Source organism: Phaseolus vulgaris, chromosome 9, assembly GCF_000499845.2.
Source record: "Phaseolus vulgaris cultivar G19833 chromosome 9, P. vulgaris v2.0, whole genome shotgun sequence".
NCBI classification, from domain to species: domain Eukaryota; kingdom Viridiplantae; phylum Streptophyta; class Magnoliopsida; order Fabales; family Fabaceae; genus Phaseolus; species Phaseolus vulgaris.
In genome coordinates, this window is record NC_023751.2 from 26,304,155 (window position 1) to 26,376,243 (window position 72,089).

At 35.3% G+C, this 72,089-nt stretch overlaps 5 protein-coding genes across 6 annotated transcripts; 3 read left to right on the plus strand and 2 right to left on the minus strand.

Annotated features, from left to right (window-relative positions):
* Positions 1 to 10,756: 10,756 nt before the first annotated feature.
* LOC137822338 (uncharacterized) lies at positions 10,757 to 11,245 on the minus strand. Its single transcript, XM_068627221.1, has one exon. The coding sequence runs from the start codon at positions 11,243 to 11,245 to the stop codon at positions 10,757 to 10,759; it is 489 nt and encodes a 162-aa protein (XP_068483322.1).
* A 1,819-nt stretch (positions 11,246 to 13,064) lies between these two features.
* Positions 13,065 to 14,678, minus strand: LOC137822340 (uncharacterized). Its single transcript, XM_068627222.1, has one exon. The coding sequence runs from the start codon at positions 14,676 to 14,678 to the stop codon at positions 13,065 to 13,067; it is 1,614 nt and encodes a 537-aa protein (XP_068483323.1).
* A 24,573-nt stretch (positions 14,679 to 39,251) lies between these two features.
* LOC137820527 (uncharacterized) lies at positions 39,252 to 47,287 on the plus strand. 2 transcript variants are annotated; one of them, XM_068624659.1, is made up of 13 exons: positions 39,252 to 39,855; positions 40,496 to 40,628; positions 41,064 to 41,200; positions 41,544 to 41,745; positions 42,064 to 42,302; positions 42,406 to 42,517; positions 42,660 to 42,801; positions 42,999 to 43,141; positions 43,286 to 43,455; positions 44,176 to 44,472; positions 44,577 to 44,632; positions 44,979 to 45,193; positions 46,033 to 47,287. In XM_068624659.1, exons 1-13 carry the CDS (start codon positions 39,646 to 39,648, stop codon positions 47,208 to 47,210), a joined length of 3,234 nt encoding a protein of 1,077 aa, XP_068480760.1. In that variant the 5' UTR covers positions 39,252 to 39,645; the 3' UTR covers positions 47,211 to 47,287. The 2 variants fall into 2 exon arrangements, with proteins under 2 accessions (XP_068480760.1, XP_068480761.1); XM_068624660.1 differs by having other exon boundaries at positions 39,542 to 39,855; positions 40,496 to 40,624.
* A 6,146-nt stretch (positions 47,288 to 53,433) lies between these two features.
* Positions 53,434 to 56,251, plus strand: LOC137821986 (glutaredoxin). The gene is made up of 4 exons (XM_068626825.1): positions 53,434 to 53,885; positions 54,417 to 54,505; positions 55,798 to 55,896; positions 55,997 to 56,251. The coding sequence occupies exons 1-4, from the start codon at positions 53,785 to 53,787 to the stop codon at positions 56,080 to 56,082; spliced, it is 375 nt and encodes a 124-aa protein (XP_068482926.1). The 5' UTR covers positions 53,434 to 53,784; the 3' UTR covers positions 56,083 to 56,251.
* A 7,296-nt stretch (positions 56,252 to 63,547) lies between these two features.
* Positions 63,548 to 65,187, plus strand: LOC137822341 (transcription factor MYB98-like). The gene is made up of 4 exons (XM_068627223.1): positions 63,548 to 64,062; positions 64,290 to 64,416; positions 64,492 to 64,994; positions 65,091 to 65,187. The coding sequence occupies exons 1-4, from the start codon at positions 63,548 to 63,550 to the stop codon at positions 65,185 to 65,187; spliced, it is 1,242 nt and encodes a 413-aa protein (XP_068483324.1).
* The last annotated feature ends 6,902 nt before the right edge of the window (positions 65,188 to 72,089 follow it).

The following is a 72,089-nucleotide window of genomic DNA, read 5'->3' on the forward strand; positions in this document are numbered from 1 at the left end:
ATACTTTGTTTATGTGTGAAGAGTCTTTCTCTAATATTTTTAGAATCAAAGCAATCCTCAGGGTTTTCGAGCTAGCTTCAGGTCTCAAGGTTAACTTCCATAAATCAAAATTGGCAGGTATCAAGGTAGAGAGGAATTCCCTAGAGATATATGCAAAAACGCTTAACTGTGGTGTTATGCAGATACCGTTTAAATACTTGGGGATGCAAGTTGGTGGCAATCCAAGGAGGAGGCAGTTTTGGGAACCAGTTGTGGACAAGGTTAAAGCCAGACTTAGTGCTTGGAAAGGGAAGTGCCTTTCATTAGCTGGTAGAGTATGCTTGATTAAGTCGGTTCTAACATCTATACCCTTGTTCTATCTTTCTCTCTTTAAAGCTCCGCATGCAGTTTGCCACAAAATCTCTAGCATTCAGAGGAGATTCTTGTGGACAGGGGGTGCTGACCAAAAGCATATCTCTTGGGTTAGCTGGGAAAATGTGTGTAAGCCAAAGGAGGAAGGGGGTTTGGGGATCAAGGATATTAGAAGGTTCAACTGTGCCTTGCTAGCAAAGTGGAAATGGAGGATGTTGAGTGAGGAAAAGGGGAAATGGAAGGACATTTTGCTATCAAAGTACGGTCCTGGTATAGGAAGTAATAGTAAGACTCTTTCTTGGTGGTGGAAAGATCTATCAAAGGTGTGTGAGGAGGGAGAAGAGGAGGGATGGTTTCATAAACGTGTAGCTTGGAAGGTTGGGGCCGGGGATAAAGTTAGGTTCTGGGAAGACGCTTGGGTGGAGAACAAAAAGCTCAAAATCTTGTTTCCCAGGCTTGTCTCCGTCTCTCTGGACCAAGATAAGACGGTGGCTGAGGTAGGTAGTTGGGAGGATTCGGATTGGTATTGGCGGTTAAGGTGGAGAAGAGCTAGGTTCAGTTGGGAAAGTGCTATGGAGGGAGAACTGCTTAACCTCATAACAGGGAAGACCTTGAGCAAAGAAGCTAAGGATACGTTAGTTTGGAATGGGGATCAGAGTGGTGCTTTCTCTGTGAAATCTGCTCACCTAAATTTATGTCATCAGCATGAAGGCTCTTCAAAGGAAGTCTTTTCTCTTCTATGGGAAGCAAAAGCGATGCCCAAAACCCTGGTAACTGCATGGAGGATCTTACTTGGACGCCTTCCAACTTTTGACAACCTCATTCGAAGAGGTTTGGTAGTCACCTCTTCGTCCTGCGTGTTTTGTAATGTTTTTGAAGAATCAGCACAACACATTTTCTTGGATTGTGTCCTTGCTCAGAGAGTTTGGTCTTCATGTTTTAGATGGATAGGAATTTTGTCTGTCCAGCACAAGGACATTCTAGTCCACTTCGAGAGCTTTCAGTTACCACATTACACAGCTAATCAGAACCAGATTTGGATGGGATTTTGGGTTGCTATTGTATGGTGTATATAGGATCAAAGGAACTTGATTGTTTTTGAGCAAGGGGTAGCTGATGCTGATGAAATTGTCCACTTAGCCCAGTTGGCAATATGGCTAAGGTTAAAACATGGGGTCTTTCCTTTTGACTACGCCTTTTTGGATTGGATTCTCAATCCGGGTCTATGCTTACAAAACTGCCGCTAGTGATGGTGATGAGGGTTAAGTTTTCCCCTCTGGTATATTGAAGGAATCCAGGTAAAATGGGTGCTGCATAACGTAGTGAGCTGGATCTGTGGTTAGATTGAAGGGCTGGTGCAGGAAACAGTTAGGTAGGGTGATCTTTTTTCCTATTAATTGCTGAATTGAAGCAGGTTTGTGGACGAAAAGATTGACTATATGAAGCCAGGAAGTAGCGGAGGTGATGCATAGAAGGATTTGTTGCGGTTGCAAGAGTTTGTTCGATGGCTGGATGATGTTTTTTATCTGTTAGCGTTAGAAGAGCAAATGCAGAATTCTGATGATTGGTTGTAAGGTCAATCTTTAGATTTTGGAGTGCTCTGTGCTGGTTTTGCTAAGGGCCTTTTGTCGAGCACGTGGTGTGCAAGCTGGGTTAGGCCGAACAGGGGTACATGGGAGGGTAGCTGGTGCCCATAACAGTGTCCCATTAACAGCAAAGTGGGTTTGGTTTTGTGAAGGACAAGAAGCGTAGCTACTGACATGTGTGATTAATCCCCATCAGGGAGTGTGTCATGGTGCGACAGAGCAGTAAATGGGTGTGCAGTTCATGACGGAGCTAGGTTGATTACAAAGTGAAGCGAGAGCAGCATGTGGAGGCCCTGAGCATTAGTATTGGAATGTCCTGACAGCAAAGGTATGAAGGAAGGGATAGAACGAATTCTCTTGAGGAGAAACATGTGCTATAGCTTTAACTATAAGGAATTTAAAAGCAATATAAGTCTTGGAAGATGGGGTCTGAGAAGGGGACAAACCTACAAGCACCAGAATTTGTTTTTTGTTTGTTCTTTAACAACGTTCATTATTAGGCTGTTTATGGGTGCAGCCTTGTACCTTAAGCAATTGGTTGCTGCTAGGTTCTTCTGGATCATGTATTTCAGATGTGTTTTGTTCATTTTGGGTTCCTCTTTGAGGAGTCCGGGTTTGTATAAGGGTTGGGATACCCCTCAAGTATCCCTTTTAATTTTAGTTTATTCTTTGCTGATAAAAAAAAAATTAAAGAAAGGCAAAGGATATGAGAATGAATATCTCTTCAATTGTGTATTGAATCAGAAGAAATAGTCTGAATATATACAAGATGTACACCCATTATAGGTCTAGTCAAAGAAACCAATCAATAAATACTAGAATCATACCAGAAAAAAGACAAAATAAAGGTTATTCACCTCTATAAAGAGAAACAACTAAGAATTAGAAAAGACACAATTAATATTAAATTTTTCTATAACGCTTGTATCCATATCCTTTAATATCCCTCTCAAGATGGGAAGCAAATATTGATGAGACCCAACTTGGAACAAATATTCTTGAAAGATTGAGGACTTAAAGCTTTGGTATAAATGTCAGCCAGTTGTGTGGAAATGGGAAATAAATGGATGAGACCCTTCTTTAATTTTTCCCTAAGAACGTGAAAATCTATTTCTATTTGTTTTGTACGCTCGTGAAACTGGATTTGTTGCAATGTATCTTGTTGAGTCATTGTCACAATATAAAATAGATGGTTGCTCAAAAGAAACTTTGAGATCTTGAAGAAGATAAGTTAGCCATTGAATTTCACATGTAACAGTGGTCATTGCCCGGTATTCAGCTTCACAAGAATTCTTTGATATCGTGCTTTGCTTCTTTGATTTGCAGGATATGAGAGAATTCCCAAGATACACACTAAAACCAGTCACTGATTATCTTGAATCATTGCAGGTGCCCCAATCACTATCACAAAAGGCTTTTAGATGAGTAGAAGTGTTGGAAGAGAAAAATAAACCAAGACTTGGAGCTGCTCCTTTAATATATATAGGCTTAGCATATTATAAAATAGAAAAGATATGAACAAAAGAGAACAAAGATGAACAAAAGAGTAAAAGGAATGCAAATGATATGAGAATGAATATCTCTTTAATTGTGTATTGAATCAGAACAAATAGTTTGAATATATACAAGATGTACACTTAGGTCTAGCCAAAAAAAAAAAATCAATCAATAAAAATATCATAACAAACACAAAGACAAAATAAAGGTTATTAACCTCTCTATAAAGAGAAACAACTAAGAATTAGAAAAGACACAATTAATATTAACATTTTTCTATAACGTTGGTATCCATATCCTTTAATAACTACAATTTTCAGGTCGCGTAGGACAAAAAATTTCATTTTTGGTTATTAAGAAAATATATAAAAGAAAACAAAATATAAAATATTTAAACATTATATTATATGAATTAGTTTTGTAACCAATTTAAGATGTATTGCAAGATACATTTTTAAAACATCGCTTTTTTACCCCATTTAGATAAGACATCATAAAAATGTTATTTCTTACTACTAATGATGATAAGAAGGTATGAGTATTCAAACATTTAGAAGTTTGAACCTTGGTTCTCTATGTGTATAGAACTAGTGCTTCCGTGGATGTGTATTGGTAGATTCATAATCAAAATCTTCCATAAAAAGTTTCAAGAGTCTATTAATCAAGATTTAATATTTATTTAAGTAAGGAAGACATGGTTAAAGATATTACTTTATCTCAAAATAAGTAAACCCAATAAGAAAGGAGATTACTTAGATGTGAAATTGAAGTACTTAAACAAATTTGGTAAAAAAATTTCAAAATCTTAAGAATCTTTTCCTTCCTTTGGTTTCTTTTCACTTCGTCCAGAATATCTGCTTCCTCCGCCGTTACATCTCCTTTTCATGTACATACTTATGGCAATCACTTTGCGAATATAATTAAAAAATAGTACAGCAAGAAATTTAAAATAATTAATAATAATATTTTTATCCCTGACTAGATACGTCATATCAACTACATAATATAATGTTAAATTATTACATAAGTATCTGTAAATAAACTTTATCATACAAATTACTTAAAAGACAGTTTTAAAGTTGAATTAAATTTAAAACTTTCTTCTTCATATAGTATCAATCCATTCAAACGATATTTATCGTTTTAATTATTATCAGTTAATTAATTCTAACCATCTATAAATATAGTTTCACAGTTAAAGTAATTAGTCATCAAATGTGATTACGTGTCTTAAAGATTTTACATTAATTAGATAAAATTAAATTAAAAATAAAATAAAATTATAATATATAAATTTCGTCACATAAATTAGTTTTTTAAGATTAAATTAGATTTTAAAGCTTATTTCTTAATATATATATATATATATATATATATATAATTTGAAAGAGGGCAATGCTTATTTTGGTTCAAGTGTTTCATTTGTGCTCTTATAAAAAAGTATGGAATATATCTGAGGGAGGAAGTCCTAAAGATGGCAGATACATGAATATGTTATTATATTATACACTTGAGATGATGGAGAAGGGTACTTTAATAAAATAATCACACTGCCGAATCATTCTTCAGAAATGTGATAAAAACACAGACTAGGTATACTTTTTAAGAATAAAAACAGATGCTCCACGAATTTGTGTCTCTTGCTATAGAAATCATGTATGTTCTTTCATGTCCTCTAAAGGTGGCATTGATAGAGAATAATAATCATCTTTTGTTTTCTTTTGTTGTAATGTATCATATTTTGACCTCCTTTTTATGGATCAATACTTAATTAATTAATCTTGTGGCTGCACTTTCGTACTTCAAATATAAACTCCATAAAAGGGTATTGTATTAGGTGAAACAAGAGAATGGATATGTTTTAATGGGAAATGATTATGGTGCACTTTATGTTTAGAATGCATCACTGGACAGATGACACAAATAGAAGGAAAAAGAGAAAAATGTAAAAGAAAGCAGACCATTTTTTATAACATTTTTATAAATAAAATATATATTTTATTTTTTTATTTTATGTAATTTTATTTATCATATATTCTTTCATTACAAATTTGTATCATAACCTTAAAATATTATTAAAAATATCCGTAGGGACCTCTATGGGACCTCAAGTAACAACAATTATCTGTCATCTCATTTTATTATTAATTATTAATTATTATTATTTAATTTTATTTAAATATTTGTGTTAGTTAAATTTATTTAATTTATTTTTTTTAATTTAAAGGAGAAAGAATATGTATTGTTCATATCTATATCTTCTCATTCTCTTTCTCACAAAACCCTAAATCCAAATAAGTGATATCCTCTTATATGAACCATATATCCACATAAACAAATAGGTGAGGTCCTTAAAAAGTCACGCGATTTAAAATAAAAATAAAAATATTTGTGTGTTTATGGATACTTGATAAAAGAAATAAAAGATAACGAATAATTGTTTTTGTTCTTACAACTGGGACCAAGAACACTCGAAATAGGTTAACAAGATTAATTCTTCATGCAACTCCTTCAATCTTGGGCTGGACACTATCTTGGGCTGGACACTTGGTTTCTCTTCATGACAGGTACTCTCGGCTTCTCCTCACGGCAGATGTTCTCGACTTCTCCTCACGGAAGATGCTCTCGGCTTCTCCTCACGGCAGGTGCTCTCGGCTTCTCCTCACGACAGGTGGGGGGTACCTGCAAGTCGCTCCGATGCCAAAGTCAGAAATGGTTTAATATTCATTAGATAAAATCACTCTTACCTCTTTCTTACTCTGAACTCCTATTTATAAGGTTTCTTTAATGGGCTTTCCCCTTTACTCTTGGGCTTTCTTTCTACACCTTTTTTACTATTTGTGCACCCCTCTTGTAAATTTTTATCTAATTGGGCTCTTATTTTTATATAATATTTATATTTTTGTTTTATTCTTTTATGTCTTTTTCGCTTTCGGTCTAAACCTCTCGGTTTTAACCTAACATCTCTTAGTTGTTTACTATGTAGTTCTCGGCTTGAACCTCTCGGTTTTAGCCTACCAGTACACTGGCCCCCCAAGACAGAAATACTTTAAGCTTACAAAATATTTGTGTCTTAATAAAATATAATAATTTTGACATTTGATTTGATTTGATATTAAGTGCCTCGGTTTTTGTGCTTTAGTTTGCTGAGTTTAATTGATTTGACGTGAATTTGTTGTTTTAACCGTTAGATTATAAATTTTTGAACGGTTTCATATTGCTTGCAACGTTTCGAATTCTAGGGTGTATTTTTGGGTTATAAATAGGTTCTTCTTTCAAACCTTTACGAATGTGTGCTTCGTTGCCTATTGAGAAAAGGAGCTCATCTTCAATCTGTAATCAGTTCTTGCAAAGGTAATATGTCTCTTTCAAGTTTTTCTGCTTCTGATGATTTTTCGAGCGCGGGTGGTGAATTAACTGGGCGAGTGGTGCGAGAAGAAGATCATCGAGACTCGAAGTCTTCATCTGCTACTCCTTCTTGTATGAATGATTCAAATGGAGCACCGACTGTTGATGCTCCTCAAGAATTCGGAATTGTATTGCCTCAGAAAAATCTTCGTCCAGGTTACCAATGGGTTAATCCTAAAGTCCGAGAGTATTTTTTGAAGTACCGTTCTGCTATCGAACTTCGTAGTTTTCTTTCCCATTCTCAAATTTATTATTCTGACATTGAAAATGATATTATTTCTTTTCGGCGTGTTGGAGATGCCGATAATGTTTGTCATGGCCGAGAGGGTGATAGTTATGAATTTTTTTATTTTTATGCTTGCTTTTTTAGAGATCTTCATATTCGGTTGCCTTTGAACAACTTTCAAATAGGCGTTCTTAACTTTCTTAATGTTGCGCCTACTCAACTTCATCCGAATGGTTGGGCAGCGATGCAAGCATTTAGCATTTTGTGTAAATTATTATCGCTTTCTCCCAGTCCTGCTTCCTTCTTGTACTATTACAGCTCTCGGCCTGGGAAACGGCCAGGGTGGTTATCCCTTATCAGTAAATCCAATGTTTGTTTCCTTAAACCTTTTACATCATCATACAAAGATTTTAAGGGGAGTTTTTTTAAAATTCTAATAGAGCCTGTAGGAAGAGAGTATTTTTTTGATGGAGATTCTCCAAGGTTTCCTCTGTACTGGACAAAGGATCCTGCGAAGGTTAACTCAATGTCGTTTCACTCAATGGGTGCGGCCGATCGTCATGTTATCGAAGCTTTTAGTCGGCTCTCGTACTAGGTTCCCACTCGCGCCTTGCTACAACTGTACACTTCACCAAATCCTCGAGAAGATTTTATCGGTACGTGGTTGTTCCACATTTTCCTGCTTTATAGGATAAGTTTTTTAACTTTGCTAAATTTTTTATTGATTTTCAGCTTTGATGGCAAGCACTAATCCGAAAGCTCGATCTTACTTTTCGAAATTGCTGAACAAGGTGGGTGATGTAACTCCCCGTGGTGAGAATGTGGTGAATCCTGTGGTGGAAGAAGTCGTGGAACCTGTTGTGAATGTTGAAGTGGTTGAACCGATAAGTAATGTTGATGTTGTCGGTCCTTCGAAGAAATCGAAAAAACGTGATAGAAATAGCAAGAGGTCGCAATCGTCTTCTCGGCGCCATCACCATGGTGAAAATGTTTCTTCCGAACCTCTCTCGGAAACGATATTTAGTGCTACAACTAAATATGCAAAGTTTGTTCAAACGTCTTTCGGTGAATCGTCTTACAACATGCTGAAGACTATGGATGCTGCTTCATTGGCAGATTCTGTTATTGAGTTGTCAAGTAGAAATCTTTTGATTGGAAAGATGATGAAGGAGAAGAATGGAAACTGTGTGGCTTTATCTAAGTTTGACAAATTGAAGAATGATTTTGCTGAGTATAAAGAAAAAATGAGCTCTTTATCTTTGCAGTTAGAAGAGATAAAAAAGCAGAAAAAGGAACGAGAAGTTGAAATAAAAGGTCTTGGAAAGGAAATTTCCGATTTGAAGAATGAGAACTTGAAATCTAGTGAAGAGAATGTTGAATTGTGTAAAGAAAATCAAGTCTTGAACGAAAAGGTATCGGCGTTATCTTCTGCAAATGATTCTGACAAAAACACCATCAAACTTATGGATGAGGAGATAAATCAGCTGAGGACTAATGTTTTTGAAGCCGAAAGCTTTATCTTTGAACAACATAAGCTTGGTTTTGAGAAGGCTCTTCAACAAGCAAAATATTTTTACAAGATTCCTATTGATAAAGGGAATTTTGATGTTAGGAAGGATTTTTATAATGGTGAATTAGTTCCTGCTAATGAGATTCCGGATAATGATGCTGAAGATATCAATATCGAAAATTAGGGGGATATAGACGTTAATGTTTTGTTTATAGTTTCTCGGTTTACATGACGAGAATGATTTGGTTTTGAAATGTTGATCTTTTATATGGAAGTTTGCGTCCTTTTTGTAATCTCCTCTTGGAATCTTATCAGAAATTAAAGATTATTGTTCCCCTTTTTTAGTTTGAGTCATTGTTTGTTATTTATTAGATATTACGTTATGACTCTTACTTTCGGCATTTTACTGAATGTTATCAGAACCTCTCGGTTTTGTCCTCTTGGTTGTATGATAAACCTTTCAGTCTTACGCTATTGGGACTGTGCTTTCGGTTATTCTAGTTAAATGCTTTAAATGCGAAATTACAAATGCAATAAGATTACTAGTCGGTTTTTATTACCTTCAAGCAATAAGTCTATCTTTCGGTTTTTATTGCCTTGAAAAAATTGCTACCTTTGGGTTTGTATCACCTTAAAGTAACAAGAGGTTGGTTTTTATTACTTGAAAACCATAAAACTACTTTTCGGTTTTTATTACGTGAAAACCAAAAAACTACTTTTCGGCTTTTATTTTATAGTGTAAAATGGAGATTTTTCCCACTCTGTGCAATTGTTAGGAGATTAACCAAAAACGCGGACCAGCTTGGGGCTTGACTTTTAATTTATTTTGGATAGTTCTAACTCTTTCCTTTAGTTGCCGAGGTTTGAATTAGATGATGTGATCCTCTCGGTTTTATATCCGTTGCTTGAAGATGTCTTGTGAGCTAGTTGAGAGATTGAGGTAAGAATCGAAAAGAATTACGTAAATAGTTTTTTCGGGAGGGATTTCACCTGAAGTGAAAGCATCCAGGACCGAAAAGAATTATGTCAAACAATTTTTTCGGGAGGGATTTCACTTGAAGTGAAAACATCCAAGACCGAAAAGAATGATGTAAATTTTTTCGGGAGGGATTTCACCTGAAGTGAAAAGCATCCAAGACCGAAAAGTAGTAAGTATTGTTTCGGGAGGGATTTCACCTGTAGTGAAAACATCCAAGACTGAAAAGAAAAGAATGAAAGTCTAATAAGATGATGTTACTTGATAATTCTTCTTGATTGGATGATAAGTATGCATACAAAAGTTTTTTGCTTACATCTTCTGTCTCAACTAAAATAGAACTTTAAATGACTCGCATTCCATGTATTTGGTATCACTTTTTCTTCTAGAGTTTCTAATCTATAAGCTCCATTGTGTAAGTTTTCCATTATCCTGAATGGTCCTTCCCAATTGGATGCCAACTTTCCATGTCGTGGATCTTTCCGAGCATCGATGCGCATTCTCCAGACCAAATCCACTTCCTTAAAATCTCTTAACTTTACTTTTGCATTAAACCTCTTCATTGCTCTTCTTTTTATTGCTGCTTCCTTTATTTTTGCTCGTTCTCTGAGTTCTTCAATAAGATCAAGGTCAGTTCTTAAGCATTCATTGTTGATATTCCAATCTTCCATTTGCCTTCGTAATGTTGGTTCAGTAACTTCTACTGGTAACATTGCATCTGTTCCATACGTGAGATTGAATGGTGTTTCTCTTGTTGATGTTTGTGGTGTGCACCTGTATGCCCATAATATTTCTGGCAACTTCTCAGCCCATAGACCTTTAGCACTTCCTAACCTCTTCTTTAACTGTCCGAGAATAACCTTGTTTGCGGCTTCTGCTGGTCCATTTGTTTGCGAATGTTCAACCGACGTGCTTGTTGACTTGATTCCCAAATCTGCATAAAATTCCATAAGTTTTTTGTTAATGAATTGTCGGCCATTGTCAGTTATAATGGTGTGTGGGATTCCGAATCGACATATTATATTTTTCCATACAAACGATTGGACCTGTTGAGCTGTTATCTTAGTTAATGCTTCTGCTTCTATCCACTTTGTAAAGTAGTCGACAGCCACTATCATGAACTTGGTTTTTCCTCGTCCAAGTGGGAATGGTCCAAGTATATCAATTCTCCATTTTGAAAATGGCCATGGGGAAACAATTTCTCACAACTCCTGTGCTGGTATGTGATTTAAACTTCCAAATTCTTGACATTTTTTGCATGCTTTAACATAAAATTCACAATCTTCTCGGATTGTTGGCCAATAGTAACCAGCTCTACAAACCTTTGTTGCCATTGTTCGAGCTCCGCAATGTAGCCCACAAATTCCTTCATGGAGTTCTTTAATTACATATTCAGCTTGTTCTTTTGAAAGACATTTTAACAAAGGCATAGAGTATCCCCTTTTGTATAGTTCATCACCAATTAACACAAAACTAACTACTTTCTTTACCATTTTTGCATCCGGTTCAACTCCTTGTTCTTGGCCCTTTATTACTTCTATGTACGTCTTTATCCATTCATCTTTTGAGGTTGCAATATTGAAGCATTCTTCCAAACTCACTGTTGGCTGACTAAGAGTTTGTTGTATGATGGAATTATGTTGCCCCTGTCGTTGTTGGCTTGCTAGCTTGGATAATGAGTCTGCTTTCATGTTTAGTTCTCTTGGAATATATTTCATTTCGGCCTTATTAAAACATTGCATAATATTTAACACTTTATGACAATATTTCATCAATAATGGATCTTTTACCTAATACTGTCCCTGCACCTGTCCCACCGAAAGTTGAGAGTCACTTTTGCAAATGACATTTTCGACTCCCTGTCTCTGGCTAATAGTAACCCTGCAACAAGAGCTTCATATTCAGCTTGGTTGTTGGATGTTCTGAACTCAAACCTTAACGCCATCTCCACTTGGAAGTTATCTGGTCCTTCAAGTACTATTCCTGCTCCGCTTCCTCTTTTGCTTGATGCGCCATCTACATACAATGTCCATTGCTCCTGCTGTGTTGTTGTCGGCATTTGAATAATGAAATCCGCAAGGGATTGGGCTTTGATCGGTCCTCTTGGTTCATACTTGATTCCATATTCTGATAGCTCCATCGACCACGTCACCATTCTACCTGCAAGTTCTGGTTTTCTCAAAATATTAGATATTGGATAATCTGTTCTCACAATTATCTGATGATTCTGAAAATATGGTCGAAGACGTCTCGCAGCATACACCAGGGTTAAGGCAACTTTTTCAATCTTGGGATATCTGGTTTCGGCGCTCTATAGGGATCTACTCACAAAATATATCGGTTTTTGTTCTGGGGTTTCCTGTATCAAGGCCGCTCATATGGCTTCAGTCGAGGTTGCTAGGTAGACTATAATAGGTTGGGTTAACACTGGTTTAACCAAGATTGGTGGTTCGGCCACTATAGTTTTGATTTGAGAAAAGGCTTGCTCACATCGCTCATTCCACTCAAAGGTTTCGGATTTTTTTAGCAAGTTTACTATTGGTTTGGTTTTTTCGGCCAGAATTGGTAGAAATCTTGATAATGAGTTCAGTTTTCCCACTAGTCTTTGTACCTCCTTCAAATTCTTTGGACTTCCCATCTTCATTATTGCTTCGCATTTATCAGGATTTGCTTCAATACCTCTGTTTGTCAACATGAAGCCCAGAAATTTCCACCTCTCACCCCAAAAACGCATTTTTCTGGATTAAGCCGAATTTTGTATTTTCTTATTTGTGCAAACACCTCCTCAAGGTCTTCCAAGTGTTTCTCTATCTCCCCTGATTTCACAACCATATCATCAACATATACTTCCATGTTCTTTCCGATTTGATCTTTGAACACCTTGTCCATCAACCTTTGATATGTTGCTCCAGCATTCTTCAAACCAAAAGGCATGACTTTATAACAATAATTCGCGGTATCTGTGGTGAAAGCTGTTTTTGGAACATCTGGTTCATACATTTGTATTTGATTATACCCCGAATAGGCATCAAGAAAACTCATCATCTCTTGTCCAGACGCCCCATCCACTAATCGGTCTATGTTGGGTAATGGATATGTATCTTTCGGGCAAGCTTTGTTTAAGTCTGTATAGTCTGTACACATTCTCCATTTTCCATTCGGTTTTTTGACAAGTACTACATTGGATAACCATGTTGTGTATTGAGCCTCTTTTATGAAACCAGCTTGCATTAACTTCTCAGTTTCTTCAATTGCTGCTTTTCGTCTTTCTTCTCCCAACTTTCTTCTTTTTTGAGATACCGGTCTTGCTTCTCGACATACAGACAATTTATGACAGACTACTTTCGGATCAATCCCAGGTATATCGGATGGTTTCCAAGCAAATAAATCTTTGTTGCTATGTAACACTGTGATGAATTTACTCAACAATTCTTTGGGCAAATTTCCACTTACATAAGTGCATTGCTTCTCGTCTTGACCCAATACCACAGTTGTGGTCTCTTCTTTTGGTTATATCCTTTCGTCATTTATTCTCGGGTCCAAATCGGCCATTGCCACCATTCTTTCAGTATCATGGTTTGCTTTCAAATTCATCTTTAAACCTGCTGCATAACACTCCCGAGCATCTTTCTGATTGACATAGACCGTTGCTACCTTCCCCTTTTCTGTTGGGAACTTCATAGCCAAATGTGGTGTTGAAACTATTGCCCCCAGTTTATTCAAAGAGGATCGTCCTAATAACACATTATACGATGTAGAAGCATCCACCACCAAATATCTGATTTTGATCTTTTTAGTTTTATTACCTCTTCCAAATGTGGTCATCAAATCAATGTATCCCTTAGTATTGACTCTTTCCCCCGAGAAGCCAATGGTCTGTTCTCGGAAAGGTACAATATCTTCTTCTCTTAGATGCAATCTTTTGAAAGTATCCCAAAAGAGAATGTCAACTGAACTCCCCTGATCAACTAAGGTTTTCATAACGGCGTATTCGGCTATTTCTACCGTTATTACCATAGGGCCGTCGTGATCAGGATCAATCTCTTGAAAATCTTCATCTGTAAAAAGCATTGGTGGCAAGGTTCTTCTTTTGAAAATATGATTAATGGTTCTGATACTTCTCCAATGTTGTTTTCTTGCTGATGAGGATTCCTTTCCTGAAAAACCTCCTGAAATTATGTTTATAAATCCTCTGACCGGCCTACCCAGACTTCGTTCCCTACTCCGCCTTACTGATTGGGTGTTTTGATAAACCCTATCACTTCTTCTTTCTGGCCTTCCATCTCTTCTATCATCTCTTTTTTCAACTCTCTTTTCATCTCTTCTTTCAAATCTTTCCACTCTTCTCTGTCCCATCTCTCCCCCTCTCGATCCTCTCTCAGGACTTAGACTTATTCTCGCATTTCCTCCTTGGACGAAGCGTTTCAACTGCCCTGCTTGAATCAATTCTTCTATTCTATCTTTCAACCCAATGCATTCTCCTGTATGATGGCCATGATTTTTATGATACTCGCAATGCTTGGTATGATCCGCTCTTTCTGGTGTTCGTGTTTTTCTTGGTGGTGGTATTATTTCTGCTGCCATAGCTTCTTGTAAAACTCTTGCTCTGTTTGCATTCAAAGGTGTGTATTGTTGGAATTTTCGGCTTCTGAATTCTTCTCGGGCTCTTCTGACCATAGGTCCGCTTTCTCTTTCTATCACCTTCTTCTCACTTCCATCAATCCTTGCCTGGTTTCGGAACTCTCTAAGTTCTTCCATTTGCATAAATTTTGACGCTCGCTGCCTTAATTCATCCAGATTAGTTGCAGGTTTTTTGCAAAGGCTGTCGGCAAATGGTCCCGGCTTTAAGGCTGTTATCATATGATGCATGGTAACCTCTGGGCTGAGATTTCGAATACCCAAGGCGACCTTTCCAAAGCGCTCCATGAACATTCTTAATGATTCCCCCTTCTCTTGTCTTATGTTCACTAAAGCAATTGATGTTAAATGATGAGGGCGACTAGTCGCAAATTGAGCACCGAACTTTTCCACCAATGTATCGAAACAATCAACACTCAAAGGTGGTAGGCGCGTGAACCAACTTAATGCTGCACCTTTCAGCGTCGTAGGGAACACCCTGCACATTACAGCATCATTCCATGTATACAAGCTGATCTGAGTGGTATATATTGCAATGTGTTCATCAGGGTCTGTACTTTCATCGTATTTGTCAATCGTCAAATTCTTTCAATTGTCGGGTAATGGGGTATCAACTATAACATCATAAAACGGATGCTTTCTAGAGGATGCTCCTGTAAAAACCCCAGAGTTTTCAAGCAATCTCCTCTTGGTTTGGGAACTTTCGTTATGATGAAGTCTTTCATTCATTTGTGCTCTAGGTTGGACGGTTTCAAAAGATGAGTTCAAAATTGTTTCCTCTTGTAACTTTCTTCTCATATGTGCATTTTCGGCTTTCAACATACTTATTTCTTCTTCATTATTCTTTTTTAACATCTCGAATTCTTTTTGTAGTTGGACCAACATTGCCATTGGCATGATAACATTGTCTTCCCGATCTCCACCTTGCTCTCCTCCTTGACTCATCTTGTCTTTAACCCTTTTCAACTAACCCTCGGCCCCACGGTGGGCGCCAAAATGTTCTTACAACTGGGACCAAGAACACTCGAAATAGGTTAACAAGATTAATTCTTCATGCAACTCCTTCAATCTTGGGCCGGACACTGTCTTGGGCTGGACACTTGGTTTCTCTTCATGACAGGTACTCTTGGCTTCTCCTCACGGCAGATGTTCTCGGCTTCTCCTCACGGCAGATGCTCTCGGCTTCTCCTCACGGCAGGTGCTCTCGGCTTCTCCTCACGACAGGTGGGGGGTACCTGCAAGTCGCTCCGATGCCAAAGTCAGAAATGGTTTAATATTCATTAGATAAAATCACTCTTACCTCTTTCTTACTCTGAACTCCTATTTATAAGGTTTCTTTAATGGGCTTTCCCCTTTACTCTTGGGCTTTCTTTCTACACCTTTTTTACTATTTGTGCACCCCTCTTGTAAATTTTTATCTAATTGGGCTCTTATTTTTATATAATATTTATATTTTTGTTTTGTATGTCTTTTTCGCTTTCAGTCTAAACCTCTCGGTTTTAACCCAACATCTCTTAGTTGTTTACTATGCAGTTCTCGGTTTTAGCCTACCAATACAGTTTTAATAAATAAGTCATTCAAAATATATTAATTAATCAATATAAGCAATGAAATATGAAACAATTGCGCTGAGACAATATATTCTAAATATTTGAAATTCATTTATAAACTAACACTAAATATAAAAAGTTAAGGCCATAGTTGCGAATTTTTTGTTTTTGTTTTATTTTTAAAAACAAAACGTGTTAGAAAAAACATAGCTAAATGCTTTTAACTTAATTTAAAAACGTTTTTCGTGTTTTTTAATTTAAAAAAATTATTTGTAAATTGATTTATAATTTTCCGAAACATATTTTTTATATTTGATAAATCATTATCATCATGGTAGTTTATCCTTCAAATATAAACTTAAATTGAATTTAAGATGTAATAGATAACTTTTTTAAATAATTCATTTTGAAACTAAAAGTTTAGAGAGAAAAAATATATTTTTAAAGCTAAAATAACTTCTTTAAAAAAATTAAAAACTGATCATAAATGTTAGAAAAGTTTGAAACTTATTATTAAGGCTGTGTTTATATTCAGGCGGAGAAAAACATAAAAATACTATTTACAATTATAAACGCAGAAATTCACCTAATAAAAAAAAGCACACAAATTTAAAAAACATTTCCATAAAAAAGTGGTATATATATATATATATATATATATATATATAATTTTAATTTACTTTTTTATCTTTTTATTTTAAATTTAAATTATTATTTTTATTTAAAATTTAATTATAATTTAAATTAAAAAATATAAACATTATAAAAAAATTATTATTATAAAAAACATAATTAATCATATTATATATAATAAATTATAAATATAAATAATAGTAAAAATAAATATTTTTTTAATAATTAAAAAATAATTTTATATAATAATTATATTAATTAAAAAAGTAAAGATAAAAATAATAATGTTATTTAATATAAAAAAAATTATCAAATATTTATAATTATAAATATCTAAATAATATTTTAATTAAAAATAATTATAATTTATAAATAAATATATCAAATTAATTTTTAACCATTTTTAAATGTAAGGATAAATTTGTAAACTTACATTTTTATCAATTAAAAAATATATAATTTCAATCACACCCATTACATCATTCACAAACTTTTATAAAAAAAATTTACACTTTTCATTCTATTTACCTTAATCCAAACATCATAACTTTCTTTACACTTTCATTCCAAATCATCTCAAATTCACTTCCTCCTTTCCACTCCCTAATCCAAACAAAGCATAAAAGTGATTTTGTCTTCCAGCAACTCATAATTTATAACTGCACCAACTCTAAATTTTAAAAGCACACTTTTATATTATAAAGGTGACTTCCGAATTACATGTTCAGGAGATCTTTTGAAACAAGCTTTCCAAAAATTTTGAGATATGATTCTTGAAACAGAATTTTTAGAACAAAATTTCTAGAACATATGAAATGTATTATAAAATGTATTTTAAAATGAAAAACATGGTTTTTTGAAACAAATATTCTGAAATATATGAGATGTTTTTCAAAATGAGCTTTCTAGCTAGAACAAACTTTGCAGAATATATATAAGAACATATATAATATTTTCCAGAACGAATTATACATAATAATTCTTTCTATTTTTCTTCTTTTTCTCAAAGACTGCACAATAAAAGAGAACAGATATGTAATTAAAGAGGCATTTAGTGGGACTGCAATTAGTAATTTTGGGGTGCAGAAAGCCTTAAAAATCATCCCAAATAAGCCCTAAAATACTCAGATCTAACTGGCCCAAATAAAAGCTTGTAAACTAGAAACTTCAATCTCACAGGTCCATAAGAATGAAAAATTAGGGAAACTTCTTTATATGAATTAAAAAGATATTTGAGTAATTTAATTTTGACATGTCTTCTATGTCACAATTCCTTTTTTTTGGCTTGTGTGACATTTGTCACTAATTTATGTGACTACTTTTTCTTCCTTTTTTTTTCACGAACAATAATTATGGCATTAGCAATAGTAATTTTTTTTTCCATTTTCCAACAGCAAAATGATATATCATTCTAAATTTATTTAACTTTCCTGGTTCAGTCATATATGGAATATGTCTTACCTCTTTAGAAAGCTTGTTATAACGTCTTACATAATCACTTCTTATTATAAAAAAATGTTAATAAGCACGTAATTAAATTTAAATAAAAATTGTATAAAAATAATTTGAAATAATTATTTCTAACTGTTAAAACAAGCAACTAATTACTACAACATCATATACGGAAGCACAATTATTTCCAAGTGATGAGATCGACAATATAATTTAAAATTTACTTACATTATAAATTTTCATCACCAATTTTATGCAATTTAATGAAATAATTACATTCAAGTTACGATCAATCTTAATTATAAATTAAAGTTGCATATAAGAAATTTTTACAAACACATAACTTTTAATTTAATTTATCACACTACAAGAAAATAAATATTATTAAATATTGCTAAAATAACACTAATTAGTTAATAATATTGAATTTGTATCATAAATGCAATAAACTCTAAACTCAACCATGAATGTTAATACATTATTGATTTTTGAGTATTCACTATAAGTAGCATCACTAAGTTTTAAATTAATTTTTAATTTATAATATCATCACCAGATAATCTCTTATGTGTTAAAATCTAATACATTATTATTAACTATTTTATAGGTTGTTTTAAGTGTTTCATATATACTTTAAATTATTTTACGTTTTATGTTTATGTTTAGTATAATTAATCATGATAATAAATTATACCATGCAGCAACATATCATGTTGATATTGGGACTTGCTTACTAAAGAAGGAAGTTAGACTAAAGATCAAGAACGAGTCTTAGTGGGAGACGGTGATGAAAGCATCTTCTAAACTGTGAAACAGAAGAAGGAAAAATTTCTTAAAACTTCTAAGTTTCAAGAGAAACTCAAATTTGTCGATCTTTTCCAAGGTATATTAGAGTTTCTTTATTTTGTACACACATTCAAAGTTTTATTTACAGAGTGAATGCACTCTTCATATGCTTTATTTTTAATTTTTAACTCATTTTCATTCAATAGTAATAAATTTGTTTCATTGTTCATATTTACTTTAATTTTTGTATTCTTAGCTTATTTGACCTATGTTCATTGTTTAGATCATAATCTGTTATGTGTTGATTTTGGCTTAATCCCAAGTCCCACATCGGTGGGTTCATTGTTTGGGAAGGAGGTTTGAGAGTTATAAATTAAACTCTTCTCCTTCACTGTTATATATCCCAATTTGTAATATCTTCTCTCATAGTAATAAAAGTGAGCTGTTTTTGCTGTGCTCGGAGATTAGGCTAAACAGGCCGAACTCCGTTAACAATTTTCGGGTGTGTTCTTTCCTCTTTATCTCTTTTATTATTCCGCTTTATTTATTCAATATTATTTGTCGGGTAGCTCTGTTAGGGTTTTGTTTTAGTGGGAAAATTACCCGTTTTTCCCAACAAGTGGTATCAAGAGCCGAAGGTTCGCCTTGGGTTGTTTGAAATTATTTGTAATATTGAATATTATATTTTGAGTTTGTAATGGCAAATCAAGAAGAAGAAGCCAAGGACGTATCCAGAGTGTCGGGCTCCTCTTCATCATGGTCGAGGTTCCCGGTGTCCACCTTGAAATTGGCGGTGGAAATATTTGATGGCACTGGACATTTTGGCATGTGGCAAGGAGAGGTCTTGGACTCTCTTTTTCAACAGGGTCTTGATATTGCTATTGAAGGAGAGAAACCAAAAGAGGTAGAGGAGAAAGATTGGAGCATCATCAACCGGTTGGCATGCGGAACTATTCGATCCTGCTTGTCCAGAGAGCAGAAGTACGCTGTAAAAAACGAGACTTCTGCACACAAACTGTGGAAGGCATTGGAGGACAAGTTTCTGAAGAAGAGTGGTCAGAACAAGCTCCTGATGAAGAAAAGGTTGTTCCGATTTGACTACCAACAAGGTACTACTATGAATGCACACATCACTATGTTTAATCAATTAGTAGCAGACCTGTTGAATTTAGATGTGAAGTTTGAGGATGAGGATTTGGCTTTGATGTTGTTATCATCTCTTCCTGATGAATTTGAACATTTGGAGACTACGCTCCTTCACGGGAAGGAGAATGTGTCGTTAGATGTTGTTTGTTCTGCTTTATATAGTCATGAATTGAGAAAGCAGGATAAGATGAGAACCAAATCAACGACATCAGAAGAAGCATTGGTGGCAAGAGGTCGTCAGCAAAGCCAAACAAAGGAGAGAAGAGTGATGTCTAAGTCTAAAGGTCGAGTCGTTGCCAAAGATGAGTGTGCTTTCTGTCATGAGAAAGGACACTGGAAGAAAGACTGTCCAAAACTGCAGAAGAAAGGGAAGACTCCACAAGATGCAAATGTTGCAGAATGCAAAAGTGACGTGGAATCAGATATCTCTTTAATTGTCTCGCTTTCAGCATCATCGTATCCAGATGAGTGGATATTGGATTCAGGTTGTACCTATCATATGTGTCCCATTCGGGATTGGTTCTTTGAATTTCAAGAACTTGATGGCGGGGTTGTTTACATGGGTAATGATAATCCATGTAAGACAGATGGGATAGGTTCAATCAAGCTGCGGAATCATGATGGATCCACTAGAATTTTGCGGGATGTACGGTACGTGCCAAAGTTGAAGAAGAATCTCATCTCATTGGGGGCTTTAGAATCTAAAGGCCTAGTTGTGACGATGCGAGATGGAATTCTTAAAGCAACTTCAGGAGCACTGGTGATGTTGAAAGGCGTGATGAAGAACAATTTGTATTACTATCAAGGTAGTACAGTGGTGGGGACAGTAGCGGCAACAACTTCTAGCTCTAAGAAGGATGCTGAGGCAACGAAGTTGTGGCATATGAGGTTGGGACATGCTGGAGAGAAATCCTTGCAAATTCTTACCAAGCAAGGATTGTTGAAAGGTACGAAGGCTTGCAAACTTGAATTTTGTGAGCATTGTGTTCTGGGAAAGCAACGAAGAGTGAAGTTTGGCACTGCAATTCACAATACTAAGGGTATTCTGGATTATGTGCATTCAGATGTGTGGGGACCTGCCAAGACTCCGTCAATCGGAGGTAGGCATTATTTTGTCACTTTTGTGGATGATTTTTCCAGGAGAGTTTGGGTGTTTACTATGAAGAACAAAAATGATGTGCTTGAAATTTTCCTTAAGTGGAAAGCTGAAGTTGAAAACCAGACAGGAAGGAAGATTAAGGTTCTCCGAACAGACAATGGAGGAGAATACAAGAGTGATCCGTTCCTGAAGGTATGTCAAGATTGTGGCATAGTTCGGCACTTCACTGTTAGAAAAACACCACAGCAGAATGGGGTGTCGGAGCGTATGAACAAGATACTTGTGGAGAAAGTTCGTTGTATGTTGTCTAATGCTGAGTTAGGCAGAGAGTTTTGGGCTGAGGCTGTGACATACGCTCAACATCTCGTCAATCGTTTGCCATCATCTGCTATAGATGGCAAAACCCCGTTAGAGGTATGGTCTGGAAAACCTGCAACTGATTATGATTATTTGCATGTTTTTGGTTCTATTGCATATTATCATGTGATTGAATCAAAGTTGGATCCACGGGCAAAGAAGGCTCTTTTCATGGGCTTTAGTCCTGGAGTGAAGGGATACCGTTTGTGGTGTCTAGAGGCAAACAAGACGATTATCAGCAGGGATGTTACCTTTGATGAATCTGCCATGTTAAAGAAGGTAAATCCAGAAGGAGCTGATAGTACTCCGCAACAGGTGGAGTGTGCCCGGAAGCAGGTGGAGTTTGAGCCGACAGTGGTGATCCCAATACGAAATACCACAAGTGACTCTCCTATGGCAGAAGAAGAGTCAGATGAGGAAGAGGTTCCTACCCAAGAATCTCAACAACAATCAGCGCCAATTGCAGTTAGAAGACAGAGACGAGATATTCAGAAGCCTGCTCGTTTCATGGATATGGTTGCCTATGCACTTCCAGTTGTTGATGACATTCCATCCACTTACCCAAAAGCCATTATGAGTTCAGAGAGTGGTAATTGGGCGGGTGCGATGGAAGAGGAGATGCAGTCTTTGAAGAAGAACAAGACGTGGAAGTTGGCACAATTACCAAAAGGTAAGAAGGCAATTGGGTGCAAATGGGTATTTGCAAAGAAAGAAGAATTTTCTAATAAAGAAGATGTTCGCTACAAGGCAAGGTGGTTACAAGGGCCACGTTTGAATATTGTTTAGACTTGGTTAATATTTTGCACATTTGAAGTTGGCGCCCGGAGGCGCAAATTTGAAGCACTGTAAAGTTTGTTTTTGTTATGTTGTGAGAAGATTTGTTTTAGGTGGGACTTGAAATTAAGCCAAGGTGGAGATTTGTTGATTTTGGCTTAATCCCAAGTCCCACATCGGTGGGTTCATTGTTTGGGAAGGAGGTTTGAGGGTTATAAATTAAACTCTTCTCCTTCACTGTTATATATCCCAATTTGTAATATCTTCTCTCATAGTAATAAAAGTGAGCTGTTTTTGCTGTGCTCGGAGATTAGGCTAAACAGGCCGAACTCCGTTAACAATTTTCGGGTGTGTTCTTTCCTCTTTATCTCTTTTATTATTCCGCTTTATTTATTCAATATTATTTGTCGGGTAGCTCTGTTAGGGTTTTGTTTTAGTGGGAAAATTACCCGTTTTTCCCAACATTATGTGAATATTATTTTTTGGCTCATTCTAGTTTCATTGGATTCTAAGTTTATAGGGATTCAAAATATATGGTTTGTTGGCTTTGAAGTTCTTTTTCTATTTTTTTATGATTATTAAAGTTAAGGCATATTTATTGAACTTTTGTAAAAGAATCCATGTGAATTCAAGTTTTCTTATTTTAGTTTAAACTTTTGTAATTGAGCTTATGCACTTAATTAAAGGCAACGTTTAGGCTCATATTTCTATCATACTTCGGAGCATATATATTTCTTAATTGTTCTCTAAACAATTCTTAAGAATTCATTTTACTAAATTTAAGAGTTTTAGGAATGGTCTCTTCATTTTTCTTTTCTCTATGTTTCTGCTTTTGAATTTTTCTCTTCTCCTCTTTTTTCTCTAAAATTTGTTTGTTATTCTTCTTTCATGGAGAACTAAATCTCGAGGATCAATTAAGGGAATCAAGATCAAACAAGTTAAATTGAGTTTTGTACTAATCGTTTAAAGCTCTGAGTTTGTTCTTCTCTTCTCTAATTTTGGTTTTACTCATTGTGATTGCAAATTGCGTCTTTATTTTTAGAATTAATTTAGGAATCTATTGAATCTTGATTTGATAACTAAATATAGATTAGATTAAATGATATCTTGATTTGGTTCGCATAATTGGTTTAATTAATTAATTGAATCGGTTAATTATTAAAACTTGAATGTGAATCTTTAGAGAACTATGATAAAAGGATTGTTTGGTTCTTGAATTTGTGGATTAAGTTTCTTTCATCTTCTTGATTTCGATTTTCACATATGTTACATTTTGAATTTGCATTTTACTATATTATATCTCTAAATCCCCAATTAATTTTTAGAGGAGTAATACTAAAGATTGAATATAATAAAAATGTGTTCTCTGCAAATTGACCTAGTTATGCTTTACATTACAAAAAGTTAGAGAAGTTAAGTATTTTTTATTTCAAGTATGATATTGTAAATCAAACTCCCAAAAGTTGTCACCCTTACATGTCAATACAAGTCTTTCACCATAATGGATGGCCAGACTATGGATGACATGTTTGGAAGAATATAGGTTATTCTAAATGAGATAGAAGCTCTCGAACAGAGTTTCTTTAAGGCTCATATAAACTTAAGTTTGTTGGATAACATGCTAAAGGTCTTAAGCCCAAGACAAAGACCATTGCAGAGGCTTGTTACCTAAATAAACTCACGTGGGATGAGCTTCTAGGATTTTTGAGAGTGCATGAGGTGCATCTCTAAGTTTGTGAGCAAAAGAAATCATCAACATCGTATGACCAAGGTTTTCATCGAAGTTTACCTCAAAGTAGACCCAACTCAAACTAAAGGAAAATAAAGTTTAGAAAGCTCTAAGAGAAGAAGGCAATACTTTCAAAGATGAGTCTGAGAACTCAACAAATAAGGTAATATCCAAGTTGTTAAGCAAATGCTTAAACAAAAGGATCGAGTAGAAGATCTACCTACCAAAAGAAGGAACATCATCATATGATTGTTTGATATTAATGTAGATGATTAAGGAACGTGATGATAAGTTGTCCGAAGTTGAAGAAAAGTACGAAGAATACACAAGATTACTCAGACTTAAGATCTAACTCTAAGTCAGACGCATAAAAGGCAAATCTATGTCTAATGGTGGACATAGAAAATAAAGTACACTTTAACCTATACCACTAGAAAATCATTACATAGAAACAAATTTTAGAGACAAAAAAATAATTAGTTGTTATATTGACTAAATTAGATACTCTTTTAGAGACTAACAAATTATTTGTATCTAAATTAGTTTTTATTATTCATAAATAATTTTTAAATTGGTATTTAATTAGCTACCAATTATTTAGATTCTAAAGTTGGTAGCTAAAACCTTGGTAGCTAATTGGATTTCAATTTAGAAACTATATATCAATAATATAAACTAATTTAGATACCAATAATTTATTAGTCTCTAAAATAGTATGTAATTTAGTTAATATATGATGACTTTTTACAACAAGTGCACCGCGTTGTCAGAAGTAATAATGTGCCCCTAAGGATGAATATCAAACCCACAAGGAACAATTGAATATTCAAGTAAAATATTAGCTAAATATAAAATAGAACAATAAAATGTGTTGAAAGTGGTTTTCTTAACAATGATTAATCAGAAAACAGGTAAAGAACTGGTTACTTCAATTTGGAAAAGTAGGGATTAAGTTTCATCTCTCTCACTTTTATGTATTTTGATTAGCATGGTAACATTATGTTATTTGAGTGATATTGATGTCCGTATAAAATTCATTTATATCGATTCCTCGTATATAAAATTATTAAGATGTTTCCTAAATATCGATTCCTCGAATATTTATAAAAACAACTTAGAATCAAGCTCAGACTTTGATAGCAATTAACATTTCAAGTCTATTCCTAGCACTCAAATATGTTAAGTATTATTGTTTTGGTCAAAACCATAAAAATACTTTCCAGTCAGATTTATGATTCTAGATCAATAACTAGAAACAAAACAACAATACCAATAATCAATCAAGAACAAAATATTATATTCAAATATTACCTCAATACATAAGTTTGAACAAATTACTTCCAATCCCAAATGGTAGAATTAGCCACTCATGATAATGACTATTACACGCAAGGATGACATGAAAATAAGATTCAGGATGTTTCTCCTTGACAACTGCCTCATCTAATGTTTCCTACACCTCTTGTTCTCCCAATTGGGTTATGTTCCTGCTAGGGAGATGGGACCTAGAGAACTATTGAAGTCTTCTCTTCCTTTCTTCGGTCGGTCAGGTGACTGGATGGTGAGTTGGGATTCTCTTCGTCCTCCTGCTTCTCCTTCGGCACTCGGCCTCGGCTGAACACCGGATGGTGGGGGTACCTGCGAAGGCACTCCGACGCTCAAGTCAGTAAAGCGGGTGGTCAGCTCTCAGGTAGGTGAACAGTAATAAATGACATACCTTGCTCCTTGGAATACGTGCTATTTATATTATTCTAGTGGGCCTGCCTTGTTGGGCCCATTTATCGAGGTGGATACCGCTTAAGGTTATATTACCTAATTCTTGATGATGGGTTAACTTCACTGATCTTGGTTTGAGCGTTAACTGTAGTCGGGCTCGGCCGTCGGCCAAGTTTCCATGGTATGGGTCGGCCATCGGCCAAATCCCAATGGTCTCGGCCAGGTCTTCTAAGGTCTCGGTGAAGTCTTTTAAGGTATCGACCAAGTGGGTTCGGCCTCGGTCAGCCAGGTGGACCTCGGCCTCGCCTATGCCAGTACACTTGCCCCCCAGGCTCGAGGGCAGACATTTTGGGTATGTCCGATGAGTTTTTGATGATGGGTGTCAGCCGGCCTCCTCTGAGCGTGCGGTCGTTTCATTTCTCGAGGTGTGACGTGACTAGGTGGCGTGACATGATGTGCATTGATGAGGGATTTTTTGGGCGGGATCATTTGTGGATCGTTGGATCTAAGAGATCTAACGGTTGAGATTGGTTCGTCGCTTCGAATTCCGAGGCCCATGGGCCCTATAAATAGGGGTTCTCTACAGTGCCAAAACCTTGTGTTTTCTTTGTTTACGCAAGTTGATAGCCAAGTGACTTCTCGCCCTTAGCTCCAAGATTCGGGTGACCTTTTAGCCATCCTCCCTCGCCCAGTTTAGCTTATCAGCCGAGGTTAGTTATGTCTTGCGAGCCTCGTCTTTCCCCCCTCCCTTGGGTGACCCGTCTTCTCCCGTCGGTCACTCTTCTTCGAGGGAGTCTTCTGATTCATCATCCTCTTCTTCTTCTTCCTCTTCCTCATTCACCACCGACCCCGCTTCGGTTGGGGTGGTCGAGGCGCCGCCCTAGGTGGAGGTTGTGAGGGAGGATGCCCCGGCCAACGCTGTTGACCAATCGGGCTCGCCTTTGATGGCCGTCCCCCTAGAGGATCTTAGTTGGGTGGATCCTAGGGTGATGGATATTTCTTCTGCCTATGGGACCGAGGAGTCTGTGGCAAATTTTTTGCTCAGGCAACCGATTCTAAAGGCGGAGGAGTATTCCTCCCACTTTAGCATCCTACCTTGTAGGGCGGCCGAGAGAGTGTGTATGGGACGGCCTGGTTCCGGTCCCCCCTTCTTTTACATGTACACTTGTTTTTTTGTTGACCTTTTTGTTTCTCTTCCTTTTGATGAGTTTACGATGGGCGTCCTTCAGACACTCAACGTTGCTCCCACCCAGGTTCACCCAAATACCTGGGCATCCCTTCAAGCCTTTCGCTTGCTGTGTGACATTGTGCGTCTTCACCCCTCCGCCTCGTGTTTTCTTTCTTATTATAACTCCCACCCTGCCAAAAAGGCTGCTTGGCATTCGTTAGCCGGCCGGCCTGGTAGTGTGCTTTTTTATCTCTTCGCTCTCTCTTATAAACGCTTCAAGGAGAGGTTTGTGAAAGTCGTGATCCGGCCTGAGGCAACCTCCTTTTTTTTTATTTGACCGGTCGGTCTAGGTTCCGCCTTTATTGGACTCGGCGACCTTGTGATTTTAAGGAGTGGCCGAGGCCGACGGAGGGTGAGGACGAGCTGGGTGTCCTTGCCGTTTTTGACGCCCTCCCGAGGAGGCTTCCGTGCCGGGAGTTGATTGGTGCGTATGCCGAGTCTACGCGTTGGGCGGCCGTGAGGGGTACGTTTCTTGGTTTGTCTTAGTCGGTCAGTCGGTCGGTTTATCCGCTTTAACTTGTTTTTAATTTGTTTGCTTTGTTTTGCAGATATCATGGTTAACGAACGACCGAGCGTCGTTAGTGTACTCGACAAGCACCGACAGAAGGCGGCCGATCGCAAGGGTCGTCGAAGCTTGGAAGTGATACCGCCGCCGAGTGATGAAGGGGTGGCTGGCCCTTCTCATAAGTCCAAGGGGTCGGCTGGCCCAACCCACAAGTCCAAAAAACGTCCGAGGGACGTTAGCAACATTGCCGCCACCACCCGGTCGCCCGGGTCCATGCCAACGCCTCCTCCTCGTCGAGGGTTGGCCGAGGTGGCGCCACCCTCTCCCAGCTCTCGCCCGGGTCCATCCGAAGCCCACTCCCTTCGACCTTTTGGGGAGTAGTTATCAGTTCTCAAGGAGGGTTCGTCTGGCGCTTCCGGATGAATCCCGGGAGTCCTTCCGAGAAGTTTCTCCCTCGGACCTCCTGAGGAGCGGCTTTGAGCTGATGTGCCGCTCGGTCGTTCTTGTTCAGTGATCCTGCCTGTTGACCAGAACGCTGGAAACTGCCTCGTCAAAGGATCGACGCGTGCACCGCTTCACACCTCCGTTCCTCTTCGAGATCCACCTTAAGAACCTGCAAAGAAACAGAGCGGCGCCGCTGCGGCCGATCGCACTCCAACGCCCAAGTCAGTGACCGAATCACCAAATATTAAGAGAACAAGAACCGTGCAAATCCTCTCTCACAGTAAGCTCTAGAACTCGCAAGCGTAAAGAGTATAAGCTGAACGTGCGTACCTCAGAAAGTTCGTTGAGAACTCTTATATACCTGGTTACTTTCTCTCTCCTGGCAGTTACAGACTTGGACACGTGGCTCGCATCTAGTCGTACACGTGCCATCATCTGGAGCCTCCTTGACTTGGGCGCTGCTTCTACTCTCGTTTTACTAAGTTACCTATGCATGGTACTGCCCAGTACATAGTTAACTTGGGAGTGCGATCTCTACTGGAACTGGCGAGTTAGGGTGCCTTCATACACCTTCCCTGTGGTCTCGCCGGCTGCCTTCATAATCTGCACCACCTTCATCTCTGGCGATGTGCTCGCTCTGGCGATCTCCAATCACTAGGTCGCCTGAGTCTACATCTGGCAACTTCATCTTCAACCCGGTGATCGCCGATTCTGGTATGCTGGAGATCGGAACACGCCAACTTAATAACTGGCGACTTCACGAGCCCCCCGACTTCCTTCCCTTCTGCCAACCTGGCGCCTTGTCAACACGCTTATACTGTAGCTGGATGCCACGTCATCACTTCCGACTACCAGGGCGGTACATTCAGCATGGTCTCCAAGGACGAGACCGACATGTGGATGTCGTGTCCCACTTGGAGCACCAACTCTCGGAAGCCACCCAAGATCTGAAGGAGTCTTTAGCCGCCAACACTGACTTAACGACCAAGATTGCCAAGGAGGCGACCGAAAAGGAGTTGGCGCAGAACGAGGCCGTGGAGTTGAGGCGCCAGCTGGAGGCTGAGAAGGCGAGGGCGGCTACCGAGATAGATGCACTGAAGAAGTTGGTTGAGGAGAGGGCTGAAAAGCTTTCGACCTCGGTCGCTGAGGTGGCCGCCCTTCAAGCTGCTAAAGATCGAGCTGAGGCCGAGCTTGATGAGAACTATGAGGAGGCCGAGGAGCTGCTGAAGCAGTGTTTTGAGAAAGCCATGCGCCAAGCGCACGCCCTTTATGGCGGGCCGCCAGCCGCTGGTAGCTTTGACCTTGATTGCGAGGTTTACCAGGGTCGACTAATGCCGAGCGCTGAAGCGGCTGCCTTGGCTGCTCGAGAAGGTGGACCGGCCGGGACATAGGAGGGGGAGGCCGAGGCTCGGGGTGAGGAGGCGGGGGCCGAGGAGGGGGAGTGTGTGGAGATTGAAGATTAGGTTGTGGCCTTTTCTTGACTTTTAACTTCCTCCGAGGCCGGTGTGTGGTCTCTTAATTTTGTTTATTGATGTATCACCCATTTTCTGCTTATTAATATATCGTTCAATCTTCATTGCATAAAATTTGACAAGTTAACTAGTCGGCCTTTAATTGAATCAGGCGCTCGGCCATACTTATTGTGATGTTAATCGAACAAGTAAAGCATAGGCGATTGGGCGTTAATTGTTTTCGTTAATTCGAGTGTTGTTGAAGTTAGGCGGTCGGCCACTGATAACGTATAAAATCAAACGAGTAATATTGGGAACTCGGTTATTTGCTAAATCGAACAAGTTTGGTTGGCGTTCGGCTTTTGCTTGTGATATTTAATCGAATAAGTATGAGCGGGCGTTCGGCCATTTCTTGCGATGTTTAATTGAATAAGTATGAGCGGGCGTTCGGCCATTTCTTGCGATTGTAAAACCGAGCAAGATAAATTGGGCGGTCAGCCATTAATTGCGAATGTTAAATTCGAGCAAGTAAAATATGGGCGATCGGCCATTTAATTGTGAGCAAGCTAAATCAGGCGGTCGGCCGTCAATTGTGAACGTTAAACTCGGATAAGTAAAATATGGGCGATTGGCCATTAACTGCGAACGTTAAATTCGAGCAAGTAAAATATGGGCGATCGGCTATTTATTGCGAGAGTAGAATCGAGCAAGTGTGAGTGGCGGTCGACCATGACTTGCGATGTTATTTGAGCGAGTGTGGTTGGCGGTCGGCCGGCCCTTGCGATGTTAATCGAGTGAGTGTGGTTGGCGGTCGGCCATTACTTGCGATGTTAATCGAGCAAGTGTGGTTCGCGGTCGGCCATTACTTGCGATGTTAATCGAGCAAGTGTGGTTCGCGGTCGGCCGACACTTGCGATGTTAATCAAGCAAGTGTGGTTGGCGGTCGGCCATTACTTGCGATGTTAATCGAGCAAGTGTAGGTGGCGGTCGGCCATTGCTTGTTCGGTCTCGGTCGGGTGTACGTTGCCGAGAGGTTGTGGCAGAATATTTCGAACACTTTGATGAAAACGCCTCGTTAAAACCTCCCTGGTTGGGTGAGGAAAGAGTGCGTGATTTTATTGACTTTAGCTGTAATAGAACTTGAGGTGCGTGGCATTCCACGTCCTCGGTATAATTTTTCCTGAAAGCCATTCTAAATTATAAGCTCCTCCCTGCGCGACTTCTCGGACTCGGAAAGGCTGCTCCCAGTTGGATGAGAACTTCCCTTCGTTTTTTCTCGCGTCGCTGCGCATTCTCTAGATGAGGTCGCCCTTCTGAAAACTTCTCGGCCGATCCTTTGTGTTGTATCGCCTGGACGCCCGAACTTTGTAGGCGGCCTCCCGAATCCTGCTTTGGTCACGAAACTCACTTACCAGGTCGAGGTTAAGCGCTAGGCTTTCCTCGTTTAGGGTGAGATCGAACATCTGTCGTCGTATGGTGGGCTCGGCCACTTCAACCGGGATCATGGCCTTGGTCCCGTATGTCAAGCTGTAGGGTGTCTCTTGTGTGGTAGTTTGGGGGGTGCACCTGTACGCCCAAAGTACCTCGATCAGCTCCTCGGTCCATCGGCCCTTTGTTTTGCCCAGCCGCTTCTTCAGTTCGTTGAGTATGACCTTGTTGGCGGCCTCGGCATACCCATTGGTTTGCGGATGTTCCACTGAGGCTGTGACGGACTTGATGCGCAGGTCGTCATAGAAGGACTGTAGGCATCGGTCAATGAACTGTCGGCCATTGTCAGTTATTATCATGTGCAGGACGCCGAACCGGCAGACAATGCTCTTCCATACGAAGTTTTGCACATTCTTTACTGAGATGGAGGCGAGGGGTTCGGCCTCGATCCATTTCGTGAAGTAGTCGACTCCCACCAGGAGGAACTTGGTCTACCTTTTTCCTGGGGAAAATGGACCAATAATGTCCATCCCCCATATGGCGAACGGCCATGGGGAGATGATGTTGTGCAGTTCTTCCGGCCTTGTGTGGTGGAAGGGGCCGAACTCTTGACACTTGGCGCATTTCTTCACGTATTCGGCACAGTCGCCCTGTATGGTCGGCCAGTAGTAGCCGACCCTCAAGACCTTGGCGGCCATCGACCTCGCCCCGACGTGATTTCCGCAAATCCCCTCATGGATCTCGGCCAGAATGTACTCGGCCTGTTTGTTGGTGATGCATTTTAGCAGGGGGGTCGAGTAACCTCTCCGGTACAAATCTTCGTTGATCATGGTGTACCGGGCACATTGTTGCTTCATCACCTTCTCTTGGTCGGCCTTGCATGCGTCGTCCGTTAGGTATTGGATGACAGGTGTCATCCAGTTGTCGGCCTCGGCCTCTTCCTCTTCTATTGCCAGACACTCGGCCTCGGCCTCCATCACACTGGGGTGTCTCAGCCCTATTTGTATGACTGACCTCTGATGGCTCTTCTTCTTGGTGACCGACAACTTGGATAGGATGTCGGCCCTTTTATTGTCCTCCCTCGGTATGTGTTCTAAGGGTCCTTTGCTGAAACGGGCGATGCTGTTTTTGGTCGCGTGGTACTACCGCTGCAACAAAGGTTCTTCAACCTCGAACTCTTCATTGACCTGGCCGACCATCACCTGGGAGTCACTTTTGCATGTAACCTCGCGCGCTCCCATGTTGTAGGCTAAGTTCAGCCCGGCGAGCAGGGCCTCATACTCAGCCTGGTTGTTGGTCGCCTGGAATCCGAACTGGAGGGCTTGTTCCAAGAAGAGGTCGCCTGGCCCCTCCAGGACGACTCCCGCTCCACAGGCTGTTTTATTTGAGGAGCCATCCACATAGAGAGTCCACCCGCCCGAAAGGGTGGGTAGTGGTGTCAGCTCGGCCGAGAAGTCGGCCAGGCATTGAGACTTGATGGCGCCTCTTGGTTCGTAGCGTATATCGAACTCGGAGAGCTCGACTGACCATTCTATCATCCTCCCTGCAAGGTCCGGCTTAGACAAAATCTTAAAAATAGGGTAGTCGGTTCTTACAGTTATGGAGTGATTTTGGAAGTAGGGACGCATTCATCTTGCTGTGAGGACTAGGGCGAGGGCCACCTTTTCTATCATCTGGTATCTGGTCTCGGCCGAGTGGAGGGTTCTGCTGACGAAGTACACTGGTCGTTCCTCGCCCTCGGTCTCTTGTACCAGGGCAGCGCTGACTGCCTCCTTCGAGACTGCCAGATATACAAGGATCGGGTGGTCGGGTCTCGGCTTCTGGATGACGACCGGGGATATGAGGAACTCCTTAAACTGCTTGAAGATTTCCTCGCATTGGTCATCCCAGGCGAATTTTTTGCCCTTCCGGAGCAGCTGGACCATCGACCTCGTCCTCTCGGCCAGGCGGGGGACGAACTGGGAGAGGGCGGTCAGCCGCCCTAGGAGCTATTGTACCTCCTTCACGTTGTTCGGACTTCTCATGTTGAGTATGGTCTGACACTTGTCGGGGTTGGCCTCTATCCCCCAGTGGATGAACATGAAGCCTAGGAACTTCCCTCCTTCGACCCCGAAGGTACATTTTTCGGGGTTGAGCTTCATGTTGACTCCCCTTAAGGCCCTGAAGACCTCGTCTAGGTCTTTCAGGTGTTGATCGAATGAGTCGGACTTCACGACTATGTCGTCCAAGTACACTTCTACCGCCCGGCCGATTAGGCCTTTGAAGATTTTGTCCATGAGGCGCTGGTAGGTCGCCCCTGCGTTCTTGAGGTCGAACGGCATGACCTCGTAGTAGTAATTAGCGTCGGCCGTCATAAAGGCTGTTTTCTCCTTGTCCCTGGGGTGCATGCTTATCTGGTTGTAACCAGAATAAGCGTCCAAGAAACTCATAATTTTGTGGCCGGCCGCCCCATCCACCAATCGGTCAATATTTGGGAGAGGGTAGGTATCCTTCGGACATGCGCTGTTGATGTTTCTGTAGTCGACGCACATCCTCCAGTTACCGCTCGGCTTGGTGACCATGACGACGTTTGCCAGCCATGTCGTGTATCGGGCCTCCCGTATGAACCCGACCGACATGAGTTTGTCGCTCAAGTCTCTTTTCTTTTGGGAGATCGGGCGGGCCTCTTTGAAAATTGACAGTCGGTGGGTAATGACATCCGGGCTCACCCCCGGCATGTCGGCCGGCGTCCACGCGAACATGTCGATATTCTTTTTTAGTGCGACATGCATGATCTCGGCCTCGGTCGCTGCCAAGGCTGTTCCTACAGTCGTGCTATGTTCTTCGTCGATGAGGGGGACTCTCCTCAGTTCTTCTCTTGCCTCCAGCCTATCATCGGTCGCCCGGGGATCGAGGTCCACCAATGCCACGGTTGGCTCGATCTTCCTCTGTCGGTCCTTCCTGGCGGAGCGATCCTTGCGGGAGGATTTTCTCGCCTTGAGAGGAGAGATGTCGGTCCTTAAAGGCTCCACCCGGAGGCTTTCGCGTAGCACTCCCGTGCTTCTTTCTGGTCTACATGGACTGTGAGAATGTTCCCTGATCTTGAAGGGAATTTCATTGCGAGGTGAGGGGTTGATACTATGACCATCAGCCGGTTGATGGAGGGCCGGCCGAGGAGGATGTTGGCGTCGATGACCAGGTATCGGATTTTGATGGTCCTGGTGCTTTTCCCCTCTCCGAAGATGGTGTACAAGTCGATATAGCCCTTGGTACCCACCTCTCGCCCGAGAATCCTACCACGTGGTCGTCGTATGGCATCATCTCGGCCTCGGCCATTCTCATGGCCTTGAAAGTTTTCCAGTAGAGGATATCTACCGAACTTCCTTGGTCCACGAGGGTCTTCCGTATGGTGAATCGGTCTATGCCGACCGCTATCACCATCGGGTCGTCCTCGTCCGTGAAAGTGATGGGTGGCATCCTCGGCCGGAATGCCACCGCGTTCACCTGATGTACCGCCCGGAGGTGTTTCTTCCGGGCGTTGTTCGTACTTCCTTCTCCGGCGAAGCCGTCGGTTATAGTGTTGATAACCTCTTGGTTACCTCTCCTATCGATCTCCCTAGGGGGTCGTCCCTTCGGGGGGAGAGGGGGGGGGGGGGGGGGTCGTCCCTTGCGGGTTGTCGATCGCCTCTATTGTCTTGGTCATTTCGACCGCGATGAGGCGACCTCGTCAGCCTGGGTGGATCCGCCCAGCGGGGTGGGTCTCGACCATTTCTCACGAAACGGCGGAGATGCCCAGCCTGGATAAGTTCCTCGATCTTATCTTTTAGGGCCTCGCACTCCTCGGTTGAGTTGCTGGTGTTCTGGTGGTACCGACACTGCTTCCTTCGGTCGGCATTATTTGGGCTGGCTACCTTCCTTGGAGGAGGGATCAATTCGGCACTGAGGGCCTCATCCAGAATCCTCCCCCTCTCGGTCGTCAGAGGTGTGTATCTTGAGAATTGAATTGGTTGATCTCGGTTCTCCCATCGTCGGTCAGTTTTTTGTATCGGTCGCGCCTGGCGGTTCTTTTCTTCCTTCCTCTCTCCACCGGCCTCAGCACGGGCCTGGTTGCGGAACTCTCTTAGCTCTTCCAACTGCATGTATTTGGAAGCTCTCTTCCTCAGCTCGTCCAAGTTGTCGGCCGGCTGCATGCACAGGTTGTCGGCGAAGGGTCCCGGGCGAAGGGCCGTCAGCATGTGGTGCATGGCAACGTCCAGGCTCAGATTCCGGATGCTCATTGCCACCTTGCTGAACCTATCCACAAAGGTTCTCAGTGACTCTCCCTTCTCCTAGCGGATGCCTACCAGAGCGATGGAAGTCAGATGGTGCGGCCGGCTGGTCGCGAATTGAGTTTCAAACTTTGCGACGAACGTGGCAAAGCTATCGATGGAGTTGGGTGAGAGCTTGGTGAACCAACTAAGGGTTGCACCCTTCAAGGATGTGGGGAACACTCGGCAGAAGATGGCGTCGTCCGAGGTGTAGAGACTCATATGGGTGGTGTAGGCGTCCATATGCTCGTCCGGGTCGGTCGACCCCTCATATCGGTCTCGGTTGAAACCCTTCCACTTCTCAAGCAGTGGGACTTCGATGATGGTGTTGGTAAAGGGGTGTCGGCGGTTCGGGTCGTCCGGGTGGACCTGATTAGGCACGACTCGTCGCCCATCTCGGTGTCTCAAGGAAGGGGTCGGCCTCTCGTCCCCTCGGCCACATCTGGGTCGGGGGGAGAGGTGTATGACTTGCCGACAACATTCGTCAGTATGACGGAGGGTCCTCCCTCCCCCAGCTTCTTCTTCATCTCTTCGTTCTCCCTACGGAGAACTTGCAGCTCTTGCTCGTTTTTCTGAGCAACCTCCTCGGTCTTCCTTCTCATCTCGGCCATCTCTCTTTGGAGAGATAGCAGCAGCATCGTCTGGTCGGCTTCGGTCATTCTCTCCATGCTTCTGGTTGAGACCATCTACTTTTTTCCTTCAGCTAGTTTCCCTCGGCCCCACGGTGGGCGCCAATTGTTCCTGCTAGGGAGATGGGACCTAGAGATTGAAGTCTTCTCTTCCTTCCTTCGGTCGGTCAGGTGACTGGATGGTGAGTTGGGATTCTCTTCATCCTCCTGCTTCTCCTTCGGCACTCGGCCTCGGCTGAACACCGGATGGTGGGGGTACCTGCGAAGGCACTCCGACGCTCAAGTCAGTAAAGCGGGTGGTCAGCTCTCAGGTAGGTGAACAGTAATAAATGACATACCTTGCTCCTTGGAATACGTGCTATTTATATTATTCTAGTGGGCCTGCCTTGTTGGGCCCGTTTATCGAGGTGGATACCGCTTAAGGTTATATTACCTAATTCTTGATGATGGGTTAACTTCACTGATCTTGGTTTGAGCGTTAACTGTAGTCGGGGTCGGCCGTCGGCCAAGTTTCCATGGTATGGGTCGGCCATCGGCCAAATCCCAGTGGTCTCGGCCAGGTCTTCTAAGGTCTCGGCGAAGTCTTTTAAGGTCTCGGCCAAGTGGGTTCGACCTCGGTCAGCCAGGTGGACCTCGGCCTCGCCCATGCCAGTACATGTTACAAGTCACTCAATGGTGTTTTCTTCTCAATCTGGCACACTAGGGTTGTGCCTCAAGCCCTTTATTTAACCTAATTTTTAGGGGTTTAAGTGACTTCTTGTTTGGGACTAATGAGCTCGCTTGGGAGAGTAAAACATAAAAAGGCCCAATGCTACTGACACTATCTTGCTCAAGCGAGATTTTACTCGCTTGAGTGAGATCCACTAGTGGCATCTTGGCTTTTTGTGAATTGGGACAACTTTGGTGAGTGTTGATGCATTCCAACTTTCTCTTTTTAGCTTTGTATATTTTCCTTTTGCCCAATTATCTACATTATTCCTTAGAATCCTGAAACTAATACAAATTTGTGAATAAATCATTTTTATTCAAATTAAAATCATAAAATATGTTAAAAGGTATAAATTCATAAATTAGAGAATATTTTATACTTATATTAGCAATAATACTCATAAGTTCCTATATTTTAATATGAAATATTACTTAAATTTGTCACTTATCAACTCTATCCAATTTAAAATCTTTTTGTTCTCAAGTAAAAGTAAATGAATATATTTAAATTTAAATACCAAAACACCTTAATTCACTAAAAAAAAATTAAATTAGAAACTTATGATGCTTCCAAATTCAAATATAGAAATATATACATACAATCAACTTCAGGATAAATCAGTATTGAAAAAATATGTTTAAACTTTATTATTTTAAACTCCTTAAAAAATGTGGTAATTATTATATTGAAGTTCAACATACCCCTTATTTAGTTTTTTATTTAGTTTTGATAGTGTAATTAAACAATTAAGTATAAAACTTATTTTTTAAAATATTTATTTCTCAAGATAATAATTTTATTTTAAAATTGTATTTTCTTCAATTTTATATATAAAAAAAGTAAAATTAATGGACTGTTACATTAAATTGTGCTATTTGGATAATTATGTGGCACGATATATTATTAAATTGTGCTATTTAGATAATTATTAGATACAATATATTATTAAATTGTGCTAGATAATTATTTGATACAATATATTATTTGAGTAAATAATTAACACCATATGTTATTGGAGAAAAAAATTGTTCAAATGTTCTATTTTGGTCAAAATTTCTTAAGTTAAATTAATCTAAAACAAAATTTTGAAATATTGGTTGTCTTTAGAAAAGAAATATAGATAGATTAAAAGATAATGAAGTTTATAAATTGCTTTTAATCTTGTCTACTAAACACTCGAGAGTTTTTCATACACTAAAACAAATATAACTTTACTGGTAAAACTAAATTTAAATAATGTACAGAAAAAATATAGGTTCATTTCTTAAAGAAATTAAAGAATAAAAACTAATTATTAACTTATAATGTTTATTCGATTAAATAATTAATTTAATGAATTAGATGTGGTGGAGTATAAATATTGGTCAACTTCAAAACCTTATCCTATTACATGGTCGTGAATTTAGCTATAATGGTCTCAATTATCAATCTTGACAAATGATATACAAGATGATACTACTTATTATTTTTAGGCCCATTTAAGTTATTTTAATTTATAATACAAGAGTATTTTTAATATATTTTTAATTTAACTAGTGATATAAAAATAATTTTGAGTACTGAATTCATACACAGACAGCTTACTTTTAAAAGTAATTGGAAAAACATTTTACACCCATATAATATTTAAATATTATTTTTTGGTATCCTAAAAAAATACTTTAGTTAAGTAAAATATTAAAAATTAAAAATATGATTTATTTTTAATTTAAAAAAAATATTCAAATCAATTTTCCACACCTGCTATATATTAATTCACATGTATTTTATGAAGAGTTGTTGCTTATTTTTCTTTAATTTAGCAGATGAATTATGAGACTAATTTTTGTGAAACGAGTTGAACCAACTAGAAATATGATCTGATCTAAACAAACAGTGGAACGAAGTGTTTTATTATGTAAGCTGCAGCTTTCTGCTGTGTGTAATTCTTTATTTTCGTTTTCTTTCTTTGACCCCATTTTCTTGTTTTGTAGCTCTCAATATTTGATAGCTCTCATGAGAGTGTACAACTTTATGATAATATTTAAAATGTAACGAGAGATAATGTTTATAAGGTTGAGATATCTCACACATTTTAATATCTCACCCTAACCATATTATCACTATGTGAATGAGAGATAGAGATCTGGTCTCCACTCACATTTTGTCTTCATTTATTGTATCACATCATGGGCCATCACAAAATTGGACCAACATTTTGTTTCACTAAATGAAAATGGTACAAGGTTTATTTGATTTGCATTTATGGAGCTGGTTCTTGAGACCGTTTTGTACTGAAGTTTCTTCCTCTTTGTAATGTTACCAGCATTTATTCTTCTCCAACATGACAAGTGTGATAAGGTTGGTGTTATGGCATACAGTATAGGAGAGAGTTTTAAATTAGAAAAAAAATGGTTTAAGTTCTTACAGTTTCACCAATTTAAAAGACAAATTCTCATCCACCTCTGTACCTTCTTGCATCAAAGTTGGTTTCAATCTTTTAAAAAATTTTAAATAACCCTAAATCACAATCTCACTTTTTAAATAATTTCTTGCACCCCCAACACTTTCTATCTCAAAGAGATAATGTTGGAGTGTCTGAGATATAGTTAACGAGAAAATTCGTTATATTTAATATTTTTTTTAAGATAATTTTTTTTTAATTTTTTTATCCCACTTTTGCATCTTGTTATTATTTTTTGAGTTGTCTGACTTCCAAATAAATGAATAAAAAATAAGTTGAAGAAAATATAGTTATGAATAAAATTACTATAAAATTGATCTTAGTTACCAACATTCTCTCTTAGTCATCACAAGCAAACACTATTACCATTATTACCACTACCACTTGAAAATGAAGTAGAATACATTATACTCTTCATCATTCTAAGATAGGTATTATTAGAATTAAAAAATATGGAGGTATAAAGGAAGTTAGGGTGAAGAGATAATTTGTCATTTAAAATAAGGATAATGATATATTGACAATCCTACTTTTTAATACAACCACATTACAACTCTCAATACTATTATTTTAATATTTTTTTCATATCATTTAATTACAAATTTACCTTTTATTATATATATTTATATCTAAATCACATAAAAATTTATCAAAAATAGTTATATATCATTTCTCTTTAAAACAAGTTCTGTTTAATAAAAACAACAACATGATGGAACATTGAGTAACAGTACTCTTTTCACTTTTCTCTGTCTATCAATAGTGATACAATAATTCATAATTACTTTGACTGTTAAAACGTGCGTCTCTATCACAACAAAGACAAAGACCACGAAATTCATCGAGTATTGTACGGCACAAGCTCATGTTCGCTTATCCTTAATGCAATTATCATCATCAATGATTCAATGGCCATGGTTCAAGCCACTTAGTGCACAACAGCTTCCTCTTATCTCTCTTTTCTCTATCTCTGTGCACCCTCTTGCATGCAAAGGTCTTCTTCACTCTCTTCAAACATTTTCACCACACTGACATGAAAATGTCACTCTTTCACACTTAAGTGGCATCTACTCCCACTGTGTCCCAAGATGGGTCTTCTTAGACTCCCATTTCTTTCTGTACTCTGTTGCCTTTTACCATTGCTGTGTTCCATTACCAAATGTGGTGGTTCTGATGTTTATGTGAAGTTCTTGAAGTTCCCCCGTGCATTCTCTCACTCTAATTCAGCAACATTTGCTTTCCAAGTTCTTAACACTTCTAGTGGGGGCACTTGCTCAAACTGCACCCTCAGATGCAAGGTTTGTGTGTGTTAATTTGGCAAGTCGTTTACTTCTAAGGGCACCTTAATTTCCCCAGAAACTCAATCATTTTGTTGTAGTGAAATGTTAATTATATTACTTAGTGTAGTTCTTTATTATCAAAGAACGTGGGCATGTTTTTATACAAGACAGAGAACGAAAAAGAAGTTAAATCACCAAATTTATCAATTTCCTGATTCAAGAGCTTTCTTTTTTGTGGGATGACAGGGGAAACATAGTACAGCTTGCGTGTGCATTAAATTTCTTAAATCCTTTTCGGGAGCAATTATTGCATGATCTTCAACTGACACACGTCTATGGTCTTGACCAATCTTCACTTGAAGCACAGTTTTATTAACTGTTCGTTCCTAACAAATCTAAAAACGGCCATTTGTGACGTGATTATTGGACGGGACCATAAACATGTGAGGCACCATATGATACAATCATTTCAAGGTTAAGGGGGTAGATTCACATGCAGATTATCAAGTTGTAGTTAACTACTCTGTTTGTATGTTGCAACTAGAACTAAAATGCTGGTTCATGGTGTTAATTTTGTTTTATATTCTTTTTCCGTTTTGCATTTTTGTGAGGGGGATGTTATAAACTATTCTGATTGTTCTAAAATACCATGTTGCAGCTGGATGATGAGATCACAAGAGTATGTAAAAATGGAAAAGCTACATACAGAAGCTTGAGGGATGGAAATCATACTTTTGAAGTCTGCACCAGACATGAAGGACTTGGCTGTGCCACCTATAACTGGACTGTTGGTTAAGAAACGATACTTTTCCTTATGCTTGTTATTAGTTAACTATCCCTTATGGGATTTGGACCCTTTTAATTCCTGATGATGTGTGGTTAATGAATCATGTCACCTGTCTTGGGAGTGAAAGAACCTAAGTCCAGAGAACTTTGACCAAATAATGTAGCATAAAATAGGAGAACAAAAATGTTTCAAGCTTAATAGTTTATACCACAAATATGACTAGCAAAATCTCTTTTCCCATTTTGAGTTGGATAGCTCATGCATCTCATTATCTTAACTTCCTTTTGCTTGCATCTTTGTAACATGGAAAAAAAGTTTACAAAATCGTGGAAAGGAGGGAAAGTAGAAATATTCTTGAACTTTTTGCCTGACAGATTAACATAAATTTGTTCTTCATTGAAATACCATTTTAATATATCACTGTGTTATTTTATTTCAGATACAACTCCCCCAACGGCACATGTTTCTGCCTCAACATCTTTTACAAGTTCCTTAAATGTATCCGTAAACATATCTTTCACAGAACCCTGTATAGGTGGAGGAGGTTTTGGATGCAAGTCCGTAAATGGATGCAATGTAAGTAGGTTGCTTATATTTCTGAAGTTAAGATATTGTTTTTACTGTGCATCTTATGCCTCCCCCTCCTTGCTTCATCACTTCTCTGTAGCTTGTTTCCATTGAATGCCATATTTTTCCAAGAAATTGATGTAAAAAAAATATGGCATTTTTCTACCAGTTTAATCAATGAGAATTTCTCCCAAGCTTTCTCTGTTGTGGTTATGGAAAATGCAAAAATCCATATTAGTTAGCCAGGAGGAACAATAAAAATAAGGGGGTGAGGGTTCTTGAAAAAAAATAATGATATGTTCATACAATACTGCCTCAGTCTTTAACATACTGCTTTATTATTTCTCTACAGCTTCTTGTCTATGGTGCTGGCCAGGTCATACCATCTTCCTTTAGAATTTTACAGCCAAATCTCACTTATTCTCTTCTCGTTAGTCTCTCACCTACAGTTCAACATGGCCGGGCAATCCTTGTAATGGATAAGAACTTCTGCACTGACCTTGCTGGCAACAGCTTTATGAGAATGCCAAATTCTAGTGTTATAATACATTTTGGTAAGTGATATTTTATTATGTCATACCCTAGTATATATCTTCAGCAATGCATGATGTATCATTTGTTTGTTTACTTCATGGATAAAAGTTCATGTGCATTTGGTGCTTGTGGCCTCAGGAATACTGTACTGTCTTTTTATTATACAGGTGCTTGATTTTAATCCAATAGAATTGAACATTATCAGTATTGTAGATTGTTGTACTGCTGTTAGAGGCTAGGATATGCATTCGAAATATAAAAAAACTTGACTAAAGAACAAATTTCATCAGTTTTTAATGTTCAAAACTTGACTTACTCTATGGGAACCGTGAACACAGACAGGAGAAAAGTTTATGTCAACATCAGGACTCGTGTACCAGAAGAACTACTTCAACTTAACAGTGAAACGAGAACAGTACAGGCAACTAATGAGTTTGACAGGCTAAAGATATATTTGTACTTTTCAGCTCCAGTTCTGAATTCATCCACAGAGATTTTGAATTCTATCAACATTAGTCAGGGTTCACTTCTTCCACATAATTCAAAAAGCCTTGGAGATCGTAGATTTGGATTCCTGGTCAGTTGATTTGTTCATATGATAATGTTTAAGTGTGTATGTTATGCTTATTCTAAGTGCTTCTCCTCTGCTTACACTTTCTTTTGGCCAACTCTTATTTCAGGTTGCTAATATATCCTCTACTGCTATAATATCAATTGACTTCAATTCAGAGTCTATAATAACCAGACAAGGGACTCAAGTTTCTCCAATTGCACCAATTACTTTCCTTTATGGTACATGCTACCCACCAACCACTAGGAAAACACAATCTAGATTTATATAATAATATCAACATGTATTGTTTTCACACACCTTTGTCTTGAGAATCTTGAGATTCCAATGCTCTTTGCTAACATAGCCATGTATGGAATTCAGATACCACGAGGCCTGCTGTGATGTTGAGTACATACAGCATGAGGACAAGAGAACACAATCTCCAAATATTAATTAAATTTGTGAAGCCTGTTTTTGGCTTCAACTCCTCTTGCATATCAATTTCAGGGGGTTTACTAAAAAGGCAAGTATTTTGTAGATGTTCATTTTCTTAGATGTTGTATAGTATGAAACCATAATAGTGATTCAATGATGTTTGCAAATATCTCTCTCTCTGCATGAATTAATTTAAAATGATCAGTTCATTGACATTGAATTATGAGAAAGCCAAATGTCCATTGACAGACATCTTTTCTCTTGAAACTTTTGCTTTCTGTCTAGTTTCCACGAAATAAGAAGGGACACATACATGGTTGAGTTACTTGCAGAAGATGGTCTAGTCTTTGTTAGTGTGCCTGAGAATGTAACACGAGATGTTGCTGGAAACAAAAATCTAGCTTCCAATTTTCTACAAGTGAGGCGCTGTAAGATTTTTTTATTTTTGCTTATTCATTTTTTTTTTGGTGATAGTGTTGTTATTAGAGCTGATAATATTATATTTTGTCCATCTTGTTTGCATCTATTTCATCCATGGTTGTTAACTTATTCATGATTTTGCAATCATGCAGACTCTATGCCTCTCATTTCCTCCGTGGTTTCTGCATTTGCAACTGCTTCTTTTGTGCTGACATCAATTGCCGCGGGTTTTCTTACTATCTCAACTGCAAGCCTTCAATCTATTGGTACATTTACAAGATCATCGTCTTTCTTGGTCTTCGATCCAGCAAGGAATCTTCTTGTGAGAACTCAACTTGAATCCTGCTGACTAGTTACAAGTTTATATCTTGTTATTTAAATTTGGAATCAGTAACATACTTCATAGCAGAGGAAATCTCGAACATCAACCTTGATAAAGTATCAAATGGAGGGAGATAGACTTTATAAACAAGGAAAAATAAAAACAAAACAATGGTTGGAGTAACTAATTCCACTCACTTTCTTCCTTGTCAAGTTGTCACAAACAAAATATAGATTGTAAATTTTGCATTCAAGGGTAGAGTAGAGACCATTGCTTCTTGTTAGAATTTGAGAAGTTTCTTCATATCTGATGGGTTTTTTTGTTATCATTTATTGTCTTTTTACATTAAAGTAATTTGTTTCACATAACATATGAGAAAATGAATAGTTTAGTACTATGTAGAGTAAATGTGAGCACTTTCTGTAAGGCTACAATGGCAACTCTTAGGGTTCATTCTGTATAAAGTGAATTTTTTATGATTGTGAAGCATCCTCTTCTGATAATATATCATATCTTTATTTTTTCCAAATTCATTATCCTCCACTGTTAACACTTTAACACTTCTTCTCAACTAACATGAAATTATTTTTCTTTTAACATCTTGAACTTTTAGTTTTCTTTCAACTTTGAAAAGTTTCTGTAAATTACAGAAAGTTCTTATATTTTTATAGTGATTATGGAGAGAATACCACATTGATAGGCTAAATTTTAATCATGCAGAGAATTTTGAGCCATATTCAGGTGTTTGCACTATCTAGATGGTTAGCAGTTAAGTTGCCGGTCGAGTTTTATGAATTTGCCAAACATTTACAATGGACCATACCTTATTTTACAGTTCCATGGGAAAGTGAAACCATGAACCTATTCATGGTAGGTTCTAATCCCTTTGGAGCCTCTAAGGTCATCACCAAGGCCCCAGCAACAATCCCAAACAAGTTGTTAGTTAAGAGTTTGAATTTGGCTGCTTCAGTGTATGGATCACCACTTACTTCTTCAGAGTACCAGCAATATTTTGAGGTTAGAATAAGTTGACATGTCTATCAATGGCGCAGAGAAAGTTAATTTCTTATCTATGTTGATGAAAAAGCCGTCAATTCTTAATTCATAATGCACACTTGCAGAGCGAAAATATGAAACCAGAAGCTGAATATATTTTGGATTCACAACCATCCTCTGGGTAAGTTATATGATTCAATACATTATAATATCTCAGGAAATTAGTTTTTTCATTTACAGAAAAGGTAATAATTAGCATACAAGGAATACTAGCAAAACACTGATCTCACATATTACAAGTCAAATTTTATGAAATAAAAAGTGAACATTTTGTCTCGTTATGAACTTGATACAGTTTTTTTCTGCACTATAACTATAAGAAGAGGCATTCCATGAGATAAATCAAAAGGCACACTCTGTTTTCAGATTATAATTCATTTATTTGTCAAGTATTCAAAGTTCAAACGCTTCAACTGTATATTCTTACTTATAATCGCTTATAAGATTAATTTCTTTTTTTCTAATAGATGGACAGAATTTTACAGAGGCATGTTTTGGTTAGCTGTGATTTGTGGTGGTTTAATGGTTCTACATATTTTTCTCCTCATTGTCCTGAAATTTGGGAAGAGAAATTCTGAGAAGCATAGAATACATGGAGCACTAAAATTCCCAAGATTTGAGATATTTCTTATCTTTCTTGCACTACCTAATATTTGCAAGTCCTCTGCTGTCCTAATTCAAGGTAACCATAATGATAATGTTATTATTTGTCACCTAACCATTTTTTGTGACCAGTAAGTAAAGCAAAAAACAAAGCAATGACAGATAAATGATATTAGACATATGAAGTGCATACTAGTTGTTTCAAACTATCAGTGAGGTCAATCACATTATAGAGTGCTTTATGATGTATGGATTGGTATTTCTTCTAATTAGTGGTGTCCCTGGGGGCTACTGTGCCTTGTTTTTTTCTTCTACAGATAGATATAGTCATAAGTATCTGGTCCTTATCTAAACCACACCTGATAGAGCTTATTCAGGAAAAACTCTGCTTTCTTATTATAACAACCACCATGTAAGCAGCAGTGATCAGGTTGTCCCTATTATACACGTCATTCTAAACCCTAAAACAACATTGCAGAAAGGGGAATTTTTTAAGAAAAATGAAAGGTGTGATGCAAAATTGAGAAAAAAAATACAGAATTCTTGACAAAAAAAAAGTATGTCTATTGTCTTCTTTGTTTTGAAAAAATCTAAACTGATAACTGAAGAGTTTATAGTTCCTGTTTTCCTTTGGTTGCATGCTACCTATACTAGATAACTTCCATCTTAGAAGTTGAACACATATATTCCAATCATTATTTCTCCTGGTCTAAATAATAGCTCTTGGCAATGTATATTCATTTGTTCTATTGAATGTTATGAGGAGGATAATAGAAAAATTAGAAATAGATAACAGCAATAGATCATTTCACTTACAAATGATTTCAGTCTTCACTGCAAGGCCATTTCTTCAGAAGTCCAAAACCTCTATTACACCATTATTAGGTTTAATTTTTCTCTTTTGCATTATGGCTTTAGGGGGATCTCCTTCTGGAATTGCAGTTGGCACTCTACTGTTCGTTTTTGTGTGCATTGTGCTTCTAGCTTTGTTCTTGTTCCTCTCCATTGGAATCACATTTGGAAAGTTGCTTCAATACAAGGAAGTTCATCAAGAAGGTTTGACATTTCACTGGTATCAAGAGCTTGTGAGAGTAACTCTGGGGCCAGGTAAAAGGGGTCAATGGACGTGGAAAGAACAACCAAGATCTGTTTATCTAACCATCTTTGGCCCAATGTTTGAAGACTTAAGAGGCCCTCCAAAGTACATGCTTTCACAGATATCTGGTGGCACAGGCAATCCTCCAAGCCAAAGAGACCGCATCATTGCCTCTGATGATGAAACAGAAGATGCAGAAGCACCTTTCATACAAAAGTTGTTTGGAATTCTTAGGATATATTACGTGCTTCTTGAATCCATAAGGCGTGTCTCACTGGGGATTTTGTCAGGTCTCTTTGTTTCAACTCAGTCTTCTAAGACTCCTGTGATTATTATGTTGTCTATGACTTCTTTTCAGCTATTCTTCATGTTGCTAAAGAAACCTTTTATAAAGAAAAGGGTTCAGCTAGTGGAGATTATCTCACTCGCCTGTGAAGTTACTTTATTTGCTACTTGTTTTCTCCTTTTGAAGAAGGATTTTTCTGTGAGAGCTGAGACTAAGACTGGGATTTTTATGCTTGTGCTGTTCCTAGTGGGGTATTGTGCACAGATCATTAATGAATGGTATGCTTTATATGTGCAAACAAAGATGCTGGACCCTGAGGAAAAATCACTCTTGACAGGTTTAAAAAATGCCTCGATTGGTTTTCTTTTGTATTTCATCCCTCAAAAGTGCATCAAAGACTTGGTAAAGAGGTTTCCAGAAAATGGCAATGGGAATGAAGAGTCTAGAGACACTGCTTCAGGTGGTGACAGGTCAAGACTCTCAAGTAGTAGAAGCTCTGGTACACCTGATGGAGCATGGTTGAAACAGCTAAGGGAATTTGCAAAGTCTAGCATTAGTAGGGAAAGAAGTGGTGTAAATGATCCTTCTACTAGTGGCACTACTGGATGGAGTGGGTTCTGGGGAAACAAAAGGAGTGGGAGCTCATCTTCTGAGTACAAATCAAAATCAAGTTCATTGTACAAAGATTTGGAAGCCATTTTTTCTTCCAAGTGAAATTAAGTCATACAGAAAATAGCTATTTGTATCTTACTATAATAATTCTACATGGATTGGTCCCCGATTCCTGTCAACTTGTTTATCGTGTCAGATGGTGCACAATTCTGTGTGTTAATTGTTTTTGCATATTTTGAAGGTTGATATCGTTCCACAGTTCAAACCAGAAAAGTTTTATCGTATGTTACTAGTTGGATTTCGATCTTCTTAACCTTTAATAATATAAATTAAGGATTTGATTCTATTAAAGAGAAAAAGACATGAATTTAGAGTCCACTACTTTGTCCATATTGTTGATGCAACACTAAAGAGAGAATTCTACACAGAAAGAAAGACATGAAGGAAAAGAATAACCACACTTCATTGATCATAACAACTTGCTTTAATACACTTCTCACAAATCCCACCAACTAGTTTATTGGGTTACTTATAATTGCTACCCTCTATTAACTGTAATTTAAAACATCACAAAACTATTTTACTCTCAACACATATCCTTAATTCAGATTTGCTAAAGAAAAAACACCCAATTCGTCTCTCAAACCTTGACATTTATGTTCAACAGCTTTTGTGAATATATCCGCAATCTGGTTTTCAGTATTGCAGTATTAGCTGCAAATTTTCCCTGTTCACTTGATCCCTTAAAAAATGAAATTGGCCTTCCGCAAGCTACTGGACTTTATAATTTTGAAAGAATTGGTGGAGATGTAAGTCGAAATTATAATATATAAATATGGTGCAATCATTACTTTGGTTTTAAGAGGTTGAGTTAAACATGAATCCATATATTAAGATGGTATGAGAGTCATTCAGAATCTATCCCGTAGATAAAATCTCCCCAAGCTATGCAACAAAAGAGTTGTTTGTTTACAAGGTTCAACTTAAGCACTTAAAGGTTTTTCAACACAACTATCATGCAAGTGAGTTCATTAGTTATATTTTGGAACCTTAGTATTTTCTGCATATAAGTGCTTCCTTATATAGGCGTCTATAGCGGACCGTGGAAGGTTGCAGGCTTCAGAGCATCGTAAGAGTTTCTTTAGAGATTCATGACATTTTGCTGAAAATCTTTGCTATGTAGTACAACGAGATGTATAAACCATACTTTTTAACTCTGAGATGTCTTGTTTCAGTTACAATACTAAATTGAGCTTAGGAACATTTAAGAATGGTACTAAAATCTTCTTTAGAAAACATCCTTAATCAATTTGTAGAGATTAGAGCATATGACATCGCATATATAGGTCTAATACTAGGGATGACATTGTAGAGATTAGACAATATGACATCGCATATATAGGTATAATACTAGGGATGACATTGTAAATTGTAAGGTGAGCCATTAGAGCTAGCCCACAACCCACTATAAAAAAAGTGACCCACTATAAAAAAAAGTGTGGGGAGGACTAGACAATGAGCTTATTAAGCCGCAAAGGTTAGTTACGTGTAACTCGCAATCCGCATTAATTTTTTTTAATTTTTTGTTTTGTAATATTGTTTAGATGTTGAATATGTCTAACTATTTTCATAATATCACTAAAAGAAATTATCAATTTACTTACGAATTTGTATCCATCGTACTTATTGAAGGATTTGAAAATTAAAAAAAAAAATAAGTGTAAATAAAAATCCGTTGGAAATTAAGTGCGAAATATTATTCGTCACTAATATCGGTTAGTAATTGAACGTTAATATTATTTATCGATAAATTTTAGTAAATTTTACAATAATAATAATAATAATAATAATAATAATAATAATAATAATAATAATAGTAATAATGTGAACTATAATAATAATATTATTATTATTACTAATAGTTTTTAAATTAATCTTTAAAATCAGTTTTGTGTGTATGTTTTCTCAGTTACATGTAGTAAATAATAAATTATTAATGTTTAATTTTTTTAATTGTTATACTTCAATCCTTTTGATACTCAAATTTGGGATTAAAATAGATTTTCATTTTCAATTTTTTTTAATTTATGATGGTATGCTTGCAAGCTTACTAACTGGCGATTATGAGAGGTGGCCAAACCAATTAACCCGCAAGTCTTATGTGGGTTGCCCTATTTGTCCATGTAGAGGATTTTTTACCAATGATTGAATTTTTTTACCAACTATCAAGATGTTACTTCAAAAAAAGGAAAAAAGCATTTAATGCATGCATAAAACGCTTTTAATGTACCCTCTACGTTCAAGCTGCTTAGACACAAGAAAGATATTCACATGAGTTAAAGTTGCTTAACGAACAAAGAAGGAGTTGCAATGCCTATTTTCTTCAACATCTATATAAAGTTATCTTCCAAAAAGAAGGCCAAGAATCTGAGCCATAATTTGCAAAGTGCCAATATGTTGTCAAAATTGTTTTTTGTTCCCTAACAGTTTTGTAAGCACATTGTTTCTTCATTAGAAAACTATAAGAGAAAGTTTAAACCTTGTATACGTCGAAAGACACTACCCTCTCTAGTGAGCGAAACCTGTGATCTTTTTTATCACATCTTAGATAATCTTTTGTCTTAACCAAGATTGGTTATTTGTTAAAGAATACTCGGTTGTTAACCATGAGTGACAACGATCCAAAATAATACCTAGGTTATTATCCAAAAATGACTAAGTGTTTTAGGAATACTTGACGAGTTAGCCATTAGTGACTACGTTATGAAACAATATTGAAACAGGTTACCCAAGAGTGACTACGAGACGAAAGAATACTCGTGTTGTAACTTGCAGTGTCAGTCTGTATAGTGTAACTCAATACTTTGATTGAGAACTAGATATAATTTATGTTATCAAACGAACCAGTATAAAAATCTATGAGTAATTTCTTCATTTCTTATCTTGTTAAAATTGCATGTTATTGCTTATGTGCTAACTTAAAAAGGAGATTGTAAACTAAGTTTTTGTAGGTCTTTGATATTTCATTTGTCAAGCATAAAACTATCTTCTAACTAGGTATCTTCAAACGATATACAAAAAGTTTTAAAACACAATTCAACAATCCATTCTTGTATTTTGACCTATTTTTCATGGTCACCCCAATCTAGCACTAGGTACTTATGATTTCCATATATTTTTCTCGACTTATGAGAGAACATTTGTTTCCTCTAGCTATTAATAAATTCATCTATTTTTTTCTTTAGCATCAAACACAATGTGTGACTATATTTGCTAGACTTATTTATATTTCAACAACGCTTAGAACTTTTGTTCTTCTATAGTTTCCTAAAAAACAATTGTTTCAACAAGGCACTTCATGTCTTCTATATACTTTTGTCTTTTGAGGCTTGCATATGTTGATGAGATTTTCTATAAGTACAATGTGTCCGTTAATTATTTGGTCATCTAGTCTCGACGTAGACGTCTAACGCTTCTTGTGCACGACTCTTCTTTTTAACTTATATATTCTCTTATAACACATGTTTCTTTTGACTCACTTTTCTTGCATTTTTTACTTAAAGCTCAACTTGCATCTTGCTAAGAACTTATGTTTCATTCTTCATTCATGATCCAATGTCATCTTTGGTTCGTCTAAAACCTATTTCACATTAGACAGTTTATATTAGACAAATAAAAAAAACTCTTTTTTTATGATAGAAACTTAGGTTTCAATAGTAAAATTAGGAAATTATGATTTGTGTCTTTTTATAAAAACATGAATTGTTTCTATATATAACAAATTTCCATACATATAATGTTAAATTAATTTAAAACCTCAATTTAAAGCAAAAACATAATTCTTCAAACAAAAATATCCTATATATCTTACAAATCTTCTTATAAAAAAGCCTCTGTAGAAAGTTCCTAATATATCATAAAATACTAAAAATTTTAATATATTTATAAAACCATGAAAATAAGATCTTTTTTTTTCTTACTCCAAGCTCTATCTAAAAATAAAAATATTTTAAATAAACTAGTAAAAAAAAAGTTTCATTAATAGTTTAAAATAAACATTGTGGACACAACATAACAAGAAACACATATATCAGTTGATTACATAATAATGACATTTAAGCATAACATTTTTATTCTTCGTAGAGCATAACATTTCAATTATATAATTATACATTTACCATAAATCTTATAAGTTGACGTTGTTAGATAAAAATTCATTAGACCCCTAAGTTATTTTGATTAAAGTGTTTTTACAGCCAAGTGTAGCACATGAAGCATATTTTATATTAGTATTAAATCATGAAAGACACAAGTACTTCATTTGTTGACAGATGGAAAACACCTTGTGCACATATTTTCGTTTGAAATGATAAAGAGATGTAGCTTTTAAGCATTTCATGGTACAATTCAAATATATCAAATGCTTATTCTACATTTGCAGAGACTGTTTCTTCGGTTTGTATTACAAGAGGACTTCGTGAAGACTTGTCTACATAAAAAAATCTCTTGAATAACACACTAAAATTGTTCCACGCCAACAATCATTCTTAAAAGACTGAATGTCAACTCCATGAAGACCATCAACCTTGTACAGTCTTGCTTTTTACTTCACTTTGTATAAAAAGTTATCTAACCTGGACTTAATAAGTCATGTCATATATCATAATGTTACTTGAAGAAGAGAGATGCAATTAATGCTACTTGAAGAACTTTTAATACATCTTTATGTTAGAGAAAGAAGACTTTCTCTAAATGACTTTTTATTCTAATCCTCTATAAATAGAATGTACCGTACCCTTGAAGAAGAAAGGTTGATGACAACAAAATTAATGCTATTCTTGCAATTTTTAAGTAACCCTTGAGTTCTAACCTTGAAAACTTGGAACTTTATTTGTTTTTATTAGTTAATATAGAAGATTGAACTTTATTTGTATCTGTCTTAGGAGGTTAATTCTCTTTTAGTGAGCGAATATGTGATCTTTTAGATTACTATCTTTGTAATCTTGTTTGTTTAGCCAAGAATGATTGCATTTCAAAGAAAACTTAGGTTGATTTACTAGAAGTGGTTGAGGTCCAAATAATACTTGTGTGTTTAGTCAAGAGTGACTTATTCCAAAGAGTACTCAAGTTGTTTACCCAAAAGTGGTTGAGGTACAAATAATATTTGTTTTTTTTAGATGAGAGTAGTTGACATCCAAACAATACTCGGTTGTATTTTGTAGCAGTGGTCTGCATAGTGGAACTTGATTGTATTAATCAAGAACTGGATGTAGTCTTCATTAATACAAACTAGTATAAAAATATTCAAAATAAATCTTTTTTTGCCTTAACTCTTTACAATTGCATGTTATTAACTAAGACAACTTGTGACAAAGAGGGTTTTGAGAACAACTTGTGACAAGTGAAGAACACTCTAAAGCATGTCGTTACAAATTCAAATATTTTCTTCTCATTTTTGGGGTTGGATGTAGCTAATCATAACTCTCATGTGCTATGATCTTCATGGAATAAATATAATTTTGGGTTTCTTTGTAAATTTTTTTAGTGAAGTGGTTGAATGGTCACATGAAAAAAAACACAAGAAGGTGAATTATTTATATTCTCTGATAGGAAATAATGATGCATATAGTGATAACTAAAGACAATACCTAGTGGAGTTAATTAGTAGTGGAAATTCAAGGTTTCTTAATGAGAATTAATGTGGAATTTGGAAGGTTTTGCATAATTTGACCTATAAAATTATGTACTTGACATGCAAACATAAAACTGAAATATATATACATACATTTTTTAAAGCAAATTGAGATTCTCTTTTTTAGTACTTTACAGTTATATATATATATATATATATATATATATATTCGGTTGGTCGGTCTGCACTTCTTTCCTTCCTCTTAAAACAAACTTCTCAATCTTCTTTCGTCACTCTCTCTCTCGGTCTTCGCGAACTTCAGGCTCGGATGGTAATTACAAAAGGCACTCTGATGCTCAAGTGAGAATTCGGTATTCAACACTCAGTGTTATCAGTACGTTGTAATGACGTACGTGATTCTTATAATTTGTGTCTATTTATATTATTATCATAAACTCTTTGTTATTGGGTCGGATTAGGAAATTAGATCATACTTAAGAATGCATTACCTAGTGTTTGATCGCTGATTAGCCTCATTAATTCTACTTAGACGTAATGAACTTTGTAGTGTCGATCGACTTGAACCGAATACCGAATCATGATCTCGGTCGTGCAAACCCTACCAGTACACGTAATATTTATAATTTTGTTACGAGCACATTAAGAATAAAATAAGATTTTAGTCTAAGAAAATATAAAGAGCCATGATCAATTTCCACCAAGAAACACAAATTACCAATTTGCCTCACAACCGAAGTTGAAGTGAACCCTAATTTTCCAATTCCCTTCTTTCCATACCCAAAAGTCAATTCTTACTAATAAGATTTTATTCTACCTTTTTTTCCACGCTAAGGTACACTTTCAAGTTTTGTTCTTATGCTCCCAAACCCCGTGCCACCAAGCAGCAGCAAAATTCAACACCTGTGCTCTGTTTTCGTCTTAGTTCTGTTTCCTTCCAACACTTGTCGAAAGACGAAGCTTCAAGCTTTCTCTCTATTCTGCTCCTCTTCAACTACTATACCATAAAAACATACTTATAAAGAAATGGGATCTTTCTTGAGTTCACCGAAAAGCAAAGAAGAGATGGAAGCATCGTTGAATAAGGCTAAGGAGATAGTATCCTCTGCCCCTGTTATTGTCTTCAGGTAATTTTTTTCAACCTAACTCCATTCATCCATGAAATCCTAATAATTTGATTAAAATGTATTTAGAGTATAGAATATGTGATTAGGTCTAAATCAACTCTAAAACTAAGTTCATGATAATAATATGAGAGTTGTTCGCTATTTGTATACACTATTTTGGTGGGCATATTACCTATGAAGTTCGGACACACCATTTTCCCTACACTCGGTGCAGAAGGACTTATAGCGTAAATTTGATGTGATATGATACGTTTTATTTGATAGAATGGGAGGAAGCTCAACAAAATATCTCTTTTACTAATCAAGTCCATAGTAATTAGTTAATAGATGTGAACAATTAATGAGTTTGACAACTGATATTGTCAATAGAAAAAGTTTTGTGGAGAGATTCAAAGTTCCCTAAAATTATCTTTACCCTTTAACAAATTAGTTTTTGGTTGTGAGCTTAAGTGTGCACTAGAATGAAATAGCTTTCATTTTTTTTTTCTTTTTCATATTGGTAATTCCATCGTGTAATTTTTGTGGTACCAGTAAGACTTACTGTGGTTACTGCAAGCGGGTCAAAGATCTCTTGGAACAGCTTGGAGCAGCCTACAAGGTTTTTGAATTGGACACGGAAAGTAAGGGTGCTATGAATGCTCTCTCTAGTGATTTCATGTTTGGACTATTATATCAATTTTTGTTTTCTTTGCTTGATAGATCAATTTTTTTTTTCATGTTTGTTGTCTTTAGTGATTCTTTGCTTTATTTTTTCAAGTTCTAGTGAGGTACCTGCTTTAGAGTGTATACAAATATAAAAAAATAAGTAGAAGATTTCTTTCAAATTAGGAATCTTAAAGGAGGAATCCACTGGCATTAGCTCATGTACACGTAGCTGCTGCTATTTCGTTTTTTTCTTCTTTTAGTAACTGGAAAGAGGCTGCCAGTTTAGTGTAGGAGTTTGAGTTCTTTCTGCTCTCATAGCTTAGATTTGTAGCCTTCGTGTCAATCCCAGGAGAATAATAAGAATGGTTGTTCTCAAATCAGATATGCAACACATTCTTGCCTCAGTTGATGTTGCTGGAATGGATTCGTACACTCATACTATACTACTAGTAACACATTCTCTAAAGTACTCTTCTAGGTACACTATTAACCAGTTGAAGTTGAAACTTAGCAAATCACAAAATCTCATGGGTCTTACTTCTTTATTCAATGAACTTTACTTGTGATATTGTAGTTGTCAATAAAATTTAACCAATAATAGGAGTGTGTTGTCAGCACTTGTCAATCCCCATTAGTAGTTTATTACCCTTTCTCACTTGTAATGTTTTGAAGTATGTTAGTAACACACTCTTTCAAATATTCTTTATTATCTGCTAAAATTTATAGAAAACTGTAAAATCATAAGTAGTACATACTAAATAAGTAAAACCCATTAAATTTTGTGTTTGTAATAAATTTTAATTAATGGTAGATAATGTATTCAAAAGAGTGTGATAAGATGGAGACTGCTAGCATTTCTCTTGAATTTTTATGTTTGTTAGTTCTAGATTAGCGCAAATGTGACAGTAATTTGATTGGTTCTGAGCACATACATGTAGATAATGTTTTCATGTTTCTAGCAGATGTAATGTTCTGAGATTGTCTAGCATAGGTAGTTCCTTTTCATTGACATTTGCTAATTGTATTGTGAGATTTAATTTCTTTATAGGAAAAAAAACTATTTGTTGGAATTGTAATTATATATACACGTGTGTTATGAATTTTACAGTTGTGAATATGGTATAAAAAAACTCTAAGTCCACCTAACAATCATTGTATAAAGTGGCTGTTGAACTGTATTGCTGAGAAACTAGTCTGTTATCAATAATATGGTGCCTTTAGTGATTACTTTATACTGTTTCTTATATAATGCTTTATGTAATTGAAGGTAATGGAGATAATATTCATTCAGCAATAATTGAGTGGACAGGGCTTAGGACCGTGCCTAATGTGTTTATTGGAGGAAAGCACATTGGTGGCTGTGACAGTAAGGCCCTGCACATGTGTTTCTTTTGAGAAGACCTTGCCAATGTTTTTATTGCTTTATTTTCTTTATTTGTATCTAAAATTTTATCTCTTGATTGCAGCTGTTTTGAAGAAACACAGAGAAGACCAACTGGTTCCTCTTCTGCATGATTCTGGGGCGATTGTCAATAACTCTGCTCAACTGTGAGCAGCTATGTTTAGCAACACAATATTTTCTTAAATAAGGAGAAAGTATATGCTACAATTTCTTGAATAACTTTGCATGAATATCATGCTCAACAAGCATGAGTAATGTGCTCAAATTATGTGAAATAAGACTCTTATTATCATGAAAATGTATTATCAAAGTTGAAACATATCATTATGTGTGATTTTTCTAAGTGATTAGGTCACCTGTTGTAGAGTTCTAACCATTTTTCACGCGTTATTGTTGTTCTGTTTTGAAAAGGGTTTGTTGTATATAGGATTTATTTAACTTGATAAAAAAACAAAAGAAACGAAAAGGAGAGAAAACGTGAGAGGAAAAAATAGCATGTTAGAATTCGTTGTGTCCTTTGTTCTTGTTGTTGGGTTCTCCACTGTCACTGGTTTCAGAGGTTGCTTGTTAATTAATCTGTTCCAAACAACACACTCAAGTTTCATTTACATTGTTGGTATTGTCCTAAACTATTAATATAATCTTAGGGTTTTAATGTATTGTAAAAATGTAAAACATAAAAACTATAACAAAATGTAGACCTTACAAATATCTTATAACTTCATTTTTATTACCATCTAACATTGTTTCATGTGTTCGGTAAATTTATTAATTCATTGTTGAATAAAAATTCACAGAACATTCAATGATTTCTTCGGTTCCATCTAGGGGCACAATTTGACCTATAACTCCTAATTGCTAAACAAACTTCCAAGGGTGTAAGCGACACTATTGAAGATCTTGTCCTAAAACCTTTACTTTTCTCCATTTACTAACCAATTCATGCAACAATACTCATAATTTTCCATTTACTAACCAATTCATGCAACGATTAGTGATGACAAATAAACTTACACTTATAAGTATTTTTGAGATTACAATTATTACTAGTGTCATTGGCTCGTAATGAATATATACAATGCTTTTCAAGGTTAAATACATAATCTTTATAAGCTATATACACTAAAATTCTCCTTGACTTTAAACACTAAACACGAGTATACAAGGCATCTCCGGACAAAATACTAAATTCTTCCCAAATAAAATACAATTTTTCTAGGCTATATTATAAAAGAGTTGTTTGTTTACGAGGTTTATACTCAAATGAATGAATATGAAACTACATGTGTTTAAATGAATGAATATGAAACTACATGTGTTTAAGTCTTTTGAAAGGAAATACACCAAGAAAATTTGACACTAATGAATTATGAACAAATCCATATAAGAGACTATGTCATCACCTCTAACTTTGAGGTAATGGATTTATGAGTTGTATTCTTTATATGTTGCTCAACATTCCTATTTCTATTTAATGTGAGACTCAAACTTACACTAAGACTCCCAATAATATCCTCCTCAAGTGTGAGTCCTTTCTATATTGCTACATTTTTCCTCAATCGAAAACATTTTTCACAACGAGTACCTCACAAGTGACCCTTACTTATACCCCATTTACCATAATAAAACACATTTGCATGAAACCTATGCTAGAAAGGCTTTCAATACAAAGATCACTCTATATCATACTCCACTAAGTCAATCACCAAGATGAACTATTGACTCTAAAGCCTTTTCAAGGAAGTGACACTAGGAAAATTCAACACCAATGAGCCATGAACAAACTGGTATAAGAGATTACAACACCACCTCCTACCCAAAATCTTAAAGTAATGAATTTATGGGTCTTCCTCCTTATATGTTGCTAAACTTTCTCATTTCTACTCAATATGGGACTAAAACTCACACTTGGATTCCTAACAATCTTCCCCTCAAGTGTGAGTCCCTTCCACATTGGACACTTCCCTTCAAGCAGAAACATTTCTAACATTTATTTGCACGATTTATCTTAACAGGACACTTACTTGAAAAACCTGTCAATAAGACTTTGATTCAAAGAATTCATAAACATAAGATTCCTAATACATCCTTACTTCTACAGATAACTTCACAACAATGAAAGATATAAAGATCTATCTCTGTCTAAGTCGTCTAGTAGAAGAACTACAATATAAGCACTTGAAGGTTTTTTAACACAATTCTCATGCACGTGAGGTTTGTTAGTTGTATTTTGGAATGTTAGTCTTTTTCATGTAGGTGCTTCCACCACAAAAAATTATTAAATAGAAACTAATTTTAGAGATAAAAAATAATTAGTTACTATATTGACTAAATTAGATATTTAGAGACTAAAAAATTATTGATATCTAAAGTAATTTCTATTATTAATAAAATTTATAAACTAGTTTCTAAATTGATATCCAATTAGCTAGCAAGGTTTTAGCTATCAATTAATTTATATTATAAAGTTGGTAGCTAAATCTTGATAACTAAACATATACCAATTTAGAAACTAGTTTATAAATTTTATTAATAATAAAAATTACTTTAGATATCAATAATTTTTTTCACTCTAAAATAGTATCAAATTTAGTTAATATAATAACTAATTATTTTTTGTCTCTAAAATTGATTTGTATTTAATGAATTTTTTGTAGTGTTCAGGTCTCCACAAAATTGCGAGTTGCACGCTTTAGATCATTATGAGTAGGAGCTTTTTAAAGATCCGTGACTTTTTTTGATAATTTTTTAAATTTGACATATTTTATCATTACTTTTATGCACTATTTGATTTCCCTAATTTCTTTTATGATTTATAGAACAAATATAATATAGCACATTATTTGTTATTGTAGCTGTTTAGAAAACTTGAGAACTAGTAATCCCTTTTTATTTATTTAATTGTTATTTTTTTTGTCCTAAATGTAGGTGAAATAATTGATAGAAAATGTCTCTTTGTTTATTTGAAGGCAAAACATGTCTAACTATGAATAACAAAGTTTACAAAGAATTAAAAAAAAAAACAAAGTAAAATTAAAGGCTTTTGGGATTATCACATATACTTATTCTAAGTCTCAACTCAAAATACAAAAAAGAAGGAAAAAAAAGAGATGAAGATGAAGAGTATAAGCCTAAAGAATTAGAAGAGTTTTAATATTCAAGTAGAAAAGATGAAAAATGTAGTAAAAAAGGTAATGAGACTCTTAAAATATATAAATGTTTTTCTTTAGTTTAATTACACAAGTAATGTATCATCTAATTCAAGTTGATAGTGTTGAAAAAGATTCTTTTGTTCATGCATATTTGAAAAAGATTGGATTGAGATTCAATTCATATGAACACTTGCATTCTATGTTTGACATTAAATTAATCATTACTCAAACAACTTATAATTTATTTTTAGTTCTTCACCATTAAAATCAAAATAAGTTGAATAAATTTAAGACTCCTAAGACACTAAGAACATAAGACTCAAGCAAATGAGGTAAGAAAAAAAATTGACAAAAAAAAAATTCAAAAGCAGAATTTAAAGTGCTTAGTGAATAAAAAGACGGAGTTGTAAATGACAAGAATTGAAAGGACAAATTGAAATTGCTTGAATATAAAAGCAAGAATTGAAATGTGCTAAAAATTGAAAGCAGAATATAAAAGCAACAATTATAACCATGCTCTGATTACCACATGATGTGAGTTGATTTTAAAATAGCACATTTTATGGGTTGCACTTTGTTTAGGACTTTTTTGTATTAGCAATTATGATGAGAAACCCAAAGAAGATTTCCACTGGACACGAACTTAACCAAGTGTGAAGGTTCACTTCTAGAGGCAAAGAGAAAAACTCAATATGATGATTATGATGATGAAGGTAAATTGCGGAAATGGAAAAAACATAAGATAAAGAACGACAAGTGATAACCAAAATTAAAAGACAAACATGATATCATAAAAAGGAAGGGAATGGATGGCGCACAAAGGAAGATAAAAAATTACTAAGCACACTCTACTCAAATTACTAAGCACATCCAACTCTAGTTTATTCTTCTATTTGGACCGTCAAAGTGAGTCCAATTTATTTACAAACATTTTTGTCTTGTAAGAAGACCAGAAGAAAGAACATTTGATGCTATGATATACTAGTTGTTCTTCTGTTGAGTCCTTCCGATATTTGGTGGGTCATTGCCTTGAATGTTGAGATGATTGATCACAGTGTAAATAATCTCTTGTGTTCTTGATCATCTACTTGACTAATTGGATTGTATCATCATTTATATCAAACATATATTCAAAACAAAGGTAGACAAAATTGTGTACGTCCTAAATATTAGAATTGGTTAATAAAAACAAATGGTTTTCTTTATATATCTATATCCTAAATTTGAATTTTATTTTTTATATTCTTATATTATAATATAAATTATTTCTACATTTAAGGAAATGAGAAAAAAGAAAACTAGTTATTGGCCAAATTCAATTGTCCAAAAGCCATTTAAAATAGTAATACCACTTTATATTTCATACATACATATTTATACAAATTTTATATGTTTTATATGATTTTTTTATGTTTCGCATTTATAAGTCTGTTTTGTTTTTTTTTTTATTTAATCTAACATTATATTACCCATTTTTTTAAATTTTTAATAAAAAAGAATTGAAAAGTAATGAATGGCCAAACATAGTGGAATTATAGAAGGCTACACACATGATATATAATGGAACTTGGTGTATTACTAATGAATAACAAATTATGGTAAGTAAAAAAAAACTTTCACTTTTATTTTAATAAATTTAAAACCTATATTTTTTGTTGTTAAAATTTTACAATTTAAGTATAGATATTTGATTTATGGATAGAAATTTTAAATTTAAATATGTAAATAAGACAACATATAAAAATATTTATAGAGATATCGAAGGTTATTTTACGGTTTGTTTCATATATACATTTTGAGTGTCATATTAATGTTAAATTTGCTTTATATATTTGAAATCTTTCTTTATTTGATGTAATCATATTCATAGCACTTTTATTTTAATATTATGAAATATTCTAAAAGGTTAACTATATGATGTTAACATTGTATAGGACAATATTTGAAAAATGTGGATAGAGTATATGAAGAAGAAATTTCAAAAACACATGTGTCATTGGTTAAACATTTTGTATTTGTATTAGGAATAAAACCAAATCACTCACAAGGTATAAGAAGTGTAACAATGATAAAAATAAATGTAGAGAGAATATTTTGTATTTGTATTAGGAATAAAACCAAATCACTCACAAGGTATAAGAAGTGTAACAATGACAAAAATAAATGTAGAGAGAATATTTTTTCAAAGTCAAGTGGAAAATGCACAAAAAAAAACAAATGATTTAGAGTTAGAAGTGCAATATTTTTTTCAGTATAAAGGTTTGGTCACCCTTAAGTGATTTATAATTATTTATTATTTCTTCCTGATAAAAAAAATCTAAAAACAAGAAGAGACTAACATTCAACTTCAAACTGAATTGAAATCTCAATGTTAATTAATTGAAGCATAACTTGCTATGAAAACTCAACATGATCAACTAAATTGAAAGGGAGATGAAAAGTCCAATGACTACTTTATTTGCAGGGTTATTTAGACGTTCAAATGTTCCATCAAATATAGTAAGTTATATTATTGTTTAAAGTTTTGTATTAATATATGTCTATAATTACATCTTTACATTTCTAAACTATTATTAATTAACTTTATCAATAGAACCTAGTTTTAGTAATATTTAAAATTATTTTCATAAGTATAATCGTGACAAGAGTACTAGTGATAATTAATAGTGACATATTTATAATAGTTGGGTATTGTTCCATGAAGACCGAAAGATCATTGGTAGAATAGTACTCTTACCATTTATAAAGATATGAATTTTAAAGTCTTCCATATCTTTTGCGAGAATAAAAAATGTGTTGATGATTTTGCTAATATTGATCTTATTAACAGACTGAATGCTTTAGTCTTTACATCGTCTCGTGTTCTTTTTTAGAAATCGTTTAAGTTTTCCTAAATTTAAGTTTTTATTAGTTATTTAGAAGTTGTTTATTCATTCCACGAGTTTTTGTTTGGTTTCCTCATACTCTTTGTATATTTTTTTTCTTATTTTTTATGTGGTGACATGTGATTGATGAAACTTTAAAGTCTCAATCTAGTTAAAATGTTAAAGTTATATTATTCTTAACATATTTTAATAAAAAAAACCTATGATAGTACTGTTTTTTTTTCTCGACAAAATGAAAAATTCAATTAAATGAATATAAAAAGGATGTCCAAACCCTGTAAAACAAATTATGTAAGACAATTCTTCCTTTACCACCTACATACATCCCCTCATATACAAAATATCATTATGCTACGTTTAGTGATCTTGTTACTTATACCAAAAATACATACTATAGTGATCTTGTTACTTTCTTAAAAGAAAGTATATATATATATATATATATATATATATATATATATATATGCTCCCAAACTTAGATTAGATCCGCTGTTATATCTTTGGCAAAATTCCAGCTCCTTAGACAGCTATACCTACTTCCATTTATTAATATATAGTAGACAGACCTAACTGTCATTCTTCATCACCTAGCTATATTTCTCTATTTAGGTTTACATTGTTTAAATGATTGACAATTTTTATTTTATGTGCTCTTTCCACTCAAATATATTCCTTTCCCAGTGCAGGTTTTAATTTCACCAAACTCACTACTTCCCCCTCCCATGGTCTACATATATAGAATACAATCTATGGAAAATATCTCCTAGACTATCATGCTACTAATGTTATTAACCAAATGTGTCTCTGTCCTATGGAATACATTTCTTAATACCTATCTATTGTCATTTCTCTTTACAATATTAATAATAAAATTTCATAAAGAAATTTCATCAACTAATTACATTTTCCCTTTTACAACAATAGTAAAAAAAAGTAACATATACAATAAGTATTTAGATAACCACCCAATTAAGTAGAAATGAACTCTATTTTTATTTTAGAACGTACAATAAGTAACTAGTTTTTTTTTTCTTTTAATTGAAAGTTACACTTTTGACCACAATAAATTATATGATAATGTTTTCAGTTAGTTCATAATGGCCAGAACATATTTTTTTAAATCAAAGTTGGTTTGCAAAAGCACAAAACACATTCAAAAACCTCAATTACCATGGGTCCTATAATAAAGCCTGTCTCCCCTTTCTGGAGCATTTTTATTTTTTGCATTGTAACCAATGGTACGTTATATTATATATGTAAAATATAATAAAAAGAAATAAAGAAATTAAATTATACTAATGGTTTTTCTCACCTCATTTGTGTTGATTTGTGACATTTGTCATTATATTATTCTCTTATTGATGGAGTTTCTAGAAAAATGACTCCATGTAACTTTGACTACAGTAATGGTTAGTAACCGGAAAAAGAAACATAAATGTCTTCATTAATAAAATGACGGTTACCAACGTAGTTATGAAAATGAAATGTTGATCGAAAATATAATGGTAGATGAGTAGGAATAATAGGTCTCTTGTATTGAAAGTGAATTGGTTCTTCTAACTAATATTATCAAAGGACATGGATATTGATACATTGGTGAAAGAAAGCTTTGTCCCACAGCCCTTGCAAGAAAGTTGTACGAAAGATATGATTCCTTTGGGAAATCCTTCATCTCATCAACTCTTGCAAGAGCATTTTCACCATATTGATGAGTTTCAATTCAGTGTGCCCTCATCGATTAATTCAACATTTCATGCTTTTCACAATTTCACCTTTACACCTTCATCACCTAATTTAGATGTATATGAGTGCAAGCCTTTTGTTATGGACAATTTCCTTTATGGAAATTCTCAAAGAAATATTGAACTAGATATCATGGTTTCAAATCAAAGCTTTTTGCCTTTTACTCCTCAACAAATCAAACACTCCAATTTTGCTTTACCAGATGAACTTTCATGCATATCCTCAATGAATTATTACAAAGGAATTGGCGTTAACAAAAACCATAGATCCTATCCAACCACTCGAAGAACATACAAAGTTCACAAGAAGTCCAACACAGTCAAGGGGCATTGGACAATAGAAGAAGATGGGTAAAAAACATAATAATTTCATGAAATTTGTCATTTGTGGCCATTTACGCCATGCTTTTACATTGTTTCATGGTCACAGTTTCGTTGTCATGATATACATGACTACAACTGCAGGTTGCAAAAATTGGTCACAAACCCTTTTTAAAACCTTGTCATATTTATACCATATTATTTGTTTACAATATGCAAATTCTATTAAAAATATGCATTTGTGTTTGCACGAACAGAATATTGATTCAACTGGTGGAACAATACGGATTAAGGAAGTGGTCTCATATTGCTAAGATATTGCCTGGAAGAATTGGAAAACAGTGCAGAGAGAGATGGCATAACCATCTAAGGCCTGATATCAAGGTATAATTTTTTTTTATCATATTTTATGTACACGCTTTATCTTATGTTTTGAATTTTTGTGGTGCCATTATGCAGAAGGACACATGGAATTGTGAAGAAGATAAAATACTAATCGAAGCTCATGCTGAGATTGGAAACAAATGGGCAGAGATTGCTAAAAGGTTGCCTGGAAGAACTGAGAACTCGATCAAAAACCACTGGAATGCAACCAAGAGAAGGCAATATTCCAAAAGAAAGTGTCGATCCAAGTACCCTAGAGGCACCCTTCTCCAAGAGTATATCAAGAGTTTGAACTTAGACAAGAACCCCCCAAGAGATTATAGGAGAAAATCTTGTGTTAATTATGCTACTCCCATGAATATCAAAACCAGCACAAGCAAAGCCACTGCACCAGCTTTGCCCCAGACAGTTTTTCAATTTTGTGCCACTGAATGCTTGGCACCAAATTCTGATTTCAATGTGGTTCCAGATTTTCTCTTTGGTGAGAATTTGTTTGAAGAAGGATGCTGTATCGATTCTCTTCTAGATGGTGTGCCTTGTGTTCCTCTCGAGAATAACAAAATTTTTGAAGGAAAAATGCAATTTGATGGAATGATGGAGGGAATAAAACATTGTGATTATGGAGGAATAGAGTGTGTTGCAGGTGTTAATATGGATGAGAATGATGTTGAGAGAGATATGGCACTAGAGATGTTGAAGGTTGAAGTTAAGAATGAGCTGGATTTGGTTGAGATGATCTCTCAGATTAATAATGAAACTTTTTATGTGTAATTATATAGTGCTTTCAATAATACCTACATTGAGTCAAAGAAATAATGATTCTAATGTTACCGTTTTATGAGGTATTGTGGTTTTTTAAGGATCCTTGTTGGAGGAGGAAAGTATATTTAATGTTTTGAATTACCATAATTGAGCAAGAGAAAATGAAATGGAATCTTTCATTCACATTTCTCTATGGATGCAATGCTGATGGAATTACTAAGAGAATGAAATTTTACGAATTTAAACAAAATTAAAAAAGTATGAAAATTGTTATCAAATTTAAACGTGTGATTTTTTTTAGCTGTTTGTCCTAGTTTAAAGTTTAGATGAGTGATTAAAATAAATATTCGAATAAAAAGGATATTTGTTATATTTAATAGTGAATTCAATAAATTGTGTTTCGTGAACACCTGTAAACATATTTTCTTAATTAACTGATTTTCTTAATTTTTAAGTGAATATAACATATAACCATAGGTGGTATGTAGTTTTCTCAAAATTTAATATTTTGTATCTATTAAGTGACACACATAATTATCACCACTTTAAAAAAAATATCATTGGTCATTTAGTAAGAGATAAAAATAAAATGGTCATATTTGAGGATAAAACAATGAAAAGATGAAACTTCATTTTTTTTTTCACAATGTCATTATTTTAAAATAATTGATATTTCGTGCTTTTAAAATAACTTTTTTATTTATCACAATTTTTATCCACTTTAAGTATAAACTTCCGATTCTTTTTATACTTTTTTATTTATGTTGTCACTATGATTCAAGGATCAAGGGATATACATTTTTTAATGCTCTAATTTTGATTGCTACCATTAGGTCTATACAACACATTTTAATAAAATCCCTCTAAACGTTTATCATTTTTTTTTTAAATAAACTTAATCACTCAGTTACTCAATCGTGAGAACAAAATTACTATGTATAATAAGCTCTTTATTTAAACTTTGCATGTTATTAATTATAAAATGGAAAAAGTGATTACTTATGTGATTAACTTATTAAGTATGTGAAATAAGATAATTAGAAAATGGAGTATTCCAATAATAATTCTTGAAAATTTATCAAAAATTGGTCATAAATTTAGTAAAGGGTCATGTATATACAAGAATAGAGACAATACTAATTGTTTTTTTCTTTACAATGAAATAAAAACACTGAAAAATTAAATGAAATGATATGAGAGAAAAGGTATATGTTAAAAAGATAAATTAAAATATATAAAGTACCGTATTTTTATCATAATGGAGGTATTACTATTACTAATACATAATAAAAAGAAACTGAAAGCAGTCAAAGGATGCGTTAATTATGGGTAATTGAGTGATTTAATGTGTTCGATTGTTTCATTTTAGGATTAATTAAGACTTAAAATCCAACAACCCCAAACTCAATTAAATAAAAACAGGTACGCCAGACATTAATAAGGATGTTAATAAGCTGCATAAAACATTTGAATGCTAAGTAGTATAAAATAATAATAATAATAATAATAATATAATAATAATAATAATAATATAATAATAATAATATAATAATAATAATAATAATAATAAAGTAATAAAATGTTATTTTGTTAAGTTAATTTAATTTATTCATTCAAAATATTCGGTTGGGTTACTTTGATTTAAACTTTCCCTAACGGATTTGGTTAGTTTTGAGTGGGTTTTGATTTAAACATTAAAAATATTAAAACAAAAAATGTTTAAATAGGGATATATTTATTCGGCTTTTGCCTCCCTCTACCTCTTCAATTTCTAACTGCACCGCCAAAACTCAACTTTTGAAAATTTGTTATCCTATTTTTTAATCTGAAAAAAGGCTTTAGCCGAACACACAATGATTTCCAGAATTGATATGATTTTTTTGAATTACACATTTCTAAACAGTGTTTCTAGAACCCAATTTAGTTTATTCTAGAAGGTGCATTCTATAAGTAATTCACAAGGGTTCTGGAATGGAATTTCAAAATATTTTTGGAAGACTAAATCCAAAAGGTTAAGGAATTATATGTCTCTTGCAAAGTGTGTTCTAGAATTGAATATTTATTTTCAGAAAGAGAAATCTAAGAAGAGAAATTCAAAAATAATAGTTGAGATTTCTAAAAAGATATTCTGATAATTGTTTTTTTTTATTTTGAAAATCATATTTGGAAATAGAAAATTATAATTTTGGAATTATCTTTCTATAAATCTAAATTATTATTTTAATTTTTTTTTCATAAATTGAATTTTATAGTTCGGATTCGTTAATCTAAAATGTTGGAAGTTTTTGGTTTTTCAGTGACTAAATTTTATTTTTGGCAGAAATAAATTAAAAATTGTACACAATGATATCAAAGGATTTCTAGAAATAGAAATCCAAAATACTAGTTGAGATTTTCAAAAAGATATCATGAGAATTGTATTTTTCCATTTCGGAAAAAATTCTGAAATACAAAATTATAATCTTGGAATTGTCTTTATAGAAATCTCAACTGCTATTCTAAATTTCTCTTTTCAGAAATTGAATTTTATAGTTCGAATTCATTAATCTAGAGAATGTTGGACATTGTTGGTTTTTAGTGACTAAATTTTATTTTTGGCAGAAATGGATTAAGAATTTTACACAAGGATATCAAAGTAGGTTGAGGTTTGAGTAAGTCTAAATGTTAATATGAAATATTCTATGTACGGTGCATTTGTAATAAAAGAGGTATAGTTTAATGTCATATTAGTATTTACTGTGTATTCATGAAACATCTTTGGTAAATTAAATATAAAGTTGTCACGTTTTTTAAGTATTCTCTATTCAAAATGATCTCTTGAAGTGGGAAAAATGGGTGGCTTATAAATTTGGATTTGTTATATTAAGGTCAAATACATCAAATGTGTAACAAGGAAGGAAGACATCCATATTATTAAGTTTTGAGAGATGAGATAAATACGAACGATACAAAAATGACTTAAAAATAACTAATAGTGGAAGTAGGAAATGTAAATGTCCTTTTAGATTGAGAGGGAAATCGGTACAATTTGATGAAGAATGGATTGTGAAGTTACTTTATGTCTCTCATAATCACGACTTGGAAAATACGATGGAAAGTCATCTATATGCTGATAGGTTAACACTTAATGAGAATATGGTCAATGCTTGTTGATATGACAAAGAGTTTAGTGAAACCTAGAAATATTTTCCTGACAGTAAAGGACCACAATGAGAATAATGTAACCACCATAAAGCAAGTTTATAATGTAAGGTATGTGTATCGTAGATCAGACCAAGGTCGTAGAACTGATGCAAAAATTGATGATGTTACTTGAGTGAGACATGTAAATGTAGTGACAGATATATTTCGGACACACCCTAATTTAGTGAAACTACTGAATTCCTTTAACATGGTATTAATGATGGATAATATGTACAAAACTAATAGGTATAGGATGTCCTTACTTGAGGTTGTGGGTGTTACCTCATTGGGTTTGACCTCCTCTGTTGCATTTGTTTTATTGGCATGTGAGCGTGAAAATAATTTGTGTGGGCGCTTGAGAGACTTAAAGGGTTGCTTTTTAGATTTGATTCATATCGTAGGGTAGTAGTCAATGATAGAGATATTTCTCTCATGAATGCAATAATTTTTGTGTTTTCCAAAGCTTGTAATCTATTATGTTGCTTTTACATTGATAAAAATATGAAAGTAAAGTGTAAAATGTTAGTGCATCCATGAGAGGCATGAGATCAAGTCATGGAAGTGATGCAATCCAAGTAGCCAAATAGATGACCAAGGACTCAAGAGACAATTCACTATGTGATCAGTCATCTAAGCACTCAAGACAAGGCCCTACCAAATATTAGAAGGACCTCAACAGAAAAAGAACTGGGCATAGACCAAACCAAAACATCAAATGTTCTTTCTTCTAGTCTTCTTACAAGACAAAGATGTTGTAAATAATTGGGCTCACTTTGGGGTCCAAATAGAAAAATAGGCTAGAATAGGTTCACATAGCATAAATGGGAGTGTACTTAGCAAAATGGGTTTGTGTCAAACCCACTTTTTCAAGACAAGGTTGTTGAACAAAGGCTTTGATGACTCCAAATCTTGAAGAATTGTGTGATGTTTTGTTGCTGCTTGTTTTGTTGGGTATTTTGTAGTTTTTGAATTTGTAATCCACTTCAAGAATTGATCCAAGGCCATTTGATCTTGAAACCTTTTAAAAAGATAAGTTTTCAAAGATAAATGGAAAATTAATCAGTTTATTTATTGTTTCAATTGGTTGTTTTACACTTAGAAGCTTTTGAAAGAGTTTTAGATTAACTTCTCTGCCGAAGCAACCCAGCATAGAGATAACCACAAATGAAAAAACTTAAAGTATTAACGAATTGACCGAGCCAAAAATGAAATGGTTAAAGGAATGAAAAAAGTTTTATCGACTGAACCACCAAGGGTCGCTAATAATCCACTTATATTGGTCCCTAATGTGATGGCTGAAATTCACAATTCCCATTCGCCATCGAAAACTACTCGGTCGCTCAAAAATTAATACTTTTGGTTGCTAATTCGGTCACAGAAAGCATCATTTTTATTTTCTTCAACACAACCACCAATTTAGTGACCAAACCTTTTGCCTCTTCCACTTTTGGTCACTATTTTGGTTTCATCATTTTGATAGATTGTACATTAGTCCTTGCCCAATATAACATTATTCTCAATGTCAAACAATTGACTTATGCTAAGTAGGTTGTGTTTTAAACCTTCTACTAATAACACATTGCTAATATACAAAGAAGGTTTTAGACTTACCTAACCGCCACCAATCACCTGACCATGTTGGTCTCTTTCGAAAATTACTTTTCCTCCTTTCTTCAATTTGAGGTCTGGGAATATATACTTTTCTATTGTCATGTGATGTGGTCAAGAAAATGTGGCATGTCGTATTGTTATAAAACAATGTCAAATTTTAGATAAAACAAAATTGCATCGAAAGGTATAGAAAAGTTAACTTACATCATTGTTGGATATTGAATCTAGAGGCAATATGTACTAGATAGTATGGTTAATGTACCATTGCATGTATCATGTCACACAAATGGCATTACCACTTAATTGAATACCTTCAATGAGACGATTATATCTATCAGTCAACATATTATCCACCTTTGATGGTACCCTGACCAATATTTGTCTATTATACCTCTCATATTTTTTTTTTGTAGCTAATCTAAGTTTAATGAGTTTGATAGAATAGCTTTTCGAAAACCAAATTGTCACATTACCCGATCAACTTGATGAAATTCAATAATGTCAAAACATATAAGAGAAACTACTATCCTACACACAGAAGAAACCTTAACAATTATTAAGGGAGTGACATCGTCTCTACTGCAAGAAGTCCACAAGAAATGAAAAAAATTATCATTAGTATTAGACAATAAATATTGTTAAGATTTGTTGTAAGTTTAATTTTATTAAAAGAACGTGTTTGGGTTGTAATTGATTTAACGTCTTCCTTATTAAACTCACTGTAGGTGAGTATTCTCTTTGTAACGGTGCACGAGACCGCCTTACATAAAATAAATAATTATTATAAAGAATATAAATGTTAATAAATATTCAAAGTTTCATTTGGAAAAGTAATTATGTATATAGAAATTAATGTCTTCGGTAAGTAATGGCTCAATTGACGAGGAAAAGCATTTAATATGTTTCCAAGCCCAACATTGCAATAGTAGCATCCAACCTTTTATGTTATCTTGGTTGAAGTCAATTCTATAATCTAAAGCACGATTAACACAAGTCAAGACAGGTCAATTCCAATTATAATTTTAAACGCGTGTTAAATCAGTCAATAATAAAATATACATGAAATGCATTCTACTTGTTGATATATCAGGCATAGTAAATTCCAATCAGTGAAAGAATATATACTCGTACATGTTGAGCAATCATATCATATAAGAATTATAATTTAATAGTAATAGTTAGAAATAATTTTAATAATTATAATTATTGTAATAATATATAATTTTAATTCTTGTAAATAATTATTATAATTATAAATAATTGTATTTTAATTTTTGATTTTTTTAAATAAATATAAAAGGTGGATAAAGAAAACGGAAGAAAAGTGAAAATAATAATCATAAAAAGATTACATAGTAGCACACCATTACTTCACTCGGTTACACCTATCAAGTTACATTGAACCCACTTTTATGCAAAGTTGTAATAAAAAATAGAGACGGCAAAGTGGGTCAGGTTTCAATATGTCAACCTGTCATCATTTAGGTGGGGAAGGTCAACTTTTTGAACCTATCAGCCCGTATTGGTCTGATCCGTCTAACTCGCCAACCCGACAGGCCACAAGCGGGACAAGGCATGGACTAGCCCATCAATTCGTTCTTTTTTTTTTTATCTTTAGCACTTTTAAAGAGGAATTTCATGATTTTAGAATTAAAATTGGTAATGGTCAATGTTTTATATATAACTTTATTTACATTATTTGATTCATTGAAGTATTGTTTATTTTTACTTTATTTTGTTAGACATTAAACCTTATGTGATCATAATATTAAATTTTGATTCCATTTTATTATTCTTCCTTGCATTTTTATTGTCCAAAAAGTAATATCAATGACAACATCCAAATAAATAGACCAAATCAAAAAATTACAAAAAAAAAATTGAAAAAAAACTCATCATCACCTTATAATAGAACAAATTATCAATTTTAATACGTATATCAGCCTAACTCGATCAAAAACTCAATCCAAAACAAAACGGACTAAACCATTTTACCCATTTAAAAACACGGTTGTAATTTTATAAGTGGATACTTATAACAAAACATGTGATCCTCATTTTGTTGTAACTTTGTAAGTGGATCTCATGCTTATTATAACAAAACATGTGTGTGATCC

What these genes read in the sequence shown, in the direction of transcription:
- LOC137822340 (XM_068627222.1), bottom strand. Translation starts at nt 14,678, where the DNA reads ATGTGCAGGGTGTTCCCTACGACGCTGAAAGGTGCAGCATTAAGTTGG.
- LOC137820527 (XM_068624659.1), top strand. Translation starts at nt 39,646, where the DNA reads ATGGGTCTTCTTAGACTCCCATTTCTTTCTGTACTCTGTTGCCTTTTA. An exon ending in TAGTGTTATAATACATTTTG is followed by an intron (nt 41,746 to 42,063) that starts GTAAGTGATATT and finishes CCGTGAACACAG; the next exon opens with ACAGGAGAAAAGTTTATGTC. An exon ending in ATCCAGCAAGGAATCTTCTT is followed by an intron (nt 43,456 to 44,175) that starts GTGAGAACTCAA and finishes TTAATCATGCAG; the next exon opens with AGAATTTTGAGCCATATTCA.
- LOC137822338 (XM_068627221.1), bottom strand. Translation starts at nt 11,245, where the DNA reads ATGAAAGCAGACTCATTATCCAAGCTAGCAAGCCAACAACGACAGGGG.
- LOC137821986 (XM_068626825.1), top strand. Translation starts at nt 53,785, where the DNA reads ATGGGATCTTTCTTGAGTTCACCGAAAAGCAAAGAAGAGATGGAAGCA. An exon ending in GCCCCTGTTATTGTCTTCAG is followed by an intron (nt 53,886 to 54,416) that starts GTAATTTTTTTC and finishes TTGTGGTACCAG; the next exon opens with TAAGACTTACTGTGGTTACT. An exon ending in GCACATTGGTGGCTGTGACA is followed by an intron (nt 55,897 to 55,996) that starts GTAAGGCCCTGC and finishes TCTTGATTGCAG; the next exon opens with CTGTTTTGAAGAAACACAGA.
- LOC137822341 (XM_068627223.1), top strand. Translation starts at nt 63,548, where the DNA reads ATGGATATTGATACATTGGTGAAAGAAAGCTTTGTCCCACAGCCCTTG. An exon ending in ATCTAAGGCCTGATATCAAG is followed by an intron (nt 64,417 to 64,491) that starts GTATAATTTTTT and finishes GCCATTATGCAG; the next exon opens with AAGGACACATGGAATTGTGA. An exon ending in AAAATTTTTGAAGGAAAAAT is followed by an intron (nt 64,995 to 65,090) that starts GCAATTTGATGG and finishes TGATGTTGAGAG; the next exon opens with AGATATGGCACTAGAGATGT.